This window comes from Pelodiscus sinensis, chromosome 2 (genome assembly GCF_049634645.1).
Source record: "Pelodiscus sinensis isolate JC-2024 chromosome 2, ASM4963464v1, whole genome shotgun sequence".
NCBI classification, from domain to species: Eukaryota; Metazoa; Chordata; order Testudines; family Trionychidae; genus Pelodiscus; species Pelodiscus sinensis.
In genome coordinates, this window is record NC_134712.1 from 79,417,701 (window position 1) to 79,489,789 (window position 72,089).

The 72,089-nt window shown below is 42.3% G+C and overlaps 2 protein-coding genes and 1 long non-coding RNA gene across 5 annotated transcripts in view; 2 read left to right on the plus strand and 1 right to left on the minus strand.

The window, feature by feature from the left end:
• ROCK1 (Rho associated coiled-coil containing protein kinase 1) overlaps nt 1-14,474 on the plus strand; it is a 145,628-nt gene extending 131,154 nt beyond the window's left edge. For 2 of the 3 annotated variants that reach the window (XM_006139046.3, XM_075920911.1), the window contains 3 exons: nt 1,644-1,851; nt 9,086-9,142; nt 13,021-14,474. In XM_006139046.3, coding sequence (XP_006139108.1) covers nt 1,644-1,851; nt 9,086-9,142; nt 13,021-13,024 — 269 coding nt within the window. In that variant the 3' untranslated portion in view covers nt 13,025-14,474. The remainder of the gene's footprint in view (nt 1-1,643; nt 1,852-9,085; nt 9,143-13,020) is intronic. The other variant, XM_075920910.1, reaches the window with a different exon arrangement.
• Nucleotides 14,475-16,958: 2,484 nt separating this feature from the next.
• LOC142827109 (uncharacterized) lies at nt 16,959-18,660 on the minus strand. Its single transcript, XR_012901532.1, has 2 exons — nt 18,355-18,660; nt 16,959-17,103 (listed from the first exon to the last, which is right to left on the minus strand). It is a non-coding gene; the product is annotated as an uncharacterized LOC142827109 (long non-coding RNA).
• A 2,238-nt stretch (nt 18,661-20,898) lies between these two features.
• Nucleotides 20,899-58,937, plus strand: USP14 (ubiquitin specific peptidase 14). Its single transcript, XM_075920914.1, has 16 exons — nt 20,899-21,180; nt 23,753-23,898; nt 24,537-24,569; nt 26,962-27,066; nt 30,382-30,485; nt 32,392-32,450; nt 34,480-34,610; nt 36,911-36,991; nt 38,654-38,733; nt 41,819-41,933; nt 46,532-46,597; nt 47,996-48,088; nt 52,234-52,362; nt 54,651-54,711; nt 57,974-58,081; nt 58,250-58,937. Exons 1-16 carry the CDS (start codon nt 21,165-21,167, stop codon nt 58,393-58,395), a joined length of 1,473 nt encoding a protein of 490 aa, XP_075777029.1. The 5' UTR covers nt 20,899-21,164; the 3' UTR covers nt 58,396-58,937.
• Nucleotides 58,938-72,089: the final 13,152 nt, after the last annotated feature.

Sequence of the window (72,089 nt, forward strand, 5' to 3'; positions counted from 1 at the left end):
TGTGGTACACCTAGACTTTAGTAAGGTGTTTGATACTGTCTTGCATGATATTCTTATAATAAACTAGGCAAATACAACTTAGATGGGGCTACTATAAGGTGGGTGCATAACTGGCTAGATAACCGTACTCAGAGAGTAGTTATTAATGGTTCACAATTCTGCTGGAAAGGTATGACAAGTGGGGTTCCGCAGGGGTCTGTTTTGGGACCGGCTCTGTTCAATATCTTCATCAACGATTTAGATATTGGCATAGAAAGTACACTTATTAAGTTTGCAGATGATACCAAGCTGGGAGGGGTTGCGACTGCTCTGAAGGATAGAGTCATAATTCAAAATGAACTGCACAAATTGGAGAAATGGTCTGAGGTAAACAGGATGAAGTTTAATAAAGACAAATGTAAAGTGCTCCACTTAGGAAGGAACAATCAGTTTCACACATACAGAATGGGAAGTGACTGTCTAGGAAGAAGTACGGCAGAAAGGGATCTAGGAGTTAGTGGACCACAAGCTGAATATGAGTCAGCAGTGTGATGCTGTTGCAAAAAAAGCAGACATGATTCTAGGATGCATTAACAGGTGTGTTGTGAGCAAGACACGAGAAGTCATTCTTCCGCTCTACTCTGCACTGGTTAGGCCTCAGTTGGAGTATTGTGTCCAGTTCTGGGCACCGCATTTCAAGAAAGATGTGGAGAAATTGGAAAGGATCCAGAGAAGAGCAACAAGAATGATTAAAGGTGTAGAGAACATGACCTATGAAGGAAGGCTGAAAGAACTGGGTTTGTTTAGTTTAGAAAAGAGAAGATTGAGGGGGGACATGATAGCAGTTTTCAGATATCTAAAAGGGTGTCATAAGGAGGAGGGAGAAAACTTGTTCATCTTGGCCTCTGAGGCTAGAACAAGAAGCAGTGGGCTTAAACTGCAGCAAGGGAGGTTTAGGTTGCACATTAGGAAAAAGTTCCTAACTGTCAGAGTAGTCAAACACTGGAATAAATTGCCCAGGGAGGTTGTGCAATCCCCATCTCTGGAGATATTTAAGAGTAGGTTAGATAAATGTCTGTCAGGGATGGTCTAGACAGAATTTGGTCCTGCCATGGGGGCAGCGGACTGGACTCGATGATCTCTCGAGGTCCCTTCCAGTCCTTGTATTCTATGATTATATGATCATTTTCTGCACCTTCATAGAGGGACGCATTGGAACCATAGAGGATACTGTAGCCTAAGGCTAGAACAGCAGCCTTGAAGTGGCTATGCATCTGTCCCATGGGCAGAAGGTGAGCATTCTGCCTTTGTGCTCCCAGAGAGCAGTACACATCCCTATACTGGGGATGTGTGTTTCTCTTGAATTTGGGCCAGAGAGTACCAACACAATTGTACCAGCTCTATTAAGACTAAAATTAAAGTCAGTCTCCATAACATTGATTATATTAATGTAGACAGCTTTGCAGATTTTTGTTTAATTTCTGTAATTTCTCTTCAACATTTATTGTATGTTTTACAAATATATAACCCATTTCAATAAAAATGTGCTAGGTTATGCAGATTCCAGCATTCTCCAAGCAGCATCATTATCATAACATTGTAATCCTATTAATGATGATTCCTAGATTTTAATTGAACAGTCTTCTTTCTTCTCTTATTTATAGTGAGTTATGATGTAACTTCAGCAAGAGACATGTTGTTGTTGGCATCCTGTCAGGATGAACAGAAGAAATGGGTCACTCATTTAGTAAAGAAGATCCCCAAGACACCCCCATCCAGTTTCATTCGTTCTTCCCCTAGAACTCTGTCTGGAAGATCCTCTGCAAATCAGTCTTTCCGAAAAGTTGTTAAAAATGCTTCTGGAAAAACTAGGTAAGAAATTAACTATAAAATTTCTAGCTCATTTTCATGCAAAAAGTCCATGTATCATACGTTATGGAGGCTTTGTTAGTAATTCTGCAGATAAACTTGTGATGAACTTTCCACTTACAAAGTAAAATTGCTTTGTTTCACAGTTTCATTTTTTAATAATCTTCATGAAAAACAGATACAAATCAATTTTGAAATTTAGTCCTGAGACTCTCATCTTTCAACTTTGAGTGATTGTCCATATGCATATTCCATTAATGGGGTGTGTGTAGCTCCTGCACCTCAGCGCAGAACCTTTTGTCCAGCATATCTGTATCAGGAACATGAGGAGCTGCAGATGCATGTGCATAAGTGAGGGCATAATTGGTGGAGAACACCATCTGCCATCAGTTTCTCTGTCACGATTTGGCAGTAACATAAAGCAGTTGTTGTCCATACCCCTATGTTCTAGTTTAGTAGTGCATTCATATTTATAATTATAGATAGTGTGCTTTCTAATATTGAGAGAGAGAGAAAATACTTTTTCTGAGGTGGCCACCTTAGGGTCTCCAAAGTTTAAGTACATCCCTTTTTTCTAAAGGACCATGTCCACCAGTGAGACATGTATTAAAGGCTACTAGTCTTTCAGAGAATTTTACATTCCTGGAAAATATAAAAGTTGAAAATTATTCACATTGCAGGCTTGTAAAAACAGAGAGGGCAGTACTTCAGATTTTTCTGTGTTAGATCCATAGAGCTGACATCAAATCCAGGCTGACTACCGTCCCCTTTTTCCCCCTACCCCAGTATGCTCTGCTCCAAAGAGTATATTTGTGGGCTCCTTACTGCACTGGTGGTCATGCTGCATGACCCACAAATTAAGAACAATGAAGAAGAGGCAAGCTGAAGAAAAAACTCAGAGCACAGGAAACTCTAAGGGCAGATTCTTTCTTGTAAGAATTGTGCAAAGTGGAGTTCTCCTCTCATGCACAACTTATCAGAAGTTTTGTAGCCAGCCATGCACCTGTAGAAGCTTGATGTGTCTTACTACTGAGGAATCTCTGAGGTTGACACCCTCAGGATCCCGGAAAACAAGCGACACCAATCCTTGATTTACTGCCTTAAAAAGCTACATTTGGGTGGGGTGGGTGGGTGGGTGTGTGTGTGTGTGTTTTCTGTCAGGTGACAGATTGATTTCATCATGCTCTCTAGCCGCGAAAGCCTCCGCAGATAGGGGGCTTGGTGAGCACAGGGTGCTGCTATTATTCTTTATGAGCACCTTGTATCAATTTAATTTAAAATAATTTTCTTTAAGGACACCATACATACATGATTCCCTTTGCCTCAGTGGATAAAGAATCTATGAACAGGGGAAGGTTCAGTCAGTTAGCGCAAACTCTTCCCCTTGCGGAATTCCAATTGTTCAGCTCCCTCTGAACCTTTTTATTCAGTTCCTTTTTGAATGCAGTCAACAGTTGAGCTATATGCAGGACAATGTAGCACTTTAAAGACTAACAAGATGGTTTATTAGATGATGAGCTTTCGTGGGCCAGACCCACTTCCTCAGATCAAATAGTGGAAGAAAGTAGTCACAACCATATATACCAAAGGATACAATTTAAAAAAAATGAACAAATATGAAAAGGACAAATCACATTGCAGAACAGAAGGAGGATGCGGGGGGGTGGGAAGGGGGAGGAAGGAAGGTAAGTGTCTGTGAATTGCTGATATTAAAGGTAGGGAGAGTGGGATGTTTGTGAGTTAATGGTATTACAGGTGATAATTGGGGAAACTGTCTTGATAATGGGTGAGAAAGTTCAAAGACTTGTTAAGTCCTTGTTGGTAAGTGTCGAATTTTAACATGAATGACAGTTCAGAGGATTCCCTTTCAAGTGCAGATGTAAAAGGTCTTTGTAGCAGAATGCAGGTGGCTAAGTCATTTAGAGAGTGTCCTTTCTGGTTAAAGTGGCAAGAAACTGTTTTCTCTTTGTGATCTTGTCTAATATCTGTTTTGTGGGCATTAATCCTTTGGCGAAGTGTCTGAGATGTTTGTCCAATGTACATAGCAGACGGACACTTTCGGCACATGATAGCGTAGATTATATTTCTGGATGCGCAGGAATATGTGTTCTTGATCTTATAACTCACTTGGTTAGGTCCAATAATGGTATCAGCAGAATGAATATGTGGACAAAGCTGGCAACGGGGTTTGTTGCAAGGGAAGGTACCAGGGTTGGTATTAGTGTGGTATGTCCTGTGGTGGTTGGTAAGAATCATCTTGAGGTTAGGTGGTTGTCTATAGGAGACTATGGGTCTGTCTCCCAGAGCCTCTTTGAGTATGGTATCCTGTTCCAATATAGGCTGTAGTTTCTTGATAATGTGTTGGACAGGTTTAAGTTGGGGGTTGTAGGTGATGACAAGTGGTGTTCTATTGTTGGTTTTCTTGGGTCTGTCTTGAAGTAGATGGTTTCTAGGTATTCGTCTGGCTCTTTCAATTTGCTTTTTTGTTTCTCTGGGTGGGTAGTTGAGATTTATAAATGCTTGGTAGAGATCCTGAAGCTTCTGGTCTCTGTCAGTGGGGTTAGAGCAGATGCGGTTGTATCGAAGGGCTTGGCTATAGACGATGGATCGTGTGGTGTGTTCTGGATGGGAGCTGGATGCATGTAGGTAACTGTATGAGTCAGTGGGTTTTCTGTAGAGAGTGGTGTCTAATTTTCCATTGTTGATTTGTACGGTGGTGTCCAGGAAGTGGATCTCTCGTGTAGAATGGTCCAGGCTGAGGTTGATGGTGGGGTGTAGGTTGTTGAAATCTCTGTGGAATATCTCCAGTGTTTCTTGGCCATGTGTCCAGATCATAAAGATGTCATCGATGTACCGTAGGTAGAGGAGGGGTGAAAGGGGACGGGAGTTGAGGAAACGTTGTTCTAGGTCAGCCATAAAGATGTTAGCATACTGTGGGGCCATGCGTGTACCCATGGCTGTGCCGCTGATCTGGAGGTATAAGTTGTTCTCAAACCGGAAATAATTGTGGGTGAGAACAAAGTTACATAGGTCTGCTATCAGGTTGGCAGTAGTGTCCTCTGGGATAGTGTTTCTAATTGCTTGTAATCCGTCTTCATGTGGGATGTTGGTATATAGAGCTTCTACATCCATGGTGGCAAGGATGGTATTATTGGGGAGGTTATCGATGTTTTGTAATTTCCTTAGGAAGTCAGTAGTGTCTCGGAGATAGCTGGGGGTATTGGTTACGAAGGGTTTGAGAAGAGTGTCTACATAGCTGGATAGACCAGTAGTGAGCGTGCCAATACCAGAGATGATGGGACGTCCGGGGTGCCCAGGTTTATGGATCTTGGGAAGTAGATAGAACAATCCTGGTCGGGGGTCAGAAGGTGATTCTGTGAGGATTTGTTCCCGAGTAGCTGTGGGGAGGCTTTTAAGGAGACAGTGTAGTTTCTTTTGGTAGTCCAAGGTGGGATCAGAGGGGAGAGGTTTGTAAAATGTGGTGTTCGAGAGTTGTCTGGTTGCCTCCTGGTTATAGTCGGCCTTATTCATAATGACCACAGCACCCCCTTTGTCAGCTGGTTTGATTACAATGTCCAGGTTGTTTTTGAGACTCTGGATGGCATGGTGTTCAGCGCGGCTAAGATTGTGTGTCGCTTGTTGTCGTTTGTGAATAATGTCAGTCTGTGCGTTGTTGCGGAAGCTGTGTATATAGAAATCCAGATTGTAATTCCGACCGTCAGGGGGAGTCCATATAGAATTATTTTTCCTTTGGTGTTGGTAGGGGGGATCTGGTAGGTCAGATTGATGTTCAGTGGTGGTTTGGAAATATTCTCGGAGACGGAGGCGGCGAAAAAAAGCCTCAAGGTCACCACAAAATTGTATCCAGTTTGTGGGGGACATGGGGCAGAAAGAGAGACCCCGGGACAAGACAGACTCTTCTGCTGGATTGAGTTTGTAGCTGGAGAGGTTAACAATATTATCCGGTGGGTTGAGGCAGTTGCTGTTGTAGCCAGTGGTATGGAGCAGGTTAGAAAATTTATTGTCTTTTCTTTGTTGTAGGGAATAGAAGTGTGTATAGTAGATTTCTTGTCTGGTGGAACAAAAGTCTTGCAAGGTGTCAGTCGGTGTGGATGTTTGTCTTGAGATGAGACGATCTAAGTTAGAAATGTCATTCTTGATGGTTTTCTGTTTCTTGTATAAAATACTTATCAGGTGGTTTCTTAATTTCTTGGATAGTGTGAGGCAGAGTCTTTCACTGTAGTCAGTGAAGTATGTTGATCTTAGTGGATTGTTCACTTTCAGTCCTTTGGGTACGATGTCCATTTTCTTGCACTTGGATAGAAAGATGATGTCTGTCTGTATCTGTGCGAGTTTCTTCATATGGTTGATGGATTTCCATTCCAAACGGCTAAATGTAGTGCCTTGCATGTAGAAGTTGAGCTATGTAAGCTGCTCACTCACACTACTCCTGCTCTCTTTTAAAACGTGCTTTAAAACTCCACTGGATCCTTCATTCATCATTCCCTTTTAATTAATTAATTTTTAGTTGGCATTGAGCCTTTAGACTCAGTTTTGAATAGCTTTCTTGAAAATCCTGGTTGTTTCCAAGAACACTTCTGTCTGGGGTTTGAGGCTGCTATTTCATCTTTGTCTGTTGAAGCTTAAAGCAATTAAGAAATCTTAATTTGCCTGTGCCACATTGGAACAATAGCTTTCTTTGGCACATTGATGTGTCAGGAATGAGGACATCTCCTGCATTCAATTAATTTGTTAGTATGGGTAGTATATCCTATTTCTTCCCCTCTCCCCATCTTTCGTTTGTTTCTTTGTTTGTTCTCTCAGGGGGTTTGTTTATCTGTGAAGGCTACTTCCACTAGTCTTCACCACATAGCACTTGAGGTTAATCTGGCAATATTTTCTGGATGGCTTATGCCTGGTTCAGTGACCTTCTGTCATCAGATTCCTAAATTCTATAAATATATCTCTAGCCAGAGTTAAGGCATTTCCTCCAGTTAAAGGTCAAAGATCTCAGTATCTCTGCAATCTAACTGTCATGTCTGGGTTTTATACTGGGGTCTAGCAAAGACTTGAACTGTCAGGGTTGTTCGCTTTCAGCACAAAGTAGCCTTCTGACACCTTGCTCACTACTAACTTTTATCTGACAAATTTAACCTCCTCATACTACTAAGAATGTAATAGGATCCCCCCATACCACTTGGATAATCATTGCTCCCTTATGAGGTCTGGAGAGCTGTCTTACACACAGTAGTTTACCAAATGTATGCCTCAACAAGCCCAATAGCTGCTTCAACTATTAAGGCTCTAGCACTTGGGGGATCCCAAATAGCACTCTAACTGCTGAACAACTATCCTTCTCCCAGGACAACTAGAGATCCTGCCTCCGAGCCATTCTAACAAAAGCCCTGATCCAAACCCCATGCAAGTCAGTGGAAAGACTCCCATTGACTTAAATTTGGATTAGGTCTTAAACTAATAATGGGCAATCTAGGCTAGTGACTGGGCCGAAAGAGTGGCCCTTCTTCGTCTTCAGGGGCCGCAAGATTGTGGTAACCAAGATAGTCTCCTGGGATAGGGTAGTTTAGCTTAACTGTTCTTGCATATTTAGAATTTGCGGGTTGTGCCAGTTTAACCATAGCAATGCTTTCATTGGATGCAGAGGGAGTGCATGGCTCTTTTGGTCAGTGTTGTGTGCAGCCTCATTTCACATGCCCTTGCTTTACATGTGTCACTTGAGTAATACCAGTAAGGGGGAAGGGAGGGAACTATGCTGATGGAAATTAGCATAATCTGGCAACCCTGCGTGTAGGCAGCATTAAACAAAATGTCTCATGAGCCCCACATAGAATCCCAGTGGGCTGTATGTTGCCCACCACTGCCTTAAGTGGTCTTCCACCTGCCATAGAATATTCTTCTTTTGGCACCCTCTAATTCTCCTCATGAAAAAAGAACCCACTGATGATTTAATATTGTTTAGCTGATTCTTAACATAACCTTGTAATTCTGCTTCTTTTAAGATACCTTCACATAGCATTCTTCCTTTCCCACTCGCTTTGCCTTATAATTTAAGGGTTTTATTGTAAATTTGTGTGTTGCTTTCAGCGCCTTTGTATGTTCATCCTTGAAATGATCTTCATGCAGTGAATTCTGGAGTATTCATAATTGTGGTTGAATACACTTTTGCATTATCTAAGCACAAGGAAAGATGCTTCTAAAAAGGAAGGTGCATTGTTGGGTACCTCTCTGGAACAAATCCCAGATTTCTTCTAAAGGATGAATTTAGGGAAAAGGGGAATAATATAACATTGTATTATGTATCTTAAGGCAAAATGTGTTGTGTTGATCATTGGAAATATACAAAATAAAAATAACCATTGGAATGTCACAGTCCTCATTGAATGATTGTAAAAACTACATTTTTTGAGTATGCCAACCAATATATCTGCCTGTTTATTATGCAGTGTCTGTTGCATACTGTCACATTTATGCCTGTAAAATAGCTTATATTTTACTTTTTGTATATTTATAGATTTGTGTCCTTGGTTTTCTCTTATCAGGGAGTTACTTTTTCCTTGTGCAAAGGTTTCAAGTAGCTGTTACTGTGTAATAGTCCAGTAACGCGATCTTCAGCTTATGGCATATTGATCCAATGATCTTATCAATTGTATATTCTTCAAATTATAGCAACAGAAGTCTCCGGATGGACTTTCGCGCATGCATCCTCACAACAAAAAATCATCAGTCTCTGTTTCTGATTTTACTTACTTCAAGGCTCATTTAAGCCAAGGGTTTCATTTTATATCACAATACCACGTTAGACCAAGAAGTTCTGCTGTTCAGCTAGATTACAATTGTCAATCTCTTTGTTGGATTCTCTTGTACTTGAAGAACAATCAGATTCTTCACTTAGATCATGCACTTTTGAATCGAGCAACTTGGCTTCTGAGATTTACCATTTCAGGATCTTGAACTTCACCCACATATTCTTAAAGATTATTTAGGAGACACACAAACTTCCCATTCAGACTCTTAAAAAATAATGAGAAGACATTCTCTGAGAAGTGGAAAACCAGTTAACTGAATCCTTTCCTCTCTCTTTTAATAGCAGTTTGCTCTGGGTCTTGTCTTTAACGAGCCTAGACATACAGTTTACTTTTTTAGATGCTCACATAGAGTGCATTGAGCATTCAGTGCATCTGAAATTTTTCTTGAAATGTTCATTTCTACATTTCAATAGGTCAAAAGATTGTGGATCTATGGGGGAAAGTACCCATTCAGAAATCTCCAGTTATTGGTGAGTAATCTTCCCTTTTAATCCAATTGACACCTTTGTGTCATGTAACAGCAAAAAATCTGGGAAAGAGTCATTGTGTTCTAGCACTGAATAAAGAACTTCATTATAAAAAAAAGGAAAACAGATTCCTAATTTTCTAAATTATCTGTTTTTCTCTCTCCCCTTCTTCCCTCCGCCACTTCATTGTAGATCTTCTGCCCAAACCTTCTTTTGCCCCTTTACTTTGCCTTCCTGCTATCGCTGTAAATAAACTAATCAGATACATGCTCTCAGTGTAGGATCTGAATTTTACTAATACAGTATGTGCCAGGATGGTGGGAGTTAAAACTTTAATAGCAATATATTCTTCTCAGACCTACTCTGAATCTCTTGGTGGAGATGTACATAATATCAGCAAAGAAACATGCCCCAAGAAATATTGTCATGTTCTCAGGACTAATTCAGACCTACTTTATTTGCAAAACACACAGCATTTTCTGCATTTTAACTGTCAGATACTGTAAGAATTGAGTGTGTATCCTGGGATAGATACTGTTCTTCAAGTGATTGCTCATGTGCATTCCAATATGCGTTCATGTGCACAACCATCAGAAGATTTTTCCCATCGGTTCTGCTGTAGCGCTCCTTGTGGAGATGCTTTGCAGCATCACACATATAAATCTGCCTACCTGACCTCCACTTCAGTTCCTTCTTTCCGCAAGTGACCGTGTTGGAGTTTCACAAGTAGTTAGTCCCTAGCATAAGGTTTCTTTTTGTTGGTTGTGTAAATTAGTTGTTCTTCTAGTTAGTTGGTTGGTTAGTTTGGGGAGGGGTCCCCCTCTTATTGTTCATGCTCCCAGGGCATTCAGCAGCCCCAGGGTTTCAAGCAGTGTGTGAAGTGTGGTAAGCAAATGCCTGCTTGAAGTGCCTTGGAGGGGTCACCTGCTAGATAAGTATAGTATCTGCAGGGGGTTTAAGTTGAGAACCAAAAATGAGAGGGACCAGCACTGGGTTGGGGCACTTATGAACCTGGTGTCCCATGTGTTTAGAAGGCTGCCGCTGAGGCTGGTCCTGCTCTCCCATGACAAAGGTCGTTTGCTCCATCCAAGCCTCAGGTCGCTCCATTTGACAACATGGCTCATCCATGATTGAAGCTGCAGGAGTTGGCATGTTTGGGGGACATGCAGCGGATTCTCCTTGGGAGTTGTAAGCCCTCAGCGCAATCCACCTACGCTGCTAAAGGACCTGTTTTTCCATGTGGGTGCGGCAGCGGTGAGTAGTTCCTGCCGAGGCCTCCCTTCAGGAGATCCTGGACTACTTGCTGTCCCTGAAGTTGCAGGGTATGGCTTTGGCCACCATCAAGGTCCACTTGGCGACCATCTCCGTCTTTCACCCACTGCTGCAGGTCATTCAGTATTCTTCCATGGATTACCTCTTGGTTCCTAAGGAGACTGGGTGGCTCTACCCCCAAGTCAGGGACCCTCTTCTGCATTGGGATCTTAACCTGGTCCTGGCAAGGCTCACGGGTCCCCCATTCGAGCCATTAGCCATGTGCCCCCTTTTGCTACTCTTCTTCAAGGTGGCCTTCCTGATTGGCATTACCTTGGCTAGACTGGTATTGGAACTCCAAGAGATGATGTCAGAACTTCCGTATATCCAGTTCTTTAAGGACAATACCCAGCCTTTCTCCGTGAGGTGGTCTCCACCTTCCATGTGTACCAGGGCATTTTTCAGTCAGTCTTCTACTCTAAGCCTCATGCAAACAAGAAGTGCCTCCATTCACTGGATGTGCGTGAGATGCTGGCTTTTTACCTGGTGTTGATGAGGGCCTTTCATAGCTTTATGCAGATGTTTGTGGCCTATGTGGAGCACAGGAGGGGTTCCCCATCTCCTCCCAGAAACTGTCTAAATGGATTACTTCCTGCATCCATATGTGCTATGAGTTAGTGAGGGCCCAGCCACCAAAGATGATTAGGGCCCAGTCCACTAGGGCTCAAGCTTCCTCACGAGCTTACCTCACACATTTCCCAATCCAGGATATCTGTAAGGTGGCAACATGTTCATCGGTTCATACATTCATGTCTCATTATGCCATCACACAGGAGGCCTAGGAAGATGCTGCATTTGGCAGGGTTGTGTTGCAGTCTGCATTTTCATAACTCCTACCCCCCTCAGCAAACATTGCTTTCAGTCACCTATGTTGAATGGACATGAGTACACACTCGAAGAAGAAAAGACAGTTACCTATTCTGTAACTGGTGTTCTTCGAGATGTGTTGCTCATGTCCATTCAACCTCCCACCCTCAGCCCCTCTGTCAGAGTTCCAGCAAAAAGGAACTGAGGAGGGAGGGGCTGAGGGGGCGCCCTATACAGCGTGGTGAATGTGCACCACTCCAGGGGGTGCTGGGGACCCCAGGCTCTACGGGTGCTGCTTAGGGAAATACTTTCAGCACCAGTGCATGTGGCAGGCACACACACACGCCTTTGTTGAATGGACATGAGCCACATGAAGAGCACCATTTATAGAACTGGTAACTGTCTTTTTATGACCAATACTGTCTGCAGATCTGAAAGGATACTTTATGATTCTCACACAACTTTTTATGTTGAGGGTTGGTGTGCCTCTTAATATTTTTTATATTTATTTTGATATAGTAGCTTAGAATTACAAGGAGAGTGCGTAAGATCATTACTGTATTTGCAACATTAATATTTACACTGAAACCGAATAGGCTTATCAGGTAAAGTCCATTGTTTTGGTCATTTCCACTTCAAAACTTTATAAAAGCTTTGTGATATTTTCCTTCACTATTAACTTAATCCCATTGATTTTTATATGCATTTACCTTATGTGAGACAAGGTAGGTGAGGTAATATATTTTATTGGACTAACTTCTATTTGTTACCTCATGCACGTCTCTCTCAAACATCCAGGACCAACATGGCTACAATACTGCATACATCAATCTTATGTATAATCTAATTGTGATTTTAAAACTTTTAATATAAAGAATTTCATTTTCTTGTCTAAAGTGATACTATGAATGAATTTTCATTTAATCACAACATATTTACTTGGAATTTTATGTGAGCTTTATGGCTTTTATAATTTGCTATTTTGTAAGTGTGGCTGTAGTGCAGTGGTTCTTAAAAGCATGGTCCATGGACCATTTTGCAGGGGGCTCCCTCCCACAGCAGGGAGCCCTCGTTAGCATTTCAGCCCCGCCCCCTTCCCATGGTGATGGCACATCAATGCCTGTTTCCCGCTGCAAGGCGGTGGAGACTCATGTACTGGATCCAGCTTTCAGGGTAAGGAAGTGACTGTGTACTCTTCCACTCCCCCTTTCCCTAGCTGGGACAGGGGCAGGGAGCAGCAGCATAGGAAACTGCTCACCTGGAGGCTTTCCTTGCTGCTCCCATTGGCCAGAATCACAACCAGTGGGAACAGAGAGGGGCAGTGCCGAGAGCAGCAGGAGGATTGTAGCCGGATGAAAGTCCCCCTCATGCCCAGACCATGCACCCACATCACCCTCCCATGCACCTCCTCCGGCCAACATCCCACACCCCCACTGTGCTCCTGCACTCTCCCTTTCTCCCAGATCACACACCCCCACTGTGACCCTGCTCCCTTTTCTTTCTCCACCCTCAGCCCAAAAGCTCCACCCTCAGCCCAATCCTGCACCCACTTTGTCATCGTGGGTGGGTGGTTGGTTGGTGGTCCATAGAAAGGTCTCTTTTGAGTGGGATGGACCAAAATGTTTGAGAACCACTGCTTTAGTGTCATGCTGTTATAATTGGAAAAAAGTTAGAATTTTTTTTTATTTAATCTCTTGATTAACATTAACAATGAGTGTCCTTGTGATTTTTCATTAATTGCAATGTTGTCTTCTTTCTTGCAGCTAACCATATATACAGTAATTTATGGAATCTCATGGGATGCAGTCTGAGAAACTGGGCTTCTTTAAGCACACAGAGCAGTGCAGACAAACTGTTGTTCTTTTCAACACAATTATCCCAGGCTTCAGGGTTAAGATTGCTGTTACTCTCGCCTCCCTGCTTTGGCACAAAAAGCACAATGAGGGTGTTTTATTGCGGGTTGCCTAAAGGTAGATTAGATTAATTATTACTATGTAATGCGAGTTAAAGAAAATAACGCTTAGCTAGGTGTATGAAAAAGGTGCTGCTTTTTTGGATTTATAAGAAAATTCCTGTCAATCATGATGAAATGCAGTCAACTTTCCTCATGTCAATGAGAGAGAAATACTGTTTGCCTTTTGGAGAGGATATTTATATCAAGTTCAGTACACAAACTTGAGCAGAGAAGGAAGATATCTCAAAATGAGAAGAACTGAAATTTCTTTGAAGACTCTGAGTTGTGCTGTTGAACACTGCAGAACTAGCTTAAAAATGAAGCTGTATACTCACTTGAACTTCAGTGCCTTCACTGCAGAGCTCTTAACAGCCTTAATGCTAATCACCCATAATAGAGTTGATTGAAGTGTTAAATAGTTTGCATTATGCTTTACAAAATATTGATTCAGAAAGTGTGTAAAGGGATGAGGACAACAAACATTTAATCTATGCATTTTTGCCAAGCCATATTGAATTATTTTACTATTAGAGGCATTAGAAACTAACCACAAAAGAACCAAGTTTGGAAGAATATTTTGGGGTACATGATTTCTGTAATTGTTTAACATATTGCCTTATTGTTTTAAATGATAACATACATTAAGTTAAATGACATTTAAGAAATGTATGCACTGTTTGAAATATAAATTATTCTTAGAACACTTAAAATGGGTGTTGGATTTCCCTTTTAGTGCCTTATTTTGAGATAATTGTATTATTGCCATGTCAATAAGTGTAGAAATCTCAAAAATCTATTCTGTATCAGTAGTTTTACTGAACTTTAATTGGTTGAAAGTATTGTAGATAGTAGATGCATTTCCTAAATTGAATACAAGAATGAAAACTCCTGTTACAAAGAAAAAATTCGCATTCATAAGTCAAGAAATTACCAGAAAATTCAAAAAGCATACAACACAGAAACAACAATAAACAGTATACCCATGAAACTTTTTAAAACTCCAGATAATTCAGGAATTAAAGTATAAATGCTGTTTAAACTCTTGCTTTGTCACAGGGATACATTCATGGTATGGACAATATGGTTTTATTTCCTATTTTATTTTTTTAACCAAATACCTCCTCAGTAATTTATAATGGCTTTGCAGTTGTATATTAAATAAGAAGCACTGGAAAACTGATTCGTTTTGCATGTTTCAAGTAGTGTTGAAAGACACACTGCACTGATGGATATGTAATAATAAACATATCAGTTATTAATATGGTAATGACTCTGTGCTCATTCAATGAGAAATAAAAGTAATTTATGGAAGGATCTTTTTGAAAATGACTGGTTTGATGTTTTTGCCTGACGAAAGTGTACATGTCTTTGAGCACCCAAAACATTTGCTGTAAAATAGGATGAGTATGTCAAAATATTATTTCAGTTTCTCTTACTTTAAAAATTGTTGCATCTGTTTAAGTTGGTGCAAGAAGCTGGTACAGAGTACATTGTAATTTGTTGTTTATGGATCTGAAGAATTACTTGTTCTGCTACATGAACAAGTAAATACCATAGTAACAATACTTGATTTTCAGCTGAAGAAATCTGAGTAATAACAGTGGTAAGTAGCTTACCAAGTAATAGTTCTTGAAATCTCATATAATAATTTTTGTTTTGTAACTTAGTAATCTTTATGTTTTCAGTTATAATTATAACATGACTAAAAGCAAAATGTATGTATTGCAATACATCTAGGGCAGTGGTTCTCAAACTTTTTGGCCTGTGGCCCACCCGGCTCAATGCAGACCTTTTTCTGCAGAAAACCACCAGTCAGCCACCCATGATGACAAAACAGGTGCAGGAGGGGGGTTTGGCCAGGAGGTTGGGTGCAAGAGCAGGCTGTGGGTGGGAAGATCTGGGTAGGAGGCTGGGTGCAGAAGTGGGCTGAGGGTGGAAAGTTCTGGGTGGGAGGGAGGGTGCAGAAGTGGGTTGAGCCAGTGGGAGCAGCAGAGAGATCCTCCTGGTGAGCAGTTTCCTGTGCTGTCCCTCCAGCCACTTCCTTTGCCCCGTGAGGCTCCTTCCCACCCAAGCAGGGAGCCCGCATTGGCATACCAACCTCAGGAGAGGGGGAGGTCTGGGGTGTCAGTGCAGGCTCTGGGAGGGTTGGGAGGGGCAGAGAGTGAGTCTTAAGCCTGTGGCCCACCTGCAAGATGGTCGTGGACCACACTTTGAGAACCACTGATCTAGGGTCACCAATTGAGAATCAGTACTCCATTGTGCTAGTCACTTACTCAGAAAAAGCTAGTCCTTGTTGCAAAGAGTTCCACACAAGGCTATGGCAACACAATGTGTGGACTCTACTGAATCTTACATATCTTAGTTGCCTTTTTTATTATGAAGTGAATACTTCACACAAACACAATGACCTTATCCCACATTGTTTAGAGTAAAAGATGATGGTAAGAAGTTGGCATGGAAGCTTAGCATTAGGAAGTTTCACAAAAAACAAAGGATTTAAACTAGTGATTTCTGATTAACAGATGAGAAAGTGATATAATGCTTCAAGAATAAAGACGGGAAAAGGAAGATCATCAAACGTGGACATGAAGATATTACCTCATTCACCTATTTGTTCAGTTTTTCCCTGAAATAGATGTATCCATGTCTATAATTGGCCTAAATCATAAAAATACATTTGAAACATTTTTAATAAGGGGTTTATTTATTAAGAGAGTGTGGGCAGGTACACACAAAACAGAACCTACCCATCTTCTCCCATTCAACCCCTGTCTTCGCAAAGAAAAGTAAGCTGATCAAATTTAGATTACCTTGCTTCAGAAGTACACACACATTATAAAAGACATTTGATTAAAAAAAAAATGACAGGCATTTCCTCCCTGGGGTCAGATAATTCTCAAGAACTGGGTGTTTTGTTAGTTTTCCAATTCCATTATGAAGGACTGAATTTTTGTACTTGAGACTTAGAGCCTGTTCTTGCAGTGAGATATGAGATTTGGCAGCAATATCATTCCTCATTTAGAGTTTAAGTGTTGAAGGCCTTTAAAGATGTATAACAATGTTGAAGGTAGACAGTGACTTGCAAAATAGGTTATGACTGTGAAGCAATAGATAGGCTTCATAAACTACTTAATATGTACCTGCACTAAATTTTTTTGAATTCTGTTTTTATACTTAGAGAGGAACTTGTGAAGTATAAATTTAAATTGATTTGTATGTTGGGTACGTTGCAACCAAATATAATAAAGTCTAGACATGCAAATTACAATTTGTGTGCTGCTATGTAGACATTGATAATTGTTTACTGTAAGTGTGCTGTATATATACACAGGACAAGAGTATTTTGAATGACACACCCAGGCACATATATTCACTCTCAGAAATTCTTGATTATGACGACAATGTCTGAGCTGGCTTGTCAGGGCAAAAAAAATCACTGAATTATTATTAAACATCAACTGTGCCATTCTGAAAGAAGGCATGAAACTATACTTATTATTGCTGTTATCTTTTTACCTGCTTTATATCATCTTAAGGTAACTCAACTGTTTTCCCTGCCATTTAAGTTCTATTATCCCATAGGGATATTTTATCCATATGAATTGTAATACAATGCAAGAATGAATGTAAGATCTGAACATTTCAGAACTACATGTCTGGACAGCATAAATCAGCATAGCTCCAACAAAGTCAGTGGTGCTATGATGACCTATACCTATTGAGAATCAGAAGAGACCTATTCATTCATTCTGACCAATAATGATCAGGTTTTAATTGCAGCCTCCATCCATCCTATGTCCTCTCACTATAGGCATCCTTAGCATGAGTAGGATGCCAAGATGAGTTTTCGGTCTTCATAAGCCTCTCAACTCCTCAAGACTCCTGGTTCCTGCTGAAGGAAGCACAAAAAGGAACATAATTGATGGGTAAATTACTGGAGTGAAACTGCCTAAATGGAAAGGGGCAGACATCTCCAAGGAATGGGAAGAATTCTACAGAAATTCCCATAGACCTACCAGCAACAAAACTAGGATACAGAAGAAAATGCCTCAAAAGACCACTAGACTCTGGTGGTCTCTGCCACCCGGAAGGGTAAGTGAATGGTAGAAGAGACGCTTTTACAAGAATCCCTTCATTAAAGAGTCTAGGAACTTCAACATTTTTCCATGGAAAGAAGATCATTTAGTTCCTTCATCAACACACAGTAAATACTCAGATACATGTTACTTCAGTGATTAGAGTAGGGTGGGCTGTAAGTGGTTTGTGGACTGGATGCAGTTCTGCAGAGTTAGCCCCCAGTGGAGTCATCAAACACTTTATTTAGGTACAGCCACTCAGAGTTCCTTTTCACCATTCCCAGACAATGAGAGCTGTGGGAAGCTGTGGCCTGGCCCACAGCGCTTTCTGCAGCTCCCATTGATCAGAAATAGTGAAGTGGGGCCAACAGAAGCTGCAAGAGGCACACCGGCAGATATGCAAGTAAATAAACATTTGGCGGTTGCCAGGGGTTAACCCTGGCAAACCACATCTGGCCCATGGGCCACTTGTCCACACCTTGGTTAGAGGAAAGTGACTCTTAGAACACTGATTTGACCAGGAGTAGGTTCAATGCTAAATACCCAGTAAGCAAGGGATAACTCTGTGTCTTCTCCCTTTGCACAAGTATTCAAAAGATGGGCTAAAATGGGCAGCTGGAGAGCAAGAAACAGGAGTAGATCTGGAAGGCAAGGCTCCATGTACAAATTACAAGGATTGGACTAAATGCTGTCTAGGGAAGTGATTGATTTGTTTGGTTTATGTGTGTAGAGAGGCGCGGCCCGCCCCGAGGGCCACGCAGGGTCCTCCGCCCTCCCTTCCGATCTCCCTCACCCGAGGTCTCGTCCTCTTCGTGCTCCCCGATCACCCAAGAGCCCTGTCCCGAGTCTGACAGGGTCCGTCCACGCTCGGTCTACTGCGAGTGGCGTCCACGTTGGCGTGAGGGGGTAGGGGGGCTCGGGCCCACCCTCACTCCGAGCCCCGACCAAGGGCCCTAAGGTCTGGGGGGGATACGCCAATTCCCCGCAGTCCTGGTTGGTGGGGGATGGACCCCCTAAACACACCAACCCCCCTGGGTTCTAGCACCCTGCCCTGGGTCGCTTCCTACCTCCCTCGCCGGGCCGCCGTGACGACTAGGTCTCGGGTGTTTACACAGACGGGGTCCAAGGTGCCTCTGTTGGTGCTTCCTCCTTCCAGCTGCGTGTCTGCCTTTCCCCCCTTGTCTCCGGCGGCAGCGCTCCTTTTAAGCATCCCGCTGCACTGACATCCTCCGTAGTGGGGCCGGCACGCCCCCTCCGTGGGGGTGGCTGGCCCGCCAGGGCACCAGTGCGGGTCGACGCTATGGGCAGTGTCAGCGCCCGGCACTCTGGCACAGCTGGGGAAGCGGCGGTGGAGTCGGGCGCAGCTGATTGGGGCTGCTGCTCGGCCCCGCCCGCGGTAGAACAAGCCGCGCAGGGCAGGAACCGGCACGGGGCCGCTGCTTCTCCCCAGGAAGCTGGGGACGGCTCCTGGTGAGTGCGGGGCGCGGGGGTTGCCCCGTCACAATGTGCAAGAGAGAAACATGAGGTATTACGTTAGCTTTGCCCACACAACTTTATTTATGGTTATAAAAATTGGCTCCTGCTGAAAATAAGATCACTACTAACTTCTGATGTCTTAAGTTATACAACTGTTTTCAATTACATATACCATCTTGCTCTGTCCTTGCCTTCCATTCATATGCCACTGTCTATGGTGCTATCCATGAATGGTTAGAAATGCTAAATTATAAAATTGACCATTCAGAATAATCCTCACTGGAAGAAAGAGTAGTACCTCTGTCAGATGGCAAGATGAGTAGAATGGAAACAATAGGAGCTGGGTTAAAGTCAGCAAGCCCATATTGTGTAGAGGCAATGTTGCACAGACATTACAGAAAGATGATTGGCGGACCTTTTTTTGTTTGTTAGTTTTTTGGGGGTGGGAGGAGAGTGGTGGTGAAATTTTTTTCACTTTTTTCCAGTTCTTCTGAGATTGTTAAATAACTGAAAGTATAGGAAGGAAAACATTTTAGGATACATTTTCAGAAGATCATCCGGTAAGCAGCTTTCTTGTACCTTTACAATCATTACACTTGAAAGATGTGTCCAGCCAGATAGCAGGATGTAGCTTTGTTATAAACTATACTCCAGAATTACTGGCAAAAACTATGGTTTGATAGTGAAAAAGATAATATATTTTCACAGATCATTGAAACTACACCCAATAGTAAATATCCCTTTCTGAAGAATAGTCATTTGTGTGTGTGTTTTAATTCTCATTTACTAAGTTTCCAGAATAATAATAACAAATCCGTTTCATATGAGCTTCATTACAAAGAGAAAAAAAATCCTAAACTGCTGGATTCACGGGGATGGCTCGATTGCTCAGTGGATCTGAACAAATTGTCACCAGTCAATGAGTCAGTCATTCTGCCCCTTATTTCCCCTATTATGTACAGTGACCATCTGTCCTGGATTTTCTGGGACTATCCTGATTTGAGCCTCAGTCTTCCCTATCCCTTCCCCTTGTACTGTGGGGCTAGAGTGCCAGAGGAGTGCGGTGTCTCAGTTGACAGGCACACCAAGTAGGCGTTTTCGTGTTTCCCTGCCATAAAGAAAGAAAACATTGAAACCCAGGTGGTTTACAAGCCAAAACATTTGAGAACCACCTAGCTAGATGCACCCCCGGCTCTCACTGCGTTAATGCCGTGCAAGTTGGGTTAATTCAGTTCTATGTCTACGTTGGCAAGATTTTGCGCAAATACTTTTAATGCAAGAGTTTTTGCATTAAAGTATTTGCACAAGAGAGCATCTACAGTGGCATGTGCTTTTGCGCAAAAGCATCTGTGCCAGTGTAGACGCTCTCTTGCGCAAGAACACTCCGATGGCCATTTTAGCCATTGGCCTTTCTTGCGCAAGAAATTAACGTTGCTTGTCTATACTGGCCTCTTGTGCAAAAACAGTTGCGCAAGAGGGCTTATCAGTGAGCAGGTGCATCAGAGTATTTGTGCAAGAAGCACTGATTTTCTACATTGGAACATCAGTGTTCTTGCGCAAGTATTCGCGGCCAGTGTAGACAGGTGGCAAGATAGTGCAGAAAAGCAGCTACTTTTGCACAAAATCTTGCCAACGTAGACGCAGCCTTCCCGTGTAGTTGCATGGGGTGCCTTATGGTGCACAACCCCATCTTTGTTGGTAGAGGATGGGGGGAGGAGTCCTATGACACCCTTTCCCTTGGGTTATGTTCTGTGTCCATCTTAACCTCGGCAGTACCACAGCCAGGTTCCACTATTTGATCTGAGGAAGTGGGTCTGGCCCACGAAAGCTCATCATCTAATAAACCATCTTGTTAGTCTTTAAAGTGCTACATTGTCCTGCATTTTGCTTCAACAGCCAGGCCCGGCACTGCAGTGGTAAGTAGGTGGGGCTACGGCGTCAGGGGCGTGGCTAACGTTCCCATTTTGGTTCGGAAACCTGGTCTCCCTGCCCTGCCGAGAGCGGGATCCTGAGCCCCACCCGCCTCTGCCAGTCCCCGCGGGGGGCTCTGGCTCAGCAGCGCTGCCGCGTCTTCGTGCGGGCCAGGCATGAGCAGCCCGGCCCACGAGCAGCGCCGCAGGGAGGGGCGGGTGAGGGAGGAGCCTAGGCCCACGGGCACGAGCCGGCGAGGCGGGGCCGCGCTCAAGTCCCGTCTCCGCAAGGGAGCCGAGCGCAACCGCGTGGAGCCGACCCCGTGACAGGAAGCGCCGGCGTCTCTTCCGGAGCTGCGCGCGCCGCTTCCTGCCTTTCCACACACACCGCTTCCGGCGCCCGGGCTCCGCTTGCAGCGTCATCGCGAAGGGCCGGTTTGAATGAGACCCTGAGAGGGGGACGCGCCGCAGCCGCCGCCCGCCCGCCCGCCATGCCGCTCTTCTCAGGTGAGCCGGGCCTCCCGCGCGGGCCTGGGGGTCCCGCCCTCCTCGGCCGCGCTGCCCCCGCGGAGCCCCCGGCTGGGGGGCGAGCCCGGAAGAGCTTCCCCGCCGCAGGGCGCCGAGCGGGCCGCTTGCGCCTGGAGCCGCTGGGTAGCGAGCGCGCTGGAGCAGTCGAGTGGCAGCGCTCGGGCTCCGAGCCGGGAGCTGCCCCCGCTTGATAGGAGCGTCCGGTAGCCGCGCTCCTCTCGTTGCAACCGCAAACCAGCGCGGCCTGCTGCCTTGTGCCGTGTGAACGCGGCCGGGCCGCCCGGCGCCGGGGCTCGTGACTTCTGTGTCTGTCCCCTTCCCCAGGAAGCCATTTCCCGGTGCGCTGCCAAAGCGGGGTCTGCTGCGTCAGGGCATGTGCGCTCAGTCGGCGGTTCTTATAAAGATCGTTTAAAACCACTTGAAAGCGTCTTACCTATTGCTCGAAATACACTACTGTTGACCAGACAACGTAATTCTACGCTCATTTCTCCTAATACAGGCCCATCAGCCTGGGCTTTAAAAAAAAAAAGCTGCATTGTGTTCTTGTAAGCACTAGAGAAACTGCAGTTTAGCACAATTGTTTTTCGTCTCCCCACCCGTTTCCAACATGTAACTGACAAAACCTGTCAGAGCCCAGAACTCCCACTCTTTGGTGCCTCTCTTCAGGGAGTTCTTGCTGGTGATCTGCATTTCATTGTTTAGCCCTTGCAGGCACGTTGCAACATTTCAGTGCTTGGCTAATGAACTTAAAATGGGACTGTGAATTAATATACTTCTCTGTCTCCCTGCAACCTGATCAGTGGTTTGCAAATTGGGGCATTGTTTGGAGTTGATGAATATGGCTTCTCAAACTCATTTAAACTGTCTGTTTCTGTGCTGTATTGCCAAAGCACCATTACTACTTGCCCCATTCCCCCCACTATGCTTTCCAATAGATGGCCTAACTTCTGTTTTAGTTGTTTGGTATAATCTTTCCTTGTATTGTTTTATTGCCTTTTCAACAGCACTGATATTGTACAGTATATTTCTGTTTCTATTTCCTCCCATAGCAGCGGATGGGGCGGGGGGTAGGGGAGAACTGGAAGTGAAGGGGAACACAGATTGCCAGGTAAAGCACCCTTTGCCAACCCCCTCACTTTCTCCTTGGCCTGGCAAAAACTTCAATCCAGCAAACCCTGTTATGCAGGATTGCTGAATTAGAGATGCAAGTGTATTAAAATTACCCCCAGCCATTTTCCCATAGTCCACTATCCCGAACCTATATAAATGATGAAAGACCCTGTATTGATTCATGCACACTTTATCCTTTATTGAGAAATCCTAAATTGCGGGTTTGATAAGAACAGATATTGTCGTGACTAATATGAATTGGCCTGATAGCAAATTCTATAATGGGTATATACTACATTTTGTGTTTTTTCAACAGAAGTAACTTTCTGAAATAACTTTTAGAAATATACAACAGCATTTGATATAATACACTGACTGAAAATTTATAGCTGTGCTGGAAAACCATGCTGTTTATCCTGGAGGCTCTCTATCATGGGTTATATGCCACAATTACTATGCTATGCCATGCATGGCTTCCAGATCTATAGCTAAAGAGAAAATTACATGTAATATGCAAATGACTGGAGCTACAGGACATTCCTATTATGTCAAACAACACTGATGTAAAATCATTTTGTGAGAACCAACAGTAAGCATTTAACTGTGGTGATGGGGTAACAGGCTACAAAGTTAATGTGCCATTCAGATAAAGCAAGACTTTTGCTACATATTTGACATGTGCATTATGCAGTTTCATGTAAATAATCTTTGACACTAGGGATGTAAATTTCCATTGAATTGGTTAGCTGGGTAACCAGTTAAAGGGAGTATGGTTGGAGGGGCTGCTTCAGCCCAGCTGGAGCAGCCCCTGCCTGCAAGTCGCCTGGGCTTGCCATAGACAGAAGCTGCTCCAGCTAGGACAGGCCCACAGGGCTGGAACAACCCCTTACAGCCCTCACTGGTTAACCCTGAAGTTTGTGTGACCTGGTAGGGTTAACTAGTTAAACATTCATGTCCCTATTTGCCACCAAAAGTATTAACTTCTATTTAAGAATTGTTTTGTTTTGGAAGAGAATAGGGTTATCTCACAGAGAATTATACTTACTGTCCCATGATTGTTTGGTTGTTGCAATGAGCATGTCTATAGATTGGAATTAACTTTCTAATGATTTCCTAAATCTGCACAGATAAATAGTTTTGCTTCATTTCATTGTGAAACGTGAATTGAGCACTGACAGTATGATGCAGTTGAAAATGAAATTTACACTTGCTTTACATAATCATATTATGTACTTGTTTTGAAAAATGTATTCTAATGGCAGAGACTGTTGAATCTTGAATAATCTTTTCAGACATGTTGATAGTCCACCTGAAACTGAATGTGTGGTGTGAGGGCTCAGGTCAGACTTAGGTAATGTAGTATATACTCAGAAGTTGATTCTAGAAACTAAATAAACTCATGTAAAAATAATGATCCACATGTGTAATGTTGTCTTTGCAGTGAATGTAAAATGGGGGAAAGAGAAATTTGATGGTGTAGAGCTGAATACTGATGAACCTCCAATGGTGTTCAAGGCTCAGCTTTTTGCATTGACTGGAGTTCAGCCAGATAGGCAGAAAGTTGTGGTGAAAGGAGGCGCTCTAAAGGTAGGAATCACCAATAACTTCCTTGTATTTGTCTAATTCTGTTTAATGTTCTGATGAATGTTTAGTCAACAATAAGAATATAATGGTACAAATTTATAAATGCAACCTTGAGCAGTGCAGAAAAAATGTGGTATGATGTGTTGATGCTGTAGGGTCTATTGCTTGTTACTGGCCTTTTGCAAATCTACCGCTTAGTGCCAAGATAGTATGTTGGTATTTTCCTTGTTGCCTAAGAAATCAATAATACTTAACTAGAATTTTCTTTCTTATAGTTTGGTTAAGAATTTTAGTTTGTTTCTGCGCTGCAGGCCAGAAAAAACAATCCAGAACAGATACTTTTTATGCCAATATGCCAATCAATATGACTTGGTTTTGACAATTTGCCTTCTTTTCCTTCCTTCTAAACAGATATTTGAGCTGATCAGTTGTAAAACTATAAAAAGCCATCTAGAAAACAGGACCTTGCTGGGTTTTTTGTTTAGATTGACACAAGATTGGAAAAAGTATAGTCTTTAGTAAAGTCTATAGTATGCTGCTCAGAGACAAATGGCTAATGTTGGTGAAAGTATCTGTTAGCCTTTTGAGTCTTCTAAATATAGTATAAGATTTTAACAGTCGTTTTCTTTCCTTCAAAATAGGATGATGAGTGGGGCAATATCAAAATCAAGAATGTGAGTATCATCAAAAATTCATGGTACACTGCCAAAGCTTATTCATTTTATTGTAGTGATGGTCTTTTTAAGAGTCATTTGTATCATAATTGAGGTGATAGTTTTATGACTTTCAGGAAAACATAGGAATTCTGTAGTGAAGACCACCAAAATAATGGGAGACAATCAAAATTTTCATTGGTATTGTTTTGTAACTGCAGTGGCCTTTAGATTAGGAAATATTTGTCTTTCCTGCTCATATTTTATAGAATTTCCACACTGGGTCTCTTAACATTTCTTTTTCTGGGAATATAGCAAGAGAATCTTGTGAGCTAAAACATGTGAGGAAATGACATTGTCTTCCTGATATGGTTTGAGAGTTTTATTACATTTTACATTGATAACCACTACTCAGTCATTTGTTCTTCTAGGATCATTTCTGTTGTATAAGGTATGTCCTGCTTTCACCAACTTGACAGATGGGCTTTAACTGCAATTTTTCCACTCCCTGGGGTAATGCAAGAGATTCTTCTTGTATTTGTTGTTGTTCTTGCCTTGTTTTTGTTCTTTACTTTTTTTGTTGTTCTTGCCTTGTAGCCTACTGGCTATTTTACTCTACACATTCATGTTGTTTACCCATTATTCTGACCAGCCCAGGGCAGAGGTTGCTCCTGAGGTCTCTGTGATACTTCCTTTCTGCATGAACTTAATAGTTCCCCTCCCTTAGATTAAACAGCAGTCTTGTAGGGAGGGGCTCTTTTAATGAGCAAATAGAGGAATGTTGCTTGATTCTCCTAGCTCTCCAGCACTAATGCAGTGTGTCAGGGTGGTGTGATAGATCAAAGAGATATGGCAAAGGCCAGGGCTCGACAAACTATGTAATCTATTCATCCATGGTGAGTAGATTACATCCCAGAAGAGCCGTGTTCAGGCGATCTGCGCATGTGCAGAATGCCGGACAGCGAGAATGGCGAGCGGGGCTCGCCGTGACTCGGCGAGCCCTGACAAAAGCTATCTCTAGCGATGTGCACTAGGGATAGGTAAAATTGTGATCTTGGATGGTGTACCAGATGATGGTGGCCTTCCTCCAATAATCTAACTACACTTTGGGGTATCTTAAGGAATGTATACTACTTGAGGTGAATCTCTGGTTACTTCTTATTCATATTCTGATGTGCCCTTCTCATCACCAGCACCATACTTTCAAACACTGATTTGTTGGCTGAATGGGAAAAATGTATATGGTGTAGAGCCATCCAGATTATGATGGCAAGCTCCTTTTGCACATGTTGTCCCGGGAAAGGCTATTGCACCAGTATTTTTTTTCACTGACTGTCCACCTCTTGTTCTCTGGGCAATAATGTGGAATACCCCAGCCCATTTTTCCCTCATATCTATGACATATTTGCTACCCTAGACCACAGGGGCAGATGACCATTTTGCGGGGCCCCGGGCAGCATAATTCCGCGGGGCTTTCTGAAGCGCGAGGTCCGGGGCGGCCGCCCCATTTGCCCTGCCCTATATCCGCCCCTGCTAGACCAAATATTTCTCATTTCCTCAAATGGATTCCCCTGTCCTTAAAGGTAGCAGTTCGTTTTTCCCCACTACTATTAGTAATCCCAGAACAAAGTCCACAAGACAATCATCTTGCTAATTAATTCATTAAGAGCCTCTCAGTCACTTCCAAATCCTTTGCCAAATAAGGATACATTTCTTCCCATGCAGAAGTAAGCTGAATTTGACTAATTAGGAGCTTTTTGCACACAGAGATATAGAGATTATAGTAAACTTTATTTTATCCATTCGCATCTGAACATAGTTCTGGCTCCTAATTTCTTGACACCCAAGATCAGACAAAAGGAGGTTAAAGTATTTTCCCTTGAACTGGAGTATGAAAGATGGTTGACTCTGAAAGGCTCAAAAATGGAGTTTTCATTTAAGGGTATTTTGTGGCTCATTAATTTTATAGTCTAATCTGATTTTAGTTAAAGCTATTCATTAGAAAGATCTTGACTGCTGGCTGACTACAGTGGCAAGTCCAGATGGAAACTTGTCAAAAATACTATGAATTTTTTCCTGTTGTGCATTTTTTACATAATTAGAAAGTTAGCAGTCCTACTTGGAGATTAATGGGCTAATTTTTTTAAGTTTTCATGAAGGAAGCATGTTTCAGTAGAAAGATAAAAGAATAAAGCTGTAGTTTCATTTCAGATTTTGTTTCTTTAGTTACCTTTATCTTCAGAAACAATAATACAGTATCAAATAGACGTTATAAGGGAACACTGTTAATTTACCCTCCAGTAGGAGATATCTGAAATTATTAAATTTTAGAGAGATGCAGATTTCTACTTTTCTTGCACTTGTATTTTATGGATGTCTTTAATGTGTTGGATTATATCTGCTGTATTTACAGGGGATGACCTTATTAATGATGGGCTCCGCAGATGCACTCCCTGAGGAACCAGTAGCTAGACCAGTGTTTGTTGAAGACATGACGGAGGAGCAGTTAGCCTCAGCTGTAAGCATATTTTATATCTTAGATTCCATTTTTTTTGAATAACTTCATTTTTCAATAAGGATGTAATAGTGTAGTCGATTAAACGATAAGCAGGTGCTTAATGCTGTTGGCTACACTCAATCCTTTCCCATCTCCCCCCAAGTAAAATTTTTAGTGGGCTAACTGACAGGCTGGTTCAGTCCCGGCTCATGCCGGGTCTTGGCAGCAACCTCTGCCACGACTTTGCGTTATTATGGGAGTAGGGAGCCAGTGCGCAAGCAGTCTGGCTCAGTTCCAGGTTGAGCTGGGTCTCAATATCAACCCCCGTTGTGGGTGTATATTAGAAACACTTTGAGACAGCATGCAGGCAGGTCGGCTCAGTCCCCATATAATGCAGAGCTACAGCAGGAGATGTTGCCGGGGTCCTGCTGGAGCCAGGATTAAGTGCTTGCAATGCTAACACTGATCGATTAATCATGTAGTCAACACAATTTTTGTCAACTTCTCGATTAACGAATTACGTGTTTCTTAACATCCATACTTTTCAGTGTATTCATAATTTTTATTTGAAAGTGGATCTTAAGCTACACTTTATCTTTTATAGTATCTAACATGAAGGTGTTGACAATGTAACGTGACTTAGGAGAAAATGATACAAAGTTTGCTTTAATTTGTAGCTCATTTAACTAATATCATTTAGCTTGAAGCAACTTTATTATGGGATAGTAGAACCTCAGAGTTACAAACATCAGAGTTATGAACTGACCAGTTAATCACATGCCTCATTTGGAACTGGAAGTACACAATCAGCACTAGAGGCAGGGAAAAGCCAATACAGTACAGTACTGGACTTCTCTTGAACAGAGACTGTTACCTGAATCAGATTTCTTGGTGGCTTTTGTGTATTTACAATAGTGTACCCTGAATATATTCTGGTTGTCTTTTGTGATAATTTTGTTCTTGGTTGAAAATTTGAAACTACTTTTCCAACTGCTGGAGTAGAAGGGGGTGACAACATACAGCATGTTGACTGAATCTGATGCACTAAACATTTCTTCGGCCCATCATGATCTACCAGGCCATAGCTGGAAGAAAATATTCTGCAGGGCAGTGAGGCAGTCTGTCTGCTTGTCACTGGCTTGGCTGTGCTGCTGCTAGCACCCTATCCCTTAATATCTTTCATTATATATAAAAATGTTTTTCCTGCTTGGTGAAGAACGATGTCATCACGTCAGCAGCTCTCTCGGTGAAGTGAAAGTGGCCAGAGGGGGAGGAGGGTAGGTGAGCAGAGGGCACAACCCCCTAGTAATAGAAAAGTGCAGTCTGTGACCAGTTACCAAAATTCTGGGAGAGCACTCTCCCTCTCTCCCCCCCACAAAAATTGCTTACCTCCAAAGTAGAAGGAATTTTCTTTGGGAAAGAAGGATCTTGCGGGGGAGTGGGAGGGAATTGATTAAATGTTTGAAAACAAGTTTCCCTAGTTTGGGATTTTTTTTAAATAACTTGAATAGTTTTGTTTCTTTAATTTTAACTATGAGCTCTTTATGATGTTTTTTAAATTAAAGTAGAACAGCCAAGGTGACTTTTGAACGCTGGGCTACTGCACACGTGAAACAATATTATTATAAATATCCATATGTTGACAGCTTTGTAATTTAGGATTGGCATGTATTTTAATACTTACATAAGAGCTGCCTAGGGACAGCTTTGTAATTTAGGATTGGCATGTATTTTAATACTTACATAAAAGCTGCCTAGGGTCTAACAGGAAAATAATTTATACTTAAATGGTATAAACCTAGGAGACTATAGCTATCCAGGTGAAAAAGGAGGCATTCGTCTTGGATAAAATATGAAGAACTTGTTACTTTTTCTTTTATCCAATTTGTATGTACTTGCATTTTTGACACATGAATTTCAGATATGCTTCCAGTCTGTTTAATAAATACACTGCACAGATTGGGTAGCTAGATTAATGCTTTTCCCCAACAAATTTACCCAAATTCATAATTGACTCGTTTTGTATTAATCCTTTTTTCCTGACATCTGGCTCACTTCTTATTAAATAAGCTTTACAGGATACCATAATGTATTTGTGCATTTATTTATAATGATTCCTGAAATTATGGTCCAGTTGTTATTAGTATAAAAGAAATTAGATCAATATTAAAATGTAAACTTGAGGATTTCAGAAGTTTAAAACATTTCTTGAATTCCTCCTTGTACACCAATGATAAAGCAAAATATATTTTAAAATTTTAACCATGGGTTCATTAGTTTTTTAGAGTTCTGCTGAGAATGTAGACATTGTTTTAACCTTGATTTACCGTATATACTCATTCATAAGCCGAATTTTTTGGTAAAAAATATCCCACTGTGAGGAGCAGGGGTTGGCTTATGAGCGGGTTCTTCCATGGTGGGGAGGGGTTGGCAAACTTCCTATGGCTCCCATTGGCTAATGGGCCCCTGCCCACTATGTAGTTCAGCCATATGGTCTTGCCTGCCTGCCACAGCGATCCTTGCTCTGGCTGCAGGCACAGAAGCTCTCAGCTTCCATTAGCTGGTGCTGAGAGACTCTATGCCTTCAGCCAGCACTAGGATCGCAGTGGCAGGCAGGCAGGGTAAACTGTATGGCTGAGCTACATGCAGGCAAGGTAAAAGACCAATGTGAGCCACGGGAAGCAGCGCGGGCTGAGGGGATGTGCTAGCTGCAGGCACAGAGCCTCTCAGCTTCCATTGACTGTATACAGCAAAGAGTAGCCAATGGGAGCTGAAGGGCACTGAGGCTGATGAGCTGTATGCTGGAGGCAGCTTATAAAAGGGTCATTGACTTCAAATTTTTTTTTCTGTGAGTTTGGGGTGTCCGCTTATGAATGAATGGGCTTATGTTCTAGTATATATGGTAAGTTTATTATCACTGTCATTAAAAAGATATGCAAGATTATCAAAGCAATCAGCAAGAATTTTATTATAATTTTATTTTAATTTGAACCTTTGTGAATACTTTTCAAGAGTTTGTCCTGTAAATTTCATTCTATTTATTATACCAAAATGTACATAAATAAAATGAAGCACTCTTTAATGTTTTTAAAAGCACCAAAACACAGTAAATTCACACTAATAAGGTACTAGAACTGGGAAATAAATACACTTTATAAAAATTAAGTTTGTTTAATAGATTTACTAGATGAATTTGTTGTAACATGGTGGTTGATCAGATTTCTTTAATTTCAGACCTCTCCTGTTCAAACACGGTAGTGTCTGAGTTACAGTATGTATACTAAAATTATTTCATCTCTCTTAAATCTTCAAGCACCTTGTATGTTTTCTTGGCAGATGGAATTACCGTGTGGTTTGACAAATCTTGGCAACACTTGTTACATGAATGCTACAGTTCAGTGTATCCGCTCTGTGCCAGAACTGAAAGAGGCCCTTAAGAAGTAGGTTTCAATACAAAAGTAGTAAGATTAAAATTGTTTTCTTTGGATTATGAAGTGTCTTTTGGGTAAAACCGTCTTCCTAATAGTGCTACAGACTAATAGAATCATTGTACAGTAAAACTCCAGTTGACCGGCATCCAGTGGTCCGGCACTCCTGCTAGTCCGGCGCCACCTGGAACCCGGAAGTGCTCCAGGCAGCCAGACAATTGGAGCTGCTTTGCCCCGGGCTTCCCAGAGTCAGCTGCTGGTTAGTTTCAGCAGCGGCTGACTTGGGGTGCCCGGAGCAGAGCAGCTGGGGTGCTGCCGGGTTGGTCCTGCAGCGCCGCCCCCCCATCCCTCTCACACCACCCCAGACCCCTCATATTCCCCCCTTCCGATAGTCTGGCATATTTGATAATCCGGCACCCCCTGGGTCCTAAAGGTGCCGGATTATCAGAAGTTTATTGTATGTGGTACATCTTTGTCCTTAGTAAGAATTCAAAACAGTTCACAGTTTGTGTTGTAAAGTTAAAGCTGCATATTTATAGGAGCTGCAATATTTTTAATAGGGAGTTGATTCTGTCTTGCTAAAAAGTTCACATCCAAATTCTGATCCAGTCTGTTGCAAATAAAACTTCACAAAACTGTTCTGACAGGCTGTTGTGTGATCATCTGCTCTTTGGAGGTTAATATTTTGATCTTGCTTAATGTATTACAATTAGGGTCCAACCAAAATCACAGTCCATTTTGGTTAATTTCACAGTCATGGGGTTTTTAAAATAGTAAATTTCATTATTTCAGCTATTTAAATCTTAAATGTCATTATGTTGAATAGTAATAGAGAGGTAGCTGTGTTAGTCTGCTCTTGCTAAAACAAAAGGAAAAACTGTGTAGCACTTTAAAGATTAACAAGATGGTTTAATAAGTGATGAGCTTTTGTGGGCCAGACCCACTTCCTCAGATCATATTCTGGAAGAGAATTGGCATGACCATATATACCAAAGGAATACAATGAAAAAAGTGAACACATGATTAAACTGACAAATCAGATTTAGTACAGAAGATGGGGCGAGGGGGAGGGAGGGAGGGAATAGTTATTTGAGTCAATGAATGGCTAATCAGGGGTGATAAGTGGGAAGCTATCTTTGTAATGGTTAAGGTAATTAGCATCTTTGTTAAGGCCTGTTTGTAAAGTGTCAAATTTAAGCATGAAAGAAAGTTCTGAAATTTCCCTCTGTAATCTGGTGTTAGTGTCTTTGAAGTAAGATGCATGTAGTAAGGTCTTTAAAACTATGATGCATCTTACTTCAAATGCTCCCTGTGCATTGACTCCTCCCCTGTGGCTTAGGAGTGATGGGGGTAGAAAATTGGAGGATGCAAAACTTCCTGCATCTGGGGATATGATCTAGGCATGGCTGCTCCATGCAGGGAAAATGTTCTGCCATCTGAGCCTGTCACAGAGTAGGAGCCACTGTATAGAACTGGGGAATGCAAGGAAGCAAAGAAATCTGTGCAGGACATGGTTCGGCAAGTGTTCAGCCTTACTTTTCAAGTGCTAACCAAGGAAAGCCTCCTCTTCCAAGAAACAGGAGGGAAAGGGGGAGATAATTAAATGGAAATAGAGTGCATGCAAAATTCATAATAAAATAATTGTTAAACATTTGGTTTCATTCACAGTTTAACAGAAATGATTTGAGGAATGCTAGCCTTTTCTCTGCTTCAGCATGATTATAGCAGAAATGATGGTTTAGAATGAATGTCAAAGCTCTGGACAGTGTATGCTGTCAGGTGGTCACTGGATCTCCCCAAAAGAAGTTTTCACGGTGTTTTTAAAATATTTAACCATTTAACCCCCCTTTTGTAAATTTTAATTCTGGTTGTTTTTTAGATGCTTTAATTTCATGCAAATTATTTGAATCTGTTTTAGGTACGGTGGTGCCTTAAGAGCTTCGGGAGAAATGGCCTCTGCTCAATATATTACTGCAGGTTGGTATTTGGATTAGAATCCAATGTTTTTGCTATTGTGTAACTTTACTTCTTGGCAGCTGGAGTCCAGGAATGCTATTGCAAGTCATCAGTGTGTGTTTTTTCTTTTGAATCTATGCCTTGGGAGTTCCAGATTCATTATCACTGAAGGGTTCATTTTAACTTTTACCAGCTAATGTACTTCCAAGGAAAAAACTATTAGATGCAAAGCATACTTTTGTGCACCTTGCAAAATGTACTGCAACAAAGGCACACTTGAAATAGTGTGGATTGCATACATGAATCTAGGCACAATCTAGCTGTAAATGTTTAAAAGCATTATATCCCTTATTTCTCAAGTCTGTTTTAGAGTAATTGGGACTTTGTAAGGCACTCCTTTTCTTCATTTGAGGTGAACATTTTCCATGTAACCATTTCAGTGGACAATTCTTTTTTTTTTCCTCTTAATGGTAGGCTGTAACTACACTTTTTGAATTCACTGTCCTAGTAACACTACTTTTAATAGATGTTAATCGGCCTTGTAATACCAGTAATCTCAACTACTATCATCAGTATGCCATAATCCTTATGCTAGAGATTCGAGCATTGTAATAGTGTCAGACATTTAATCTCCAAAAGGAAAGCCACGTTTTATTTTGGTGGTGGTGGTGGTTTGGGTAGCAGGAGCTCACAAAGGCCCAGTATCTCTGAGCTCTAACTAGAACACTAGTTAGACCCTCGACATTTGAATAAGGGTACTACTTGTCCACTTTGTTTTCTTTTTTTACTCTATTTCATTGCCCCACTAAGATGCTGGGTCAGCACACTGGGATTTCTACCAGTCCATTTAAGGAAAAACAAAACAAAATAAAGAAGGAAAGGTCCTGTTTGTGGGTATGCCTGCTGATCGAATTTTGGGGTGGTAAGTTCAATGGTTACTCTATACAACCATGCCTGCCCCTTCCCCTCTCACTGCATCTACTTTGTGTCCCTTATTTTCTTTTGAGGTGACAATGTTGCTTCTGAGGAGTCTAATACATTGATAAGTAAATCTTTAGTTAACTCTTTGGTGCTGGGCTGGTCAGGAGCTCCTGCATGACACACAGGCATTTTTAAAGGCATTTTTGGGATAATGCCTCTTCTTGGAGCAATATTTAAGAGCTGTTGTATCAATGGAACAGAAGGAAACAGGCCAGAAAATTTAGTTCCTTTTGTTATAAAATAACATTAGCTATATCCATTGGTATGAAAGCTTTCATGCCTCAGTCTCCTTACCTGTAAAGCATATATCATAGGCTGTTGTAAGCAGCAGTCAGTGTCCATAAAGCACTCTATAAACTTAGTGTTGTATAATGGGTACATTTTTAGGAATAAGATTAATATATACTGCTAGGAGTGTGGGGAAAAGGTGTGTGTGATGCCACTCAACATACTCTTAATCAGCATCATCCACTGCTAATAGTTTTTGAAATCTCTGCACTTGTGTACATTCACTTACTTTTCCTGGGTGCAAAGTTTAAGTATTCTCTGAAGAATTTTAAGTGTGGAAAATCAAGTTTAGTTTTGGTATTGTCAGCAATAAGTGACATTTTTATTATTACATTTCTATGGCTTTCAGTTACAGAAAGCGAATCTTAACCCTGAACACTTTTTAATATTTTTAGATGTAGATGTGTTACAAGGACATTGTGCATCAGGAGTGTTAAATAGTTTCTGATGAATGTAAATTCCATTTTGGGACTGTTAGTGAGGAACCCGATTCCAGTGGCATCAAAGGGCAAGGCACTGTGTGCCTATCTTTCATATTTGGGTCATTTGTTATACCTGTTGTAGTAATGCTTGCAGGCATATTTTGCCAGTGCAGTTGTTGTGCCTACTGTTATACAATTTGGCCCTATCCTGAAAAGCTCTAATTTTATGCTGTTAAATAAGTGTTCCCTTTGAACATTGTCGTCGTCTTGCTGTTCATTTTAACTACTAGTTTGCTGTAATATTTTAAGTGGATTTTTAAATTAATTTCCTTTCAAAACTTACTTGCTTTATTTTTAAGCTCTTAGAGATTTGTTTGAGTCCATGGATAAAACATCCTCCAGCATCCCGCCCATCATTCTCCTGCAATTTTTACACATGGCTTTCCCACAGTTTGCAGAAAAAGGTGATCAGGGCCAATACCTGCAACAGGTAAAGACTGATACTTAAAGTATAATATATTGTGCGGTATTCAAGCAATACATTTCTGGAGATGTATTTATTAAATAATTTATTCTGTCATAGAATATAGTTAGAACATAAGAACGGCCCTACTGGGTCAGACCAAAGGTCCATCTAGCCCAGTATCCTGTCTACCGACAGTGGCCAGCACCAGGTACCCCAGAGAGGGTTGACCGAAGACAATGATCAAGCGATTTGTCTCCTGCCATCCCTCTCCAGCCTCTGACAAACAGAGGCCAAGGACACCATTTTATCCCCTGGCTAATAGCCTTTTATGAACCTAACCTCCATGAATTTATCCAGCTACTCTTTAAACTCTATTATAGTCCTAGCCTTCACCGCCTCCTCTGGCAAGGAGTTCCACAGGTTGACAACACGCTGTGTGAAGAAGAACTTCCTTTTATTAGTTTTAAACCTGCTACCCATTAATTTCATTTGGTGACCTCTAGTTCTTCTATTATGGGAACTAATAAATAACTTTTCTTTATCAGCCCTCTCCACACCACTCATGATTTTATAGACCTCTATCATATCCCCCCTCAGTCTCCTCTTTTCTAAACTGTAAAGTCCCAGTCTCTTTAGCCTCTCCTCATATGGGACCCGTTCCAAACCCCTAATCATTTTAGTTGCCCTTTTCTGAACCCTTTCCAAGGCCAAAATATCTTTTTTGAGGTGAGGAGACCACATCTGTACACAGTATTCAAGATGTGGGCGTACCATAGTTTTATACAGGGGCAGTAAGATGTTCTGGGTCTTATTTTCTATCCCTTTCCTAATAATTCCTAGCATCCTATTTGCCTTTTTGACCGCCGCTGCACACTGTGTGGAAATTTTCAGAGAACTGTCCACGATAACTCCAAGATCTCTTTCCTGATTTGTCGTAGCCAAATTAGCCCCCATCATACTGTACGTATAGTTGGGGTTATTTTTCCCGATGTGAATTACTTTACACTTATCCACATTAAATTTCATTTGCCATTTTGTTGCCCAATCACTCAGTTTGGTGAGATCTTCTTGGAGTCCCTCACAGTCTGCTTCTGTCTTGACTATCCTAAACAGTTTGGTATCATCTGCAAACTTTACTACCTCACTGCTTACCCCTTTCTCCAGATCATTTATGAATAAGTTGAAAAGGATTGGTCCCAGGACTGACCCTTGGGGTACACCACTAGTTACCCCTCTCCAATCTGAAAATTTACCATTTATTCCTACCCTTTGTTTCCTGTCTTTTAGCCAGTTCTCAATCCAAGAAAGGACCTTCCCTCTTATCCCATGGCCATGTAATTTACATAAGAGCCTTTGGTGAGGGACCTTGTCAAAGGCTTTCTGAAAATCCAAGTATACTATATCTACTGGATCCCCCTTGTCCACATGTTTGTTAACCCCTTCAAAGAACTCTAATAGATTAGTAAGACAGGATTTCCCTTTACAGAAACCATGTTGACTGTTGTCCAACAAATTATGTTCTTCTACATGATTCGCAATTTTATTCTTTACTATTGTTTCGACTAATTTGCCCGGTACTGAAGTTAGACTTACCGGTCTGTAATTGTCAGGATCGCCTCTAGAGCCCTTTTTAAATATTGGTGTCACGTTGGCTACCTTCCAGTCATTAGGTACGGAAGCCGATTTAAAGGATAGGTTACAAACCACAGATAATAGCTCAGCAATTTCCCATTTAAGTTCTTTTAGAACCCTTGGATGAATGCCATCCGGTCCCGGAGATTTGTTAACATTAAGTTTTTCTATTTGTTCCAAAACCTCCTCTAATGACACTTCAATCCGGGACAGTTCCTCAGATTCATCACCCACAAAGGACGGTGCAGATTCAGGAATCTCCCCAACATCCTCAGCCGTGAAGACTGAAGCAAAGAAATCATTTAGTTTCTCCGCAATGGCTAAATGCAAAATTGCTTCTTACGTCTAGCTTTTAAAGTCCAAAAATCATTCTGTAGTCTTTTGAATCCTAAAAAGCCAGATCATAGATTCATAGAACAGTAGAACTGGAAGGGACCCTGAGAGGTCATCGATTCCAGTCCCCGATGTTTTTGTAGAATGTAGAAAAAGTTGCATGAAGACTCAAACACCAGCTCAGTCAAATTAGTACTTTTGGAATGGCAATAAGTTCAGCGTTAATGAAGTGTCAAATTCCAAATGTCACGTTATAATTAGGGAATTGACGTTTAGTTTCGTAATATTACATATCTAAAATAATAAATGCCAATTACTGGTATGTAGTCAAATTTCAATATTCTGTGTTTTTTTTATAGGATGCTAATGAATGCTGGGTACAAATGATGAGGGTACTACAGCAAAAGCTGGAAGGGGTAGAAGGTGATGCTCTTATGGAGGTAATTGAAATCATCTTATAGTCTATGATTCTGACTGTACATAAGGCTATAAAATGGTATTCATGACTTGTTGGATGTGCATATTGTAGTAGGGTCACCAGTGTAATAGGTCAGGATTTACTGGTGTGATGTCCTGACAGGTCTCCTGCTCTGTCAGTGATGATAACCAGAAGGTTGCATGCATGTGTGCTCAATCATATGTGCTGTGTTGAGAAAACCCCCAAAGACCACAAATCAGATAAGGATCTAAGGTACCCAGCCAGGTTTATTGTTGAGTGAAGTACAGTAATAATTGTCAATTGACTCTACTGAACCACTACACATCTGTAACAATGGACTTAGCTCAATCAGTGGGAGGTCCCACTGCCCCCTAGGCTGAACAAAGATTGCCCCTCCAAAATATCACTTTATATACAGGTACAAGCAAGTTACACCTCACTCCTGAGAGGGTGGTAACCTGATATGACTCTACTTAGATACCACTCATCACACTGTACCTTGTTCGATTAGAACATCTATATCTATTATGCTGTAAGTTCAGACTGTTTCCTGAACCTGAGTCAGTATCTTTGGGGAGAATGGGTACCAAGGTCTTTTTTTTTTTTTTTTATGAGCTGGTGGTACCATCCTTTAGAACGTGCTTTCAACTTATGACCAGTACCAATTACTGTTCTACACCTGGGCCTATTACCAGTTAGTGTTTTGCACTCTCAGCCATGTTTATGCCAAGTTCTGTGAGCAGGGGCCTCTCTCTTGCTCACAACTTAGCTTTGCTTTATATTAGCCAAGTTTTGTCCATTGTTAGCTAGGCCTGTGCTGCATGGACTTATGTTTTAGGCCCTCATCTTACTACATATATCAATAAGTAGTTGAACCAATTTCATTAGGCTGGAGCACACTACCATGTTTTCCTTGTGTTATGTTTATAGACTAGTAAGTGTAAATGCCCCATGATTTTGAGGGACAGTACAAAGCCCTCCATGCCATTTAAATCCCATATTGATGTGCCCGAACTCTGGAAAGTGCCTCCCTATGTAATCCAGGGTGGAAGACCACAGTGGTTATGGGTCTCAGGATCGATGCTTGTTTGAGTCTAGTGGCACTAACATTGTATTCATTCAATACGTCTTTGGCTGTTACTGAAAAGCATCTTTGTGCTGTGTGGAATCAGAGAGGGATGTCAGCAGGAACGCTGTGGCAAACAAAGGATTAGCTTTGTCAACTCACTGAGAAGTTTATTTCCTTTGGGGTTAAGGCTGAGATTTCCTCCAAAGTATATTTTTTATAAAATACATTGTGGAAAGTTTGGGGTTAAAAGGTCACTGGTAAAACAGCTTCATTTATAATTTAAAAAGTATTCTAGAGTACTTTATCTTTCAGTGGAAAATAAAGCAGTGCTGTTCTTGATAACACAGACGCTTGTTGGTTTTTGGTTTAAAGAGACTGCTTTCATAGTAATTAAATATTGTTGGTGTCTAGTCTGATTCTTTTTCCTTCTGATATGGAAATTTCAACATACTTACTTTTCTTACATTAATGATAGGTGTGTGTTCTTTTGGAATGACTAGGCATTAATGAACTTTTAAAAGTACTTGTCTGAATGAAAGTGACTTATTTTTGTTTGCTACTTACAATTATAATAAAGGAGAATCTGTTTTGCAGACAGACTCTGGAGCTACAGCAGCAGCCTCTAAAAAGAAGAGTTTAGTTGATCAGTTCTTCAGCATTGAATTTGAAACAACGTATCCTAAGGATTCTAAATCAAGATGTGAAGAGCAGTACTGATTTAGTAATTAAATGAGGGGATTTCACATATAAGGGATAGGATAACATAAATTAAAAGCATAGTCCAGAAGAGGCTACAGAGAGAAGATACCTGGGTAAAAAGTGTGCCTGGTATTATAGAAGCACATAAAAGGATATTAAACAAAAATTAGAATAAGCAGTAACAGGGAAAATGGTGCCTTTTGGGGAAAAAAATCCAACCCAACCTGAAACATACACGGTGCTTCTCTAGAGACTAACAACATTTGAAGTTCTTTGCCTAGGGAAATGTTGAAAGTCTACTTTTACAGGGATGCTTAACAGTATCTGAATATAGGGGGGAGGGATAGTTCAGTGGTTTGAGCATTGGCCTGCTAAACCCAGGGTTGTGAGTTCAATCCTTGTGGAGGCCACTTAGGGATTTGGGGCAAAAGTTTGTCAGGGATGGTACTTGGTCCTGCTGTGAAGGCAGGGGTCTGGACTCAATGACCTTCAAGGTCCCTTCCAGTTCTAGGAGATAGGCAATCTCCATTAATTTTAATTTAATATAAATATGGCTAGATTCTTAACAATGTATAAAACATGGAGTAGACTGCCCCTTTCCAGAGGAATTTTGTCAAATGCAAAAAAGAAGTCTCACAACCTTCAGAGGTGAGGAAGTGGGCCCATACACAATTTTTAGGCAGTAGGTTTTTAAATAGAAAAATAATGTGTTTAGGGAGGTGGATCAACACTGGCATACTCAAGGGAAGTGGCATTTCAGGAATAATGTGGTATTCTTGCACATCTACCTGTAATGAATTTAAATACCTTATTTGGGGCCTGGGAAATATTTTTCTCTGGACATATGGGAAGGACCTAAGGCAGTTTGTTTTCCTTTCTGAGATATTGAGAAGGAAATGTCTGTTAAGCTCAGGGTAGCAATCACATATAATTCTCTAGAGTGTAAAGACAGGCATTAGATCTTAGGTCTTTTTGGAGCAAGAGGGTCATGCTTTTCTGTTCTCATACCATGGACATCATCTTAGTATTTCAGCCCCTAAATTGTGGCAGGAACAGATTGTGTAGTGTAAGAGAATGGATGCATAGGTCAGTGGCATGATGAAATGAGTCCACAGAAAGTTTGGGGTGCAGTTTGGAGGACGGGGAGAACATGGCAATGGAAGGGCATAGTGGAACAGAGATGAAGGTATGGGGAAGAGAAGAATTAGTTGATAGGAGGCTAGGAGTGTGCAGTAGAAGAAACCACAAAAGAGGAGAGCCTGGTTGTAGATAACCTAGCCGACAGGTGATCCACTGAAAGGAAGGAAAAGGAAAGGGGAGGATGGATAGAGTTACAGAAAAGAGGAAATGATGAGGACACTAGTTAGAGAATTAGGGAAGAAGGAAGGGGAAAGGAAGAAGGTGTTGGGGGGGTGGGGGGAAGAATGTGTACCACCTCTGAAGATCTGATTTAGTCATAGCAGTTATGACTTCAGTGGCTGAAGCTGGGGCTGTGCCCACTCGCCCTCCTTCGCCCCCACAGCTTTGATTGGGACTGTGCACCTCTCTGCAGATTTGATTGGGGCTGCAGCCAGGATTGCAGGCTACTGCCGCAATGGCTGGAGCCAGGACTGTGCATCCTTCCATGTGGCTGCATGTGGATCTGGAACTGTGCCCACCCACGCACTGTGGCTGGGGCCATGCACCCTTACCATGTGAATTTGAAAGGAGGGCTGTGCTCCCTCTTCTCCCCCACCACTCTGGGCTGCAATGAGGGTCAGAAGCAAGGCTGTGTCCCTCCCCAATCATGGCAGTGGGGCTTGTTCTCTCATTCCGTCCTTCCCCCTCTCCCAAATGGGGCACCAGCTGTCATTCCTCTTCCCTCACTAGCCCAGCTCCCTGTTTATTTGGATCGTGTATTCCTGTGAATATTTGTCTGACTTTTAGTAAAAAAATAACTGACAACATTTGAACTTTAACCATCAAAAAATACCAACCAGTTTGCAAAGAGAAGGCTAGTGGTTTAAAAGCAGTGTTTCTCAACCGTTCTGTATAAAGTACTCCTTTTTCACAAAAAAAAGTACACATTAAACTTAATCATAGCCGGGCGGGCGATGAAATTTTTGGGTGTAAAAAATACAAAATAAAGCGTTGTAAAACTTAAAACAAAATTTCAGTTTCCCCAAATTTCAGTTGTGTTGATGTACCCTCCAGACTTCTCTTTAGTATTCCTAAGGGTACTCGTACCACTGATTGAGAAACACTGGTCTAAAGAAGTGGGGGAGCCAGGAAAATAGCAAATGTAAAAGAACTTTTCTCTATTTCCCTCATTCACTACCAGTAGAGTGTAATATTGCAGCAGATGCCAGGATTTAATATTGGCAAATTAAGTCGAGCAATTAATTTCCTGGTAGTAAAATGGCCTTTACAAGGCGAAGTATCAACAAAATGTTTATTGCGAGTTGTTGCTAACACTCTAGCCATTAGATTTGTTAAAGCAGAGATGAATGGGTAGGGATTTGTTTAACAGAAGGGCTTTTCAGTGTACTAAATCTTAGTACAGTCAAAGCTTTGTTATCCGGTACTCTGTTAACCAGAAAGCTTTAACCGGCATTGCCCCCAGCCACAATACTGTCACATCTTCAAGTGCACAGGCCTGGCTTGGTTTACCATGACTGGCTTAACAATTTTTTATTTAAGAAGTACTAACCATCTTTAAGTCAAAATAGAAATGTGAGCCCAACTACCTCACACTACAGAACTACCAATATTAAAAACGAGTTTTACTGTTGTCCATTGTTTTTTCCTAGGTTGATGGGACCTTCAGATAACCAGAATTTTTAGATAACCAGAACGCCCTAATCCCTGAGCATGCCGGATAACACAGGTTTTACTGTAGTTCTTCTGATACTAAAACCATATTCATGTAAAAATTAAGTTTTCTAAAGGGATGAATAAAGTACTATGCAATGAGGAGTTTCAGATTGTATTCACTGATTTAGTATTCCATTGATCCTATCTATGTAAATAGCACAACAGTTTATCACTTAGGATGTCATGGTTTTCCTTAACTGCATGAAGCATGAAATGTACAGAAGCAGAAGATGAGGAAGTAACTAAAGGAAAAGAAAATCAACTTCAACTTAGCTGTTTTATTAATCAAGAAGTCAAATATCTTTTTACAGGACTTAAATTGGTGAGTAATATTAAATATACCTTGTTTAATTTGCATTCTAAATGACCTATATCAGTGCCCTTGGCTTTGAGTCAGCATATGATAGCAGGTTTCACTTTCCCAGCTTTAAAAGGTAGCTGAAATTTTGGGGTGGAATATGGCAAGAGGAAAAGGGGAAGTAAATTGCATATTAACAAACAAATAAAACAGCACTACTTGGAACCTGACATAATGCAGCCAGAGATTAGGGGTGTAAAAAGTGCTTTTAAAACTTAACCATGTGACCACTAAAAATCCTGGTGGTTACACAGTTACATATATAAAGCTTTATACTGCAGAGCCCCTGGTGAGCCAACACTGCTCATACCCGGGGAGGCTTTGCTGCTCCAGTGAAACCGGCTCCTCAGGAGCGGAGCCAACAGCTCCTGCTGGCCCCCCCTCCCAGGGAACCAGCATATGTAGAGTGGGGAGGTCAGGCTGGGCCCCCATAGACAGGGGCTGCTGCAGCCAGTTGGAGCAGCCCCTGCCTGCTTGTGGGCAGGGAGCTGCTTCAGCCCCTATTGGTTGACAATTTACATTCCTACCAGAGATTGATTTCTAATTCCTGTTCTCTTCAGGAAGATCTATAAATCATGCTAAATTGTGCTCCAGACTATTATGGGTCTTGGATAGATATTCTCCATTAAACCGAGATGAGTAAAGCAAGTATCCTAAATGCTTGAAGCATGTCTTTCCAGCAATAATGCCCAATACTTTGTACTACTGAGGAAAAACGTGCAGGTAGCACTATTCATAATTGCAGATATTTTGATCAAGTCAGCCACTGTTCAATTTACCTTTGTAAAGATGCTTTTTGGCTGTTGGTGAAACAGCTGTCACACCAAATTGAAGCATACTAATAGGCCAAGCAAGCAGAATGACAACTCTGAGAACCCTTCCTACTCAAATGTAAGCTGACATACAAGGAAGAGAGAGGAAGGAGTACCTGTCAATTCTTGCTTCCTCAACAGCCAAACTGATTTTTTTTCCTTCTACTTCACCCATCCAACGGCAACTGCTAGAACAGTTACTGTACCGTCACTAATAAATCCAGAGGCAAACAAATATACAGCAGCATAAAGTAGAAGTGACTTAATGAAAGTGTTCTACACAAATTTCAGGGCTTTGCTATAATTTTAAGCCCAACATATAATGTATGCACTACCTGGATTACCATCAGTTGTGGTATTTGTACAAAATAATAGTATTTTGAGAATTGTTAACCTTTTCTAAATTATTTCTACAAGAGTTCACTCTTCTTTGTGAGAGAAATAGTGTATTTGGGTGCGATAAGAAGCTTTATGTACATTTAAAAAAAAATTACACGGGTTTCATCTAGATAAAAGTAAATTACCAGTAAGTAAGCTGTCTTATCAATAACCCAATTTCAAAAAGGAAGGTACTGCAATTACTGTTTCAAGAAGGCCAAAAAACATCTGGTAAAATATAAGAGGTTTGAAATTAGTTTCAATTTAGTCAATAAATGCTGACTTACTTTTGGGTGGACCATTTTATAAACTGATGACACCATGTCATTTTAAGATTTCACCAAGATGAGACCATGCTAGCTTCCTCAAAAATAGTCTCTGGATGGCTGATACTTTTGTGGGGATCACAGATTTACAATTCCTGTGGTATACAAAAACTCCAGATAGTTTAAAATAAAAAAAATAAGCAGGACTCTTCCAAATTGCTGCTTTACAAATGATGGCCTAATTTGACCTTGATTGGACCAAATTGCAGGCCTTATACCTTATCTGTCCAAAGACCTCTGAAGGAGGGTCTGCCAGACTGAGTAAATTCTCCAGCTAGGAAAATTGGGGGAAGGCTAAGAATCCTCTCCTTTTGGGACAAGCCACTGGAGGGAAGACAGACCTTCCAGAATTCCCAAAACTTGTAAACTTGGGATAAGGAAGTTATGATGACAACAACTAGGCCACTGTAGCTTTTAACTATCTGCATCTGATGGAGGTTCACTAGTAGGAAGTGCTGTGCCAGCAGCATGTCACTACCTGGCTCCTGGACTGCAACTTGAGATCCTGATCTAAGGGCCAGAAGATCAAGAGGTGAAGAATTGGTATAAAAAATTCCCTTAAAAGAAACAGAAAACTTTTTTGTCTGGTTACATCCCCGTCCATATTAATCTTTACTGTTAGGGTGTGGAAGCATTAGGAGAAAATCAGCCCTAAATACTGTCTCATAAAACTATTCACTAATGCATGTTTATAAAGTCCTGAGAGGCGTGAAACTTCCATATGTAATTTCTGATAAATAAGAGTGGTGAAACTTGTTTACAATATATGTTAACACACTTCCTTGATGATAACTCTGATGGAGGAAAGAGAAGTAGTTGCCACACAAACTGACCATCAGGTATGAAGCTTTTGAGCTGCTTTAGTTCTGAGGTTGTGCTCTAGACATTAGATGATTTTGGTTTCAATATTAATCCGCTCCAAGTTATAGATTTGATCAACTTTGGCTACAAATCTCAACTAAACAGCTTTACTAAACAACCAGTCATTTCTTTAGAACCCTCTGAAAAAGTATAAATATTGACTATTTGATGATGTCACTGATTCAAACTTGTTAGCTGTATGTCGACAGAATTGAAGAAGGTCTTTAAGAACACTTCTCCCAAGAGTTAATTTAATAACCTGACCAATCCGCAAGGGATGGTATTTAAGGTAGCGACCCTCTAACCATATCTGATCACGGGAGAGTGAGAGAGATTAGATTAAGGTGGCGCATTAAATAAAGACTTAAGACTTGGTTTTGAACTGAAAACCACCAGACTATATTGTTGCACAAATAAATTTAACAAAACAATACTTCAAAATAACTCAAGGGGGCAGTCCCCTCTTACACTAAATGGACCAGGAGGGGAAGTACCTCAAGGTCCCTATACCTACAACAGAGTCTACGGCGAAGACGATGGATGGATGCTGGCGACCTACGACCCTAGGGCTAATTGGAAGCCTTTGGGGAGGACCTGCCAGGTGTCCCTCGTCGGCTGATCCGGCGCTTGGCGACCTACGATCCTTTGGCTATTTGCTAGCTGCAGGAGAGGAACAGCCAAGGTGATCCCTCGAAGCAGGAGTTGAGATCGAAGACGGTCGATTCGCCTTCTGCAGAATTTCTGGTCCTCGACGCCTCTTCTCGCGCTTCGGTGCGACTGGATCGGTGCGATGGACGACTCTGGATCCTATCTATCCTAAACCTAACCTAAAAATAAAACCTTAAACTAATCCCGACGCGCCCGACGTACAGACACGACGACGGCCGACATACTTGGACCGACGCAGCCTGACGTACAAACTCGATGACGGGAGCTATAGTATCTAAAAGCTAAACTACCTTAACCTAACCTAAATGAGAGAACTGATCTTCCGTCAGGTTCTCTAAAGAAATAGCTTTACACGACCTTTCTCATTCTATCAGACCTAGGACAAGACTTGAAGAATCTCTCTCTCTAGAACCTAACCTATCCCTAAGCCCGACGCAACAGGTAACTGCTGCGTGACAGAAGCTTTTATAGTTTTGGCCCATACATATTCATGAACCCTAAGGTTTCAAATGATTGGACACTAAAGGATGCTCTTACGGCGTGTTTTAAACTGGTAGAACAGGATGCTTGTGAATATTCATAGATTATGTAAATTCCAACAGGTAGGTGAGTTGCTATTTTCAAACTCTAACAGCTACCTGTGAACGTAAAAGAATGCATTACTCAAATGGATGCTACCAGAAAGAGTTCTAAATTCAAAATGGAGTTTCAGACTCCATTTTGAGACTTTGCCAAACTTGCATATTTTTAAGTTTACAAACATTTCAATAATCGAATTGATATTGAGGTATGTATACAAGGATAACCTCCGTCCTTTAGCACTTATACAGATGTTTACAGGGCGAATCTACATCAAGATCTTCCATTTGCATTTACACTTCTCATTTAAATATCCATTTCTGCCTTACAAACTCCAGTCCAATATTGAGACTTATTTATTTATTTTTATAATGATTTGATATTTACTGCTATATTCTTTAATATAGCTTAGCTTTGGTAATATATTGATCTTATTTTTAAAGTTTAACAAGACTTTTACAAAAAGATAGTCATTTCTTTTAGTAATCATGGTTCCTAAACCTTTGAGAAGCTGGATGGATAACAGGTGGTTAATCTGAATGTATGATCAGCTTCCCCCAATTAGTTGTATGTTACTTGGTTTTGTTTGGATGTTACACTTACTATGTATTGTATTAATATTTCTAAACAATTCAAACAGTATTAAGAAAATTCTGTTACTCAGTTCAGAGCACTGGCTACGCTCTTGTTAATTTCACTGAGGAAAATACTAATTTTAACTAACATTTACAGTGTTACTCTTGTAATTGCTTATATCCTTCTGTGGAAGGTTCTGATATCTCTTATTTATAGCAAGCTATAGAAACTAGGTAGAAGAGTAGTCGGTGGAATAAGGACTATAGTTAAGATAGTATATGTTCCATACAACAGCTTTGGTTTTATATTGAATGGGTGAATATTAGTTCAGAATTAATATTATTACTAATTTCTTTTACAGCGTCTTCAAGAGGAAATCACAAAACTTTCTCCCACATTGCAAAGAAATGCTGTGCACATAAAATCTGTGAGTAGTAATCAGTCATCACTGTTCTTGTAATCTTATAACTTCATCATGAAACAAAAGACAGGACTATGCAGCACTTTTAAGACTAACAAGATGGTTTAATAATAACCATAAACTAACCATAACTAAATAATAAACCATCTTGTTAGTCTTTAAAGTGCTGCATAGTCCTGTCTTTTGTTTCAGCAAGACCAGACTAACACGGCTACATCTCTATTACTAACTTCATCATGTTGACAATAATTTTCTGGCTCAAAACACTAAGTTGTTACTGGAACAGAATCTGTTGAACCTTTGCAGATTTGAAGAATCAAGAAGTGTAAAAATGTGAGCAATGTATTTCTTTAATACCAGAACATCCAGAAGCTCCAATCAAAACAGGGCACTTTTGTGCTAGGTGTTACACAAACACATAGGAACGGTGTTTCCTAGGAGTTTTTAATGTCCATGTGCAAAATTACTTTTGTTATGATGCATCACATAACAGAAGTCATTCTTCACAGTGGCTGGGGTGGAACTAAAGGGTTGGGCTGAGGACTGTAAATGGGGATTCAGGTCTCAATGGGGCTCTGGACTGTGTGCGAGAGAGGGTGAGAACTCCAGCTGGGGATGTGGGCTCAAGAGTGGGTCTGGAAATGAGGGCTTTAGGGTATAGGAGGGGGTGGGGGCTCTGGAATAGGCCTGTGGATGAGGGGCAAGAGGAGACTCCAGGTTTAGGGAGGGGCTCATACCTGGGGTGTAGGCTGCAGTACAGGAGGTGGCTGTGGATGGGATGAGTGGAGGTGGGGCTTGGGCATATGTGGACTGCTCCTGGTCAGCAGTGCTAAGGCAGGCTGCCTGGTGCCTGCCTGTCCTGGGGCACTGCACTACGCCCTGGAAGCAGCCAGCAGGTTTGCCCCCAGCGGGGTGCATGAGGCTCTGTGGCGCATGACTTGTGGGCAAGAACACTGCCTTACCAGACCAGTTCCCATTGGCCAATGGCAGTGCAGAGCCCATGTTCAGAGAAGGGGCAGCATGTGGAGCCCTTCGGCCTCCATGCCTAGAACCTGAAGCTGCTGCTGGCTCTTTCCCACCGGCTCTGGCTCAGAGCTACCCTGGCTGTGGCAGCTTCACGCTCGGGCTGGAGGGCCTCTCTTTACTGCCTACAGTAGCTCTGACCTGGGGCTGAGGGAGGAGCCCCTCTTTTCAAGCAATTTTGGGACTTGGGGAGAGTCCCTTAGGTGAAGACCTGAGCCCCTGCGTGGGTATTAATAGGAAGCTGCACAGCTTTGCAGGATCTGAGCATAGGAAGACCCAGTCCCTCCAAGAAAAGCCTATAGTCTAAAACAAAAACGCTTAATGTCTAAATTTTCTGCGAACATTTGAAATGTAACGGATCCCTCTAAATATTTTATTTAGTCCAAGATTAGTCGTTTGCCTGCCTACCTGACTATTCAGATGGTTCGATTTTTTTACAAAGAGAAGGAATCAGTGAATGCCAAAGTTCTTAAGGTCAGTAGCAATCTTTATCAACATTATATTGAAGTTTAGCATGTCAGAATTTTGTTCTAGTTTATTAACGCAGATAATGTTGTTTCCAGTGGATTTGTTCTCAAATTACTCCTCATATAGATGGTACATCTTCATCCCAAAAGCATTCAGTGTCTTTGTATAAAGAAATATGTTGAAAAGGTCACAAAAACTGCATGGTCAGACTAAAATGTTTTTCTGCATGGAACTGAAGTAAACTTTACCTGATGCTATTAAGTATTTTGTTACCCTGTCTTCACCATTAGTTCAGAGGAGGATGTCACATTTGCAACTTTGTGAGTATTCTGTCTGTGGTGAGGGCCTTTGCTTTCAGCTTACTCCCCAATCAAAACTCAGAGGAGAACATCCAGACTTAGTGAGCCTCTTATCTTTGACTCACTGCTTTATTTTGTCGTGTTAAGGCAGCAGGGCTGCTTAGATTCCTTAGAACCTGCTTTTCCACCTTTTAGGAAAAGGAATGAGAAATAAAATGTAAACTATATAAAACAGAGAGAAGGCTTGTGTGCAATGTTCCTTCTAATATTTTCCATCTATATGTGGGTTGAGTTGTTACGTCCTGCACCAATATCAAAATAACGTGTGACTGTGTGCCCCTAGAACAAACAAAATCCCTAGCTATAATATACATTTTTAAACAGTTCATAGTTTTAGAAGAAAAAATATTAAAACAAAGGATACTTTATTAGCAAGGTGCACTGCTTAAGATATTTGCTTAATACAAAATCAAATAAGAAAATTAACACAGCCTTTGTAGCATTTTTATAATCCTTTCTATAAATTCAAGCTAGTAAACACACAAAAATGCAGTATACTGAAAACCGCTATATAAATAAAACAAAGTCATGGTCACTAAGTAAAAGCAAAAAATATACAGCTGAGGCCCAGTTTAATAACCTTCTCTTACTATAGTGTCTGGTCACTAAATCTTCAGGGAAAACGGCTTTCAAAAAATGAAGCATCTGCTAAAACACTAACATGATACAGACTTTTTGCAGTTCTCAAAACTACTCTTCTTGCATGCATGTTATCTGTGCACATAGCTCAGCTTTAAAATGCTAACAAATCTGAGTCAAATAACAGCCATGCCCTCATCACAAATGTTAATACAATATTTTCTGATAGTGGGAAGCAGAGTGCAAGGCATTTACTCAGGCTTATATAATTACTCTGGCATGTCAACTCTCAACTTGATTTAATACAGACCTGATGGGGGTGAAGAGAGTAGATGCCCTGGGGCAGAGCGATTTGAAAGGGCCCAGGGCTAGCTATCTCAACAGCGGCTGGAGCCTTAGGCCTTTTAAATCACGGATAAAGTGCTGCATAGCTGGCTGGGGGGGCACAGTGCACAGCAGACACACCAAAGGCCTGCTGTCCCCAGCCCTACTCCTTCTGGGAGTACAGAGCCAGCCCCCCTCAGTTAAGATTGAATACACACAGAACAGTAAATAAAGCAACAGAGGAAGTGCGACAGAACCGTGTAGAAAGAGGCAACCGTATCCTGGTTTGAAACTTTTGCTGTGTCTCACCAGCTCAGAAACTCCCAAGTAGAAACCCCAGAGCACATGGCTTCAGAGTATGCAGACAGACCCCCTGCTTCAAAGAGTTTGCAAATAAACTACCCAACACCTAGCACCTGCACAACACCTAGCACCATGCCTAGTGCTTGCTACTTCTGAGGCACTGGGAGTATTCTGAAGAGCCAGTAACTGCCACATAGCAAAGATCTGGCCTTGATGGTTTCCAGTGCCTCGTCCCAAACAGATTCTAAAACATAAGGGAAATCACTTGTCTGGAATCCAGCTCTAATTGAAAGGCCAAATAAACAGGATCCAGGGTAGAATTCTTCTAGTGAACAATTTACTGTGTATTAGTTACTAACACAGGATAGTTCTTTAAAAAAATCATCTAGATCAGTTTTCATATATCTACAACATAGTTTCTGCTAAGGTGCGCGTCTGCATGGCCGAGCACAAAAAATTCTTCCCCTGCCCACCTCCTCTGGAGAGCTGTGCAGCACCACTTGTGAAGCAAGCAGTTGCCCTAGTGGTGGGGTAGGCTGAAATGGTGTGGTGAGAGGGAGCCACTGGAGTGAGGGCCAGGACCTGCTGCAGCTCCGGGGGCAGGGAGGAGGCCTGCTCCAGTGGCTGGGTCTGCCACATGGTGGGAGGGGCTAGGGCCTGTTCTGGCAGCTGGGTCCGGGAATTAGGGTTGCCAGGTGTCCGGTTTTGAACTTTCTGTTTGGGAAATAAATAGAAAAATATAAATGTCTGGTATTTTCTAAATAAGATGTAATGTAGATTGTCATGTGATGTCAAGTGTGTCTGGTATTTTTGTTGAAACCATCTGGCAGGAATGGAGGATGGGGTGTCTGCTCCAGAGGCTGGGGGGGGCGGGGGCGGAGGGGAGTGTGTGTGTGTGTGTGTGTTAATAACTTGTGACACACATCCAAACCAGCACACATGACCTCAATATTGATTCACAAGCCAAAACTCCACTCCACTTATAATTGGAAAATCTTAAGAGGGAACGCTGATCTTCAACACTCAAAGAATTACGTTGTTAAAAGAATCTTTTTCTTTCTTTCTTTCTTTCTTTAAGCCATTAACCTATGTAAATTTTAAAATGTTACCATGAAGATTATCAAGGTTGAGGCCTAGTCCCATGCTTTTGCTCCAGTATTCATTCACTAAAGTCCCTACCCTGCAAGTGTGTTACATTGGTTAGTGTCAGGATCTAAGAGAAAGTAAATAGTATGAGAGCGGTTTCTTAAAGTGACACCAGTCACAACAAAATCAGATATTTTTAACTTTGAATTGCTGTACTTTACCCGTAATCTCACTGTAACAGAAAGTTCAGAGTGTTTCTTCAGTTTGTTCCCTGGGTGGACTTGTGTAGTTTAGGGCCTAATACTGTGCTTAAGATCTCACTGCAACCTAATCTGCAGTCTGCACTCTTTAAAAATTCTTATAACCTCCTCAGAACTCTAGGAAGAGGGCACATTATTAACACTTCTCTACAATAGCAGCCTAAATGGTTTATAATAAAAAAAAAAAAACACGCAGGTGAAGTCAGATCCTGCATTAAGATCTGCTAATGCAACCCTTTTAACCTTTCTGTTGTGGATTTGTTTCTCTCCAGTCAAACTAAATCTAAGCCCAGTCTGGCATCCCCAAGCGCTAGGCTGCTGATTCCCCACCCCATGGGGCTGGCCTCAGCCCTCCACCCTTGGCAAACTGCAGGCAGAGGGTGCTCCCTGGGTAATGGTTAACTGTTACCTGGTAAGCCATTCAAGATAGGGATGTCAACATGCAGCTGACTACATGATTAACCAATAATCCTATCAACTATGCGCATTCCTGCCCCCTGCCTCTGTATCAGAGGCAGCAAGTGGGGGAAGCGGGAGCTGACCCCCACAAGCACCGTATCCTGTGGAGCTGCATCTCTCCCCTCCCCCACCCCCACAACTGCCTTTCTGAGGTGGGGAGCAGGCGGGAGCTGGTGCTTGAGGGAGGGAGAGGTGCTTAAGTCTCCACTCCCCCTGTTCTGCTGCCTCTGAAAACAATTTTCTAACACCGTTATTGAAGTAACATCTAACATGCCCAGTTCAGGATGATGCCTACTGGGTAACTGGTTATCCGTTCACATCCCTAGCTGATGCCAGTGAAAAATATTTTGGCCTAGAACTGCATTGTTTTGTGTTAGCTGTACAATTTTAACAGTGGGAGTGCCACATTTTTCTTTCTCCATCATATCATTCTTAGCATATTGCAGAGCTTAGAATTATATCAAGCAATCAGATCACATGTAAATGTTTTTAACAATTCTGTTGTAGCTTGCATTACCATGACCTGTTACAAAAGCCCTTCATTTCCCTCCCTCCCCCATATGCAAACATACACAAATATTTATAGTCAGTTTTTCAGCAGAGCACTTGTCAGACAGTTGTGTATATTTCTATAACATCTGTTATGTGGACATCTAAAATTATTTGATACTTTTGAATTAATCAAGAAAAGGCTGTATCAGAAAGATGGCTGTTGCATTTAACTGATCAGAGGGGGGAATGGTAAACTAATAGCCTGACTCTTTTTGTAACTTGTTCCTAGGATGTCAAATTTCCTCTTATGTTGGATGTATATGAGTTATGTACACCAGAACTTCAAGAAAAGATGGTGCCATTTCGGTCAAAATTCAAGGATCTAGAAGACAAAAAAATAAATCAGCAGCCAAAGAATGTAGGTTACATGAAAATTTCTTAGCTGTTTTATATAGTTTCTTTAATGTTCGGTTTCATATAATCTGTGAAAATAGAACAGCATGTCTTAAAGCTAATATGTATGTCAATTTGCAAACCTGCATGCTGACATAATGGACAGTAGTTGGAAATTTTTTTCATTCCTCTTAAAAAATAATCTTTGGATTTGATTGAAAAATCTCCACCTTAGATTATACACACACTTGTGTATTGGTGAGATGAATAGTACATGTTGGACCACAGTTGTTCTAGGACCAGAGAGTCATGGTGGTGGGCTGGTGGCTGGGAGAGCCCCAGTGGCAGTAGGGCCAGAAATGATCTCCCCTGATCTAGCAAAATCCCTTGTCCAGACTGGTCAGGTCCTGGACAGGGAGGTCTAACCTATAGCTGCTTTAGATTTACTGTATGAAAAAGTGACCGTTTCATGTGATATGTTCAAGCAACTTCAACTTCAGTTTTGTAGGCTGTGAAAGCTGCTTATTATGTTAGAGAACGTTAACCTGGTTTTACCAATGTGCTTTAATGTCAGTCATACCAGCTTTAACTTGAGGACTTGCATAGTGATCAGATTATGAAACTTCAGGTTTGTTTAAAGAATATGGAGTAAATGTGTTCCAAAATGCAAGCTTGGAATATTCAGCAGTATTTGGTAAAAATACATGTCTAATTTGATTTAAAAATTCACCTCACACGACAAAAGGCCAGAAAACAATTGCCTTAAATATTGTACTTTTTTCACTACCTACTGAAAAAAATAAGCATAATACGCATGCATATGGGTATATCTACACAACAGAGATATTTCAGGATATCAGGGGTATCCCGAATAGCAACCCCCGTCTTTTGAACGCATCCACTATTTCAAAATATAGCAGACATGCTATTTTGCCATTCCTGTAAACCTCATTGTACGAGGAGTAAGGAATGGTTCGAAATAGCGCAGTTGCACTTTTTTTTTTTTGAGGGTAGAGAGCAGTCACATAGAACAAAGTATTTTTCCCACATAAAGTCCTGTAAATATATAAACTGTGAAATGTCCAAATATTGCAGATCACTTAATTCTCAATAGGATCAAGTTGTTCTCAGCTCTGTCTTAAGAGTGCCCAACTGACTGTGATTGATATTGAACTGAAGAGTGGGAGTAGATGTCTTTGGCTCGATATTACGTCTTTAAAACTGCTTTTTAATGTAAGCTTTGATCTTGTTATAGAACAGGACAGATCTAAAAGCAGTTTTCATCTCCTGTATGCAACACTGATTTAGATTCTTCTTTAAAGAGTCACGTTGTATGTTAAGCTGTACAATTGTATAGATATTGCTAAAGTTGGTCTGTTCATATCACGTGCCACCTTTGCTTTCATTTCAGTCTTTAATGAAGGACTGTTTTCCCTGTAGATTTGGGAGGAAAAGTGTTTGCTGTGAATAGCATTGATTAGTTTGTCTCCCATCTTTTTATTTTCCTTTCTAGCCTTTCCCCTGCTTTCAAGAGATGAAAACTTTCTATTGTATAATCTTGTTGGCACTCCATTCCATTTTCAGATTGTCTGCTGATATTATTCCTGTTGGGAATGTAGTCCCAGTCAAATATTTTCATGCATGTATCTATCACTATAATAGGGGACTGGAGCACATGACCTATAAGGAGAGGCTGATGGATTTGGGCTTGTTTAGTCTGCAGAAGGGAGGAGTGAGGGGGGATTTGATAGCAGCCTTTAACTTTTCTGAAAGGAGATTCCAAAGAGGATGGAGAAAAGCTGTTTTCAGTGGTGGCAGATGGCAGAAGGAGCAGCAATGGTCTCAAGTTGCAGTGGGGGAGGTCTAGGTTGAATATAAAGAAAAACTATTTCACTAGAAGGGTGATGAAACACTGGAATGGTTTACCTAGGAAGGTGGTGGTATCTCCATCTCTAGAGGTTTTTAAGTCCTGGCTTGACAAAACCCTGGATGGGAGATTTAGTTAGGGTTGGACCTGCTTTTATCAGGGGGCTGGACTTGTGAACCCCTGGCATCTCTCTTTAGCCCTAGGATTTCTATCTGTACTTTGAAAGGTAAATAGTGACTGAGTGCCCAACTTGAAATCTTAAATTGGTGTCATTTTCAGAATGTGGGTATTCAGCAGATTTTTGAAATCCGGTTCTATTAAAGTGTTTAGTGTGAAGCAAACTAAAACTCAAGACAAACAACCTCTTTAAAGATGTAGGCTGTACCTTTATAGTGCTATAAGCAAAGCATTTTAAAATTAATCATCAAAAATTCATTGTTTTCTAGTCTAATAAAGGTGATGGTGCACAGAAAGAAGTTAAATATGAACCATTTTCCTTTCCTGAGGGTAAGTGAATTTTGAGAGAGTTAATGTTAATTTAAAACTTGTATTCTAATTAAGCAAGAGCAAAACTATCTTGTCTATAGGGAAATTCTCTATTGGTGAACTTTATTTTTTCATTGCTTTGAAAATGAATCATCAAACCCTGGTGCAGTGTAAAATACAGGCAGTCCCCGAGTTACGCGGATCCGACTTATGTCGGATCCGCAGTTACGAACGGGGCACTTCCTCTCCCTGGTCTCCAGCAGACCAGGGAGAGGAAGCAAAGCGGCGGAACGCGTGGCCAGCTGACAGCCCAGACGCGCTGTGGCTATCCTGCTGCCCTCGGGCTCCACGGCTTTGCTCTGCTCTGCTCCCCGTCCCCCAGGTCTGCAGACCAGGGGGGGGGGGGGGGGGGGGAGCAGAGCAGAGCGGCGGAACGCACGGCCAGCTGACAGCCCAGACACGTCTGGGCTGTCAGCTGGCCGCGCGTTCCTCCGCTCTGCTGTGCTCCGCTCTGCTCCCCCTCCCTCTGATCTGCAGACCGCGGGGGGGGGGGGGGGGAGCAGAGCGGAGCATGCGTCCAGCTGACAGCCCAGACGTGTCTGGGCTGTCAGCTGGCCGCGCATTCCGCCGCTCTGCTCTGCTCCCCCTCCCCCTGGTCTGCAGACCTGGGGGACGGGGAGCAGAGCAGAGCAAAGCCGCGGAGCCTGAGGGCAGCAGGATAGCCACGGCGTGTCTGGGCTGTCCCGCTGCCCGCGTGTTCCGCCGCTTTGCTCCCCGTCCCCCTGGTCTGCAGACCAGGGGGACGGGGAGCAAAGCAGAGCAAAGCCACGGAGCCCGAGGGCAGCAGGATAGCCACGGCGCGTCTGGGCTGTCCCGCTGCCCCCGTGCTCCGCGGCTTTGCTCCGGACGCCTGTGGTACAGCAGCTGGGGCGCTGCCGGTTGGTCCCGTAGCGCCGCTCTGGGCGCCACTGGACCAACTCAGCAGCACCCCAGCTGCTCTGCCCCAGGTGTCCCCAAGTCAGCAGCTGCTGAAAATGACCAGTGGCTGACTTCAGGAAGCCCCTGCCCTGGGCTTCCTGGAATCAGCCGCTGATCAGTTTCAGCAGCAGCTGACTTGGGGATGCCTGGGGTTCTTAAGTTGAATCTGTATGTAAGTCAGAACTGGCGTCCAGATTCAGCCACTGTTGAAACTGATCAGTTTCAGCAGCGGCTGAATCTGGATGCCAGTTCCGACTTACATACAGATTCAACTTAAGAACAAACCTACAGTCCCTATCTTGTACCTAACCCGGGGACTGCCTGTAATGGAAAGATTAATGGCAAGTCAAGACATGTTTGCTATCAGGGTAAGTGCTCCCTGCATAGACAGACACCATTACAGGAGCTGAATATTCTTCCATTGGGCAAGCAGAAGACATGTTGTGCACTGAGAGGCACTTGCATTCTGATATACAGGTGCTTTCCAAGTGTCCTGGTTGGGAGTTGAATTCCAACATTAGAATTGAATTTAAATAGAAATATTTATTTTGGAATTATGTTTTGGTATTTTAATGATTAGTCAGCTCAATTCATTTCTCTTGTAGAATCCAGGCTTGGGGTACAAGTAATGAAAACACACTTGGGACTTTTTTTATTCATTATAGCAATACAAGTTCAACTCCTACTCTAGTGTGGTGGTGGCTTGGCTTTGCGCAGGTAGCAGACAGGGTATATGATTAGTAGAGCATTCAACTGATGTTCTATTTAACAAATGACTGCTTCCAAAGTGACTGCAGTGCAGAGCTTCTGAAGGACAAAAATCATAGTGCTGTGTGACTTGCGAGCTTTCTCATCCAATTTAGTTGCTTGTATTCTCCCATTTCAGATGCCTCCTATCCATCTGGGTTCATCCACATTTTTTTGCTAGACTTTTTTATTTAGTGATAGACAGCTAAGGAAAACCTCTCCCCTTTTCAGATGTATTTAAGATACACGCAGTGAGGTTTTACTTTAAGTTGTACCAATGTTTTCATTGGATTCTAAGACACCACAGGAGGAAATGCTGCCCCTACTGAATTACAGATTTTAAGCAGTTTTCAGGTTTTCATAATGAGTGATGACATCTACATGCTTGCAGTAATAACAATTCAATAAAACTATTTTCCATGTTTCTGTCTAAGTTCACAATACAAATAGGTAGGAGCAGGAACTTCAAAATAACTTTTCTATCCCATGTTAAGTTACCACAAAAAAAGAATTTCCAAAACCAGTGTTGGCAGGTAAAATGAGATCTGCTTTAAGTTCAGCATGCTCTCAAGTGTTGCTCTGAACTCAGCAGTATTTCTTTTGTAATAACTCAGATTCCAAAATCATTTATCCTGTTCTGTGGGGTGAAAGAATAATCCTGGTAAATAGTTGACTTTACTGTTGCATTAGTGCAGTGGTAAATAACTGCATGTGAAGAGTAGAAATATCATTGGGTTCCTTTGAAGTTGAACAGCATCAATGTTGGCCAAAAATTATTAAAATCTACAAAGATCATTTCAGGTAAATAAAGATCTCAATAGCTATTTCATATTGACTGTAGAATCATGCTGTAAGTTGTAGTATAGAACTGTACATTATTCTATATGTGGGTTTTGAGACCTTTTGGCAACTGATGCCAGGCCAGCACAATGTAACTCGTAGTACAAGGAAAAAGGTGACCTAAATTGCGATGCAATTGGTTCCTGGGGAAGTGTCGCAACTTGAATCCTCATTTACGATAGGCATTGTTCTCCGTTGTATATGCAGGCTGAGGATGTGAGTCGGGGGGGTTCCTGGCCCCTTACAACTTTTTTTTTTAAGTGCAAAACTGGAAGGTCACAACTTAGGCAGTTGCAACTCAGGGGTTTTCTGTACTATTTAAATGGGAAAACCTGCATTAAAAGCAAGGTTAAAGTTCTCTCAGATTTTCTGTAAGAGTCTGGGATAGATTGCAGACAATAAGCCAAAAAAAAAAATCACAGGAGCAAAAGTCATCTGTCCCTGACTTTTACTAAGAATACCCTGCTTTTGAGGGGAGGGAGCATAGGACAAATAGAGCAATGGAGACCGTGCAGCTGATCCAGCCCTATAGCTACTGCTTTGGCAGCCCTGTTCCAGAAGAAGTCAGACTCCATGAACTCTGCAATATTTAAAGGGGAGTCTGGCAAGACAAGCTTAAAGTGAATACAGATTAATGTTACTCAGTAGGTTCTGTGCTTTGCATGTAAAGTCCATTTAATGTGTGAGTAATCAATGTGATGTATTTTTTCCCCCCCAGATATTGGCTCCAATAACTGTGGTTTTTACGACCTGCAGGCAGTGCTAACACATCAGGGAAGATCTAGTTCCTCAGGTCATTATGTGTCTTGGGTAAAAAGGAAACAAGGTAAATAATCCTTTTCAGTGCTGTTAGCTGCACTGCTTAACTTGTAGCTAAGTTTTTCATTTAAACTGTTTTAAAACGGGACCTTTGTATCCTTTAGAAGGAAGAGGTATCACTAAATATGCTATTTATGTATTTGAGAATTACAAGTATCTTTGTTTTTTTTTGTAGATGAATGGATTAAATTTGATGATGACAAAGTCAGCATTGTTACACCTGAAGATATTTTGAGGTTATCAGGAGGTGGAGACTGGCATATAGCTTATGTTCTACTCTATGGACCTCGCAGAGTTGAAGTAATTGAAGATGAACACTAGCCTGCAGTTTTAATGGTTCCTGCCTAGGTGTGAAATAAATGTTGATCGCTGACCATTTCTTTAGCCCTGGAGCTTTAACAGTGGAGACATTTTGTTCAAGCCATTTCTCCTCACATGAAGTGGGAAAATTAATGTTTTTGAAACTGCTCCATGTAACAAACAAACTCATTGCTGGACTGTACTGCTGCTCACTCAGTGGTACAACAAACAGCTTTAACCTAAGGATAATTTTTTTCAAACTAATTAAAATGAGCCTCCCTCTAACTTCAACCAAATATTTATTACACACCTATCATTTGTTACTCTTGCATGGTTTATGGCACTTGTTCAATCGCTGTCCATCCTTTGCCTTGTCTGACAGTTTTGCCAGGAACGTGAAAGGGAAATTGTCTCCTTGTGTAACTCAAGTGCTGCTGCTCATAACCCATGAAAACATGGCTACAATCAAGTATTTGTCCAGCGTGACCTGCTGCCTCAGTATGTCCTGTTGCTGGCATTTCATGTCTTTCAAATAAATGGTGATCAACACAAAGGTGCTATTATTTAAAATTGTCCTTTCTTTGTCCTGAAATGTGATGTCATCTGTGTTTCAAAGCAGGTAGTTACACTGCAAACTAAAGTGACCACTGAATCAGTCACCTCAGTACTTGTCAGAGCACATAGGTAAATGCTATGGATTCTTTAGGAACTGTAACTTGTAGAGCAGCATCCCAAAAGTATCTGTGAGGCTTAATTCAGAGGTTCTGATGCCACTTCTCATGCACTTTTACTACTGAGCTCCTATGGGCATGTTCTTCTGTACGTCAAGGCAAGAGGTGCTGTCCCCTGCAGAAAGTAAAACTGAGATGTAAACACTATTGAATGCTCAATCCATTTTTTTTAAGCAACTGTCCTTTTAAAGCAGGTTAAATAGAGGAAACTTCTACCAGGCCTTGCTCTTGGAATAAGAACTACTCTAATATTATCAATCTGGCTGCAGAATTCTTCCAGGTAGAAGGCACACTAATACAGAACCTCAATTCATTTAAATTACAATACACAATTTTATTTCTACACCCCTCAGAAGCAATGCCAAATTGTGGAGGAGCTGCATGAGAGGGGAAGGAGGCTGGAAGTGAACCTGTTTGGTTGTGAATGGGAGAAATATGGAACAAGGCTTAGGGGCTTTTGTGGGCATATGGAATTGGCTAACCCTGAGTTCTCCTAGTCTGTCTAGTACATGTGCTCTTGCACCCTCCCCCCCCCCCCCCCCCACAGCTCAATGATTTAAGTGGTAAGATTTTATTTAAAAAGACTTTCCTGTTTGTTTAGTTACTCATGTTACTTAAATGTAGCCCTAGAGATACAAGGAAGGCCTACAACTATATCTGGACTGGCATTCTTTTAACAGAAAAGTTTTCCGTTAAAAGCATTTGCAGAAAAGCGTCTGCCAATCTAGACATGCTTTTGTGCAAAACAGCCCCGATCACCATTTTTGTTCTTGAAGAAATTCAAGTGGCCTGTGTAGACAGCTGGCAAGTTTTTCCACAAAAGCAGCTGCTTTTGCAGAAAAACTTGCTAGTCTAGACACAGCCTAGGAGTCCTACCTTTCTATTTAAAAGCAAGAATCTAGCTTCCTAAGACATTCTGCTATCTTTTCTCCACAAAATTTACTACAGCCTCTTTGAACCCTGATCTCCTTTGTTAGTCATCTTACCTCAGATCTGGCTGCAGTGTTCTCTTGTGCTCGTTCTCCTAGGTTAAGAGATAAATAAATGTACTCAATCTGCAAGAACTGGGGAGGAGGAGGCAGCACCATGTATGGGTCTATTAAAAACCTAAGAAACAAATGCATCCCCCTCACAAATTTGGGCACTCAAGTTAGGAAATGCCAGAATTAAGGTTGGCTGGGTAAGTTTCATTGTGTTCCTTAGTCCATATCTGTTAGTGATAGTCATTACACAATTACATACTACTTGTGCTATAGGATCTCTTACCTCATTCAGTGAACAAGTTTAATGATGCTTAGAAAGGTGCAAGGCTGCGTCTAGACTGGCATGATTTTCCCAAAATACTTTTAACGAACAAGTTTTTCCATAAAAGTACATCTAGATTGGCAAGTGCCTTTGTGCAAAAGAATCCGTGGCCAGCCTAGATCCGATTTTGTGCAAAACATTCTTCCCTGTCTACACTGGCCCTCTTGAGCAAGTATTCTTGTGCAAGAGGGCTTTTTCCTGAGCAGGAGTGGGAAAGTATTTGCACAAGCAGCACTGATTTTGTACATTACAAAGTCAACGCTCTTGTGCAAATTCAAGCGGCCAGTGTAGACAGCTGGCAAGTTTTTGCACAAAATCTTGCCAGTCTAGATGCACCCTAAGTGGTTTTTTTATCCTGTTTTGTAGCCCTTGGCCACAAACTCCACTCTGAATTACATGTTTTCCTACCATGCTTATCACACATGTATTCTTATGACAAAAGGTAGATCCAGCACTCACAAGTAAGTGCTTCTAGTGCAGCCTGACCTGTACACTGATCACAGGCTGGTAAGTTAACAATCCTTGTGGTCAGTGTTTCTCTGGAGATTAGAAAAGGAAGGAACTATAGAACAGTTTGAGGTGGCTCTTGACAACATATTTGTTCTATTACATCCCTAGAATTTACAAAAATTATACCATCATTAATTGCCTTCTTGAGAAAATAACTCACTTGATATTTTATAGTGTTAAAAAAACCCATATAAAAGGCTGACATGACATTCCTCTAAATATCAGGAGACAAAGTGCTGGGTCAGAGCATAGACTTGACTATAAAATCACTGATGGGAATTTAGTTAATCAATCCAAATGATATGCACCTGTGTTTTTCCTGCTCATGACACAAAACATTGTTAATGTGGAAGGGCCAAGATCAATCATTTGTTAACAATCTTTTCCATGTTGACAATATGTACAATGGTCTAAAACATCAGAACTCCACTTAACCCTAACTCTTTTAGGGTTAAGACTCAGGAATCAAAACAAATTAATCTCAGATCACCTTGTACTCAACTAATTCCATCTACCTTAGTACCATTGTTCTCCCAAGTGCCAACGAGCAAGAAAGTAACAAAACCCAAGGCTACATCTAGACTGCCCCCACTTGCACCAGAGAATATGCAAATGAGGCAAAGCAGTGAATATGCCACACTTCATTTGCATATTTAATGAGCCACCATTTTTGTGCAAAAAGGAGCCATCTATACAGCTCCTTTTTGCACAAAACCCCCTCTTGCGCAAGAGCTGTTCTGCCTGAAAAAAAAAGCAGAACAGCTCTTGTGGAAGAATTCAACCCCATAAACAAAGGTAGTCAAAGTAAAGGTAGTCCCTCAAGTCCCATAAGCAATCAGAATCCCACTCTGCATGGCACCTACCTCCAGTCTCCACTCAGAGACAGTTTCTTGGGGATAATTTCCATTTTGCTAGTAGCATCTCCCACAGTTTTGGACATCTGGGTTGCTCTCCTCTGTCTGTGGCTCACAGAATGGATCAGTGTTTTGGCTCTGTGCAGTCAGTCTATATGCCCTCTACTCCTGCTTGCTGTGAGATGAGACACTTCCAAGCATCATCATTAACAAATATTCTAGAGATAGCAAAATAACTCTGTTCTTTAGCTCAATGAAGACGCAGGATAACAATAGTTTTGATTATATGATTATTATAAGAAGTTACAATAGGTTCATATTCGTATTAAAAGTTAAGGAAAAAACTAGCAGGCCTATGCCTGGGACTTTTCACCTAGATTGCACAGTAATTGTGTATATATTTAGTTGTTTTTCAGGTGATATCTCTGTGAGTGCTCCAACTTTGGTGACAGGTGGCCCCAGAGCTGCAGATCAGAGTCTTTTGTAGCAGTTATTAGTTGGCCACTCATGCCAGTCACACCTTGGTGTTTCACGCCTTAACCTCCTTCCCCTTCAGTTTCTCGAGTTCATCTCTTGCCTCAGGCATTTTCTCCTCATGCATTTATCGTAGTGTTGTTTCTCCTTAGCTAGCCATCAGTTGAAAAAAAAAACCAACAGAGGACTGCAGGGCAGAAGGGCCTTCTGACTGGAAAGTCATGTCCCTCGACTTTCCCCCCACCCTCCTCCATGTTTGTTTTTGAACAAAGAAAAAAAGAGAAGAACAAAGCGGGGCTCACCGAGGTTTGAAAAGTGTGACTTATGTCAAACCCATGCGTGTGTCTGACGGTCATGTGTCCTGTATTCACTGCCTGAGAGAGGCTCAAATACCTCAGAAATGTGAGCATTGCCATAACCTCATGGCCCATGCAGAAAAGACAGGGAGCTTCAGCTCCGAATGATTTTATTTGAAAAGGCCATGCAACCCATGGATAGGCCCCTCAGAAGTGAAGAAAAGATCTGCTTCACCCTTGCCACATAAGGCCTCAATGAGGAGAGCCTCTCCAGTTAAATATCTTCCTCTGACACCTCCTAGAATTAGCAGGAGACACAAACCAGGTAGACCATCCACCAACACTACTTCTAAGGCTCCCACCTCCCTTAGTGTCAGCTCGAACATCTTCAGCACTGGAGGCCACACAAACAAACCTCAATACCAGCCCCAGCAAAACACTGACACTCAGTGCTGATAAAGTCACCAGCACCATGGGCCAAACAGGCCCTACGCAGGTCATCTGTGCCACCATCAAATCACACGGCATCAGCTTCAGTGCCGCCACCGGCACCACAGCAGGACCACACGTGCGGTGAGCAATCAGCACCGTCAAGGTGCATCTCTGAAGCACACTTCCCTTCCACCATCCAGGGAACACCCTCCAGTGCCATTCTCCCCCATGCTTCTCTGCTTTCATCATATCACCAGGTTCATCAGATGCTGTCTGAACGCTCTGCCTTTCCAGAGATGACCAGAGGAATGTCTTCTCCTACGATGTCCAGACATTACTACAGACATCAAGAAAGGCAACGCCACCCTTCTAATCACACTCACTGGCCATATCCTCTGCCTCAATTCTCACCTCACTGGGTTCCAGGGAAGCACTGAGGCCCACATAGATACCATTCCATGGCAGCAGCCACGCCAGCTAGGAGGCCCCCACCAAGTTCACCCTCTCGCACACTCCCGACTACAGTGGATTCGGAAGAAGAGGAAGGCCAAATTCAAGATGAGTCTGACATGCACGCTCCCAGCAATTCACCTACTGATAACTTGTCTTCATCACTGGACAAGGCCGTGATCCCAGAGGATACATGTCCTTCTGATGACTTGAGGTGATTTCAAGAACTTTTTAAAAGAGTAGTTACTATCCAAGAGGTTAAATTTCAGAAGGCTAAAGAAAAACTGAACTGCCACCTCAAGAATATCCATCCTAATTCTCAAGCTAAGATCACATTACCCATTGATAAGATGATTATGGAGGGATCAGACAAGATATGGCAAACCCCTGCTTCAATCCAACTAACATGCAAACGTGCAGACAGAAAGTACTTTTTCCCTCCTAAGAACTTAGACTTTCTCTTTTCACACCCACAGCAAAACTCCCTGGTCACTGATGCGGCAAACCACCGGGCCAAGACTCTGCAATTCAGATTGACGCCAATAAGGAGCATAAGAAACTGGATCTACTTGGAATAAAATTATACTCCCCTGCACCTCTTCAGCTCCACACTGCAAATTATTCAGCACTTCTAGCCAATCATGACTTTGATAACTACTCTAATTTGGCAGACCTAATGGAGCACTTCCCAGACTCCAAAAGACCCATCCTTCAGTCTGTGATCCTTGAAGGTCATACTATTACGCACAAGGCCTCACTCAGCATGGCAGACAGCTGCCAGGGCAACAACTATGACTGGGGTAACATGCAGAATGTTTTGGCTCCAAGCAACCAGGGTACCCAAGGACCTCCAATCAAAGGTGGAGAACCTCTCCTTTGATAAGTTAAAGCTCTTTACTGCCAAGATGGATGAGATCCTACACAGTAATAAGGACTCACAAATCACACTACGTACCTTGGGCATGTATATGCCACTTTACCAACAGAAACACTACATTCCCTATCATAAGAACTGGGACAGCTACTACAACTGGTCACAGCAGAGGTCCTAGGACTATAATTGACCCAGACAGTGGGCTCAGAGGAGGCATCCACCTCAGTCACACTCCTCCATGTCTAAGGTGACCAAACAACAAATTTGATAATTTAGTCAAGGGTCTGACCGACCTCCCCATCAATCCAGTGCCAGCAAATCACAACCGTTTTTTTGCCCACAGACTACATCCCTTTTTGAACACTGGGATTCCATAACATCAGACCAGTGGGTCTTGGAGATTATCCATAGGATATACACTATTCCCTTGATATCACTTCCCCTTGCCCTTCCTTCTACGCCATCTCTCCTCAGGGATCCCTCTCACAAGACTACTCTGAGACAAGAAGTTGACTGCCTTCTTCTAGAGGCAACAGAGAGGGTCCCTGAGGGAGGGGTTTTTATTCCAATTATTTCTTGACCCAGAAACATACAGGCAGCTAGAAACCGATTTTAGATCCACAAATTAAACCAGTCCTATGCAAACAGAGGTTCAAGATGGTCACACTGGCATCAATTATCCCAGCACTGGATGAAGGGATTGGTTTGCAGCCCTTGACTTACAGGATGCATATTTTCACGTCCCCATACACCCAGCCCAGAGAGGATATCTATGATTTTATGTGGGCGAGGACCATTTTCAATACAGGGTCCTCCCCTTCAACTTATCTTCCACACACCCCACATTTTTTTCAAAGGTCCTTGCAGTGGTGACAGTGCAACTTCAGCAATATGGGTTAGTGATATTTCTTTATTTGAATGATTGCCGCAAAGGGTCGGTCATACAGAGGCAGCTGACAGTTTGCAAAACCAGACTTTTATTGCACCGTTTAAGGCTCCAATAAATGAGCAGAAATTACCTCTAGATCCCATTCAGGATATAGAGTTTATTGAGGTTCTCCTCAAACTCATGCAGATAAAAGAATTATCTACCACAACAATGCTTTTTGGCCATACAAGATCTCATAGCAACATTAACCATAACTCCTTCCACTACCATTCATATCTGTCTTCAGCTAATGGGTCACATGGTGCCCACCACATACGTCATGCGCTTCACATACCTTCACTTTCATGCCCTGCAACATTGGCTGGTGTCAATCTATGAGCCCTCCCGCCTTCCATTTCACAAATTGGTCACTGTTCCAAAGAAAGTATTGGATTCTTTCTAATGGTGGACGTCACCCAACAACCACCTACGGGGTGTTCCTTTCCTTCAGCCTGAGCCAACGGTGCAAATCACTATCAACACCTCCCTACTGGGCTGGGAAGCGAACCTCTCAGCATACCACTTAGGGCAGGTGGCTGTCCCATGAAATCACGTTTCATATCTACTTGAACTCAGGACTGTGAGGAATGCATGTGCACACTTCGAACTCTGTTATCCGCATACCTACAATGTGATCACCATGTTCTATATAAAGAGGCAGAGGGGTGCGCCCATCCCCAACCCCTTTGTGCAGAGGCCATCGGTCTAGGGAAGTGGTGCATTCACCACGGAGTCACCTTAAAAGCCACATACCTCCCCGGGATGAACCATGTCACAGCGGATGCCTTGAGCCACAAATTTCTCCACCAATCATGAGCAGGAGTTACACCCCACAGAGCTTGCCCATGTGTTCCATCGTTGGGGCTATCCTTCCATAGACCTCTTTGCTACTCAGCAGAACGTCAAGTGCCCCCGGCTTTTGCTCTTGGGCCAATCTTGGCCAGAGCTCATTGGGAGATACTTTCCTGATACACTGGCACCAACTACTCTACTACGCATTTCCACCAATTCCGCTCATCCCAAGTCCTGTGCAACATTCGCTTCGACTGTGTCCTGCTCCAGGCAAACCTGGTTCCCGTATCTCCCCTGCATGTCGCTAGAGCTACCACATCAGTTTCCTCAATGTCACAGCCTCCTCTCAGAACCAGAGGAAACTACTCCACCCTCAGCCTCATACTCTTCACCTACAAACATGGCTCCTCTCTGGTTCCATGGAGTTGAGTCCCAGTGTTCCGAGCAAGTGAAATCTGTTTTCTTTCATAGTAGGAGGCCGTCTACCAGATATACTTACCAGTAGAAATGGAAGAATTTTTCCCTTTGGTGCCAATAAGCTCACCTTGATCCCCGACACTGCTCTGCTTCCCTGTGTCTTGGACTACATTTTACATCTAAGACTGGGGGGGTTATCCCTTTCTTCTGTCAAGATACACCTGGCAGCAATAACAGCCCTTCACAAACAAATAGAAGAGTCATCTATCTTCACACACCCTACTACAAGATTTCTTCAAGATTTCTGACTTTCTACCCCCTGCAACTACATAGGACCTGAATTTGGAGCACGACTGTCTTATGCAACCCCCATTAGAACCTATGGCCACATGCCCTCTTCTTTTCTTTATTATGAAAGTGCTGTTCATGGTCGCTATCACCTCAGCCAGGAGGGTCAGTGGAAGAGGAGCATTGATGATCGACCCACCCTACACAGTCTTCTCAAAGGACAGAGTGACTTTGTGATCATATCCTGCATTTTTGCCAAAAATTGGTACCTCACTCCACCTCAATGAGCCCATAGTTTTGCCCACCTTTTTCTCAAAACTGCATACATCCCGCAAGGATGCAATGCTCCATTCTATGAACATTCGACAGGCATTAGCCTTCTACATAGACAAGGCTCATGCTTTTTGTAAATCTCCCTGTCTCTTTGTCTCCATCGTGGAGCGAGCCAAGGGCACACCAATCTCAACAAAGCAGATCTACATTTGTGTCTCATCCTGCATAGTATGCTGTTACTCTCTCTCTCCACCAAGAATGCACTCCACTCATGTGATTGCCACCCCTACTGCCTTCTTGAACAATGTCCTTCCTCAGAGATATCTTCTGGGCAGCCACTTGGTCATCTGACCACACACTTTTGCCAGGCATTATGCCATCATGCCTTAGCTGGCAGCTGATATAACCATGGCTATAGTGGTGCTATCTTCAGCTGCCAAGCAGTGACTCCAAATCCACCATCCATGTTGAGTACTGCTTCATAGTCAACCACAGTGAAGCACCTACGGGGAAATCACCCGAAGAAGAAAAGGAAGTTACTCACTCTGTACAGTAACAAGTGTTCTTTGAGGTGTCCCTCCCCCCCATGGGTGCTCCACGACCCTCCTTTTCTCCCCTCTACTTGGAGCCCAGCCTTCTCCGGTGTTCACAAGGAACTGAAAGGTGGGGTGGGGATCATGTGTGTGAGGTGCCAACCGCACAAGACACCTGTCACACATGTGCAGGCTAACCAATAACTGCTTCAAAAGACTCTGATCTGCAGGTCCAGGGGCCATCCGTCACCAACAGTTGAGCACCCACGGGGATATGCACCTTGAAGAACAGTCGTTACTGCACAGTCTGAGTAACTTCCTTTTCACTTAGATGAAGCACTCTTTAATGGTATCAGGGCTTCCAGAATTCCCTCAAACTTAACAGGTACACCATGACTTGGAAAAGGCGAAAATAACTACTGAAGATCAGACTGAATAACCACGTAGGACAAAAATAACAATGTAATATATAATACAAAATGGCCATGGTAACAAATTGACATATGATAGTAAGTTGAGATCGATGATGTACTGACCTGTAGGAAAAAGACACAGGAAACGTAGTCCTTGGGAAGTGCCAGAATGATGGCAAGAGCTGACAATGGGGAAGGTGATGAGACAGATGATGGATAACACTTCAAGTTGTACTAGAAGGAATAGTGTGAGTATATAGAAAAACAGAAGTACATTCCTTACCTTATAAAGCTGGGATGTTTGTGACTGGGATAAATGTAGTAAACGATATTTGTAAAGATACAAGAGTTCCTTGAGTACGAGTGTTATATCTGTGCACATCAGGGTTCCCAACCATGGAATAATTTAAATACTGGGCCAGATCCTGGGACAAAGACCTGTTAACCCTCAAAGTGATTACTTATGAATTTCCAGTTATCTAAAAATCAGGCAACACAGAATGGTTGTAGTTCCTGAATTTCTGGGATTTGCTCACTGTGGCACCTGTCACCAGTTTATGAATCTAGACCAAATAGAGGAGTGCAGTGTTAGTGTCGATACTCTTGCACATTAAAGAAATATTGTAATGATTCTGCAGGAAAGATCAGGACCTTCTAATACTTCACTATCAGTAGGCTATTAGTTGAATCTGTTTCAGATCCACATGAACAGATCTTTAAGAGAGGAAGCCTAGTCTCCATGGAAGCTGGAACAGAGGTTTCAACTCCAGCAGAATCTAAGCACTAAGGTCTCTTTGGCCAATGAGGAATTATTAATGTTTGTTCTCATTTTATTTTCTGGACCACCTCCCCCAGAACAGGAAGGAATGAAAGTATTTAAAGTGGCCAAAATGCAATAAGGCATCTAGTGCTTGCCTTCCTTGTGAAGTATTTTGGCCTCTATGTTCAGTTTACAAACAGGTCGACTGAAGGGGCTGATTAACGACTTTGAAAACTCCTGATGTAAGTGCCACTCAGAATTGTTGACCTCGTGCCTACTCAGCCAATCTGCCTTTTGTTTCATGTGGATCACTGAGGGAAATAAAGGAATCTTTGTCCACCTTATTTCTACGGCTGCTAAAAGTAATACTGGATTGTTCCCCCCTTATGCCTGATTTTTAAATACACAGCCACTGTCATATTGTCTGATGGAACCACTTCCTGGTACAATCTTAGGGTGGACTGAAACCTTCATAGAGCTCGATCAACCAGTCAGATCTGGGAGATTTATATGTTGCTGCTTAGGGGCCTATTTGCATGTCCAAGTGGGATATCGTGGTGAATTGAACCACAGAACTTCTCTTGGCATTGATGAAGCAAGTCACTTGGATAAGATTCAGCATCCAGGCAGCTCTGTGGTGCTGCAGTTCAGATGAGAGAGTCATCCAGGAAGGGGTACAAGAGAATTCCCTGTGACCTGAGTCTGGCTATTATTACCACCATCTCTGTAGAAACCTCTGGGGCTAAGAACAGACTGTTCAGTACTGATGCTTCCTGCCACAACCAAACCTTGGAAATCTGTGGTGGTATGATCTGATGGGGATATGCGTCTGCTAGATCAACTGAAGTTAAGACCCCCTGGAGATAGGGATGACAATGTAGAGGCCAGAGGCCTCTCACACTAAAACATTTTTTTCTTCACTTGTCAAGGCCTACTGAGGTCAACAATGGCCCTAATACTGCCTCCTTCTCCACCCCAATACAAAGATGATGGAATAAACCTGGAGAACTTTTTTCCCCTAAAGAAACCTGTAGTAGGTATTTCATTCTGGATCAGATTGTTTTTATGGGATCATTGGAGCTGGGTGATTAGATGATGAATGGATGCAGAGTAGCCCACAGGTTGAGGGAGTATCCCTGGCTTACTTGTTTGTGGTTTGTCGAGGAAATGGGAAATGCTGCCCCTTGCTTCAGTTCTGGATGTGTGCCTATGTGATCTTTGTGATAAAGTGGACATCAGGGTTGGGGGAGACTGAGGTACCTAACCTGAATTCTATTGTTTCGTTTGGGGAATCTGTTGTCCTTTTACTAGTTGTCTATGAAGATGTGGTGCAAAAGCAGTCCGTCTGAAGGCTGATCTTGAGGGTACTTCTGTGGGTTAGGGAGAGACACTTTGGATTTTGCTGCATTGTCAGTCACTCCCATATCCAGCTGTTCTCCAAAAAGGAGAGAGGGAGTGGGTAAATTTGGCTGAGCAGAAGACCTGCTCAGAATGAGCATGCACCTTCCAGAATCGGAGCCATAGGAGGTGCCTGGCTCCTGAATTAGATGCCTTGGTTAAGGCTGAGAACCTCATTGCATTCACTGAGGCATCAGCAATGACCACGATGGGCCAGGGAGACACTTTCATTGAAGTGGAGCCAAAGTAAGGATGATTCTCTGTTCTTAAGGGCTTTGAGATTTTCCAGAGGTATTGCAGCCTTGGAAGAGGATTTTGGAGGAAGCAATATATTCTGAGGTTTACTCACAGGATTCTGCTCAGGTTGCATTTGAATCATGGAGACAACCTTGCTGCACATAGCTTGAAATTTTTCAGAGGAAAGAATAAAAAGTTTTGCTATATATCTTCCCCCATCCTGCTCAGTGACAGCACCAAACAGTTCATCTTCCTCAGTGGATGAGGAAGGGAAGTCAGAGGACTTGGACATCCATGAGTTTTCTATGCTTTTTCTTTTCCCTTCCCTTTTTAGTCTCTTTGTATTGAAACCTGTTTTACACATTTTGGTAGTGTAGTCATTCTGCTGCAGCCTTGTGCGCCTTGTGTTCTCTAGGTCCTGGCACCTTCTCAAGAGATCCTCAGAATCCTCCCCAGCTGAGTCCCATTCTCCCTCGAGGGGAGGGAACAGGATGACAACTTGCCATCAACAACTGGCTTAGTTGAGATGGGCTGATTAGAAGCCCTGCTACTTTCCCCAGAGAACTCAAGACTCACTTTAAGACTTGGACAATGAGACTGGTGACGTGCAAGCCTCCTCTCTGTTCTGAAGGGGTCCGCTCAGACTTACCACCTGAGTCAATTGATCACTTGGTCCATTGGAGTTGTCATTGCCTTGGTTTCTAAGGAATTCCAGCTGCCTGTCCGACTTGCAGCCCTGAGAACTAAGAGTTGAGGATAGGCGGCTGGGTGTAGGCAGGATACAACTAGCTTTCTGCCAATCCAAGGACGATTGCCTCATACAGATAGCACCACCTTGAGGTAGTTAAGTCTCAGGGACCATTAAGCCTGCAAAGGATTAACTGGCCAGTGTTCCCTGTAAGTTGTGAGCTTGTGCAATCAATTCAGGAGAGATTCATATGCCTCCCAGCTGATAAGCAGCGTGCCCATAGCTAGGTTTTTTGTTTCTACTGGTAATGCACATTTGCACATGAAAAACATATTCCACACATGGGTGGAAAAGATTAGAGGGAACGCTGACTGACCCAAGAAGGACAAATACTGAGAGAGAGAACGTTGCTCTGCACTGCAAAGGAAATACCAGTGTCTGCTGCTACAGGGCAGAGAATCTGGCAGCAAGTAGGAGCAGAAGGGGCATAAGCCAGATCATCCAGTGCCAAAATGCTGATTTGCTTCCATGAGCTACAGAGAGAGGTTGTGTCCATGGTTGTGGGAAATGTTAGGCTGCAGAAAAATGCTTCTATTTCATAGCTCTTACTTTCCTGACAAGGGAGGTAACCTCCTTGCCAACACAGATAATCCTCCAACAGCATCCAACATCTGCCTTGAAATACTGGTCTGGCACCCTTGGGTCCTGAACAAGGGAGTTTGCTGAACCAGGGGAGGTCAATTACATCCACATTGCCACTGACCTCACAGCCAGGCTCTGCTTCTGGCTGCTGGCCCCCTGGCTAACTGCTCTACACCTCCACTCCTGGTCGCCCCCCCAGCTGACCACCCTGCCACCAGCTCAGCTGGGCTCTCGGCTCCGACAGGACTCTCAGCCACTGGTCCTCCTACCAGAGGACTCTCAGTGTCCGGGTTCTCTGATACAGGAAAATCCATGGTCTGGCCAGACCAGAGTCCCAGTTTAGCAAGGTTCAATCAATATTCCTGTCACTCATTCAAATGTTTACCCCTAATGTTTTACCCAAATCGCAGTATTTCACAT

Bases quoted from the DNA above. Each gene is read 5' to 3' on its own strand.
- USP14 (XM_075920914.1), top strand. The intron at 34,611-36,910 runs GTAAAGACTGAT...TTTTTTTTATAG, and splicing joins AGGGCCAATACCTGCAACAG to GATGCTAATGAATGCTGGGT. The intron at 36,992-38,653 runs GTAATTGAAATC...TCTGTTTTGCAG, and splicing joins AAGGTGATGCTCTTATGGAG to ACAGACTCTGGAGCTACAGC.